This window comes from Choloepus didactylus, chromosome 7 (assembly GCF_015220235.1).
Source record: "Choloepus didactylus isolate mChoDid1 chromosome 7, mChoDid1.pri, whole genome shotgun sequence".
Taxonomy (NCBI): domain Eukaryota; kingdom Metazoa; phylum Chordata; class Mammalia; order Pilosa; family Megalonychidae; genus Choloepus; species Choloepus didactylus.
Window position 1 is genome coordinate 118,820,841 of NC_051313.1, and position 69,992 is coordinate 118,890,832.

The 69,992-nt window shown below is 44.5% G+C and overlaps 4 protein-coding genes across 16 annotated transcripts in view; 3 read left to right on the forward strand and 1 right to left on the reverse strand.

Annotated features, from left to right (window-relative positions):
• Positions 1 to 5,563: 5,563 nt before the first annotated feature.
• Positions 5,564 to 10,352, forward strand: LOC119540207 (HLA class II histocompatibility antigen, DO alpha chain). Of its 5 annotated transcripts, none has more exons than XR_005218056.1 (5): positions 5,564 to 5,682; positions 6,844 to 7,092; positions 7,502 to 7,740; positions 7,878 to 8,013; positions 8,261 to 8,400. XR_005218056.1 is itself a non-coding variant. In XM_037844276.1 (5 exons), the coding sequence occupies exons 1-5, from the start codon at positions 5,601 to 5,603 to the stop codon at positions 8,590 to 8,592; spliced, it is 1,056 nt and encodes a 351-aa protein (XP_037700204.1). In that variant the 5' UTR covers positions 5,564 to 5,600; the 3' UTR covers positions 8,593 to 10,352. The 5 variants fall into 5 exon arrangements, 4 of the variants coding, with proteins under 4 accessions (XP_037700204.1, XP_037700205.1, XP_037700207.1 ...); XM_037844276.1 differs by having other exon boundaries at positions 7,502 to 7,783; positions 7,878 to 7,988; positions 8,261 to 10,352; XM_037844277.1 differs by having other exon boundaries at positions 7,502 to 7,783.
• A 15,757-nt stretch (positions 10,353 to 26,109) lies between these two features.
• On the reverse strand, positions 26,110 to 36,200 carry BRD2 (bromodomain containing 2). The gene is given in 14 exon segments (XM_037842694.1): positions 26,110 to 26,854; positions 26,970 to 27,092; positions 27,324 to 27,628; positions 28,298 to 28,491; positions 28,493 to 28,570; positions 28,699 to 28,935; positions 29,148 to 29,276; positions 29,793 to 30,167; positions 30,266 to 30,480; positions 30,564 to 30,702; positions 31,033 to 31,170; positions 31,775 to 32,078; positions 33,581 to 34,926; positions 36,094 to 36,200. Coding segments are annotated over 13 exon segments (2,403 nt in total). The 5' UTR covers positions 33,610 to 34,926; positions 36,094 to 36,200; the 3' UTR covers positions 26,110 to 26,717.
• A 1,562-nt stretch (positions 36,201 to 37,762) lies between these two features.
• Positions 37,763 to 55,137, forward strand: LOC119539287 (HLA class II histocompatibility antigen, DM alpha chain). 8 transcript variants are annotated; one of them, XM_037842696.1, is made up of 9 exons: positions 37,763 to 37,920; positions 44,432 to 44,585; positions 45,455 to 45,528; positions 45,812 to 45,935; positions 51,385 to 51,827; positions 53,040 to 53,324; positions 53,915 to 54,193; positions 54,409 to 54,537; positions 54,918 to 55,137. In XM_037842696.1, exons 5-9 carry the CDS (start codon positions 51,740 to 51,742, stop codon positions 54,920 to 54,922), a joined length of 786 nt encoding a protein of 261 aa, XP_037698624.1. In that variant the 5' UTR covers positions 37,763 to 37,920; positions 44,432 to 44,585; positions 45,455 to 45,528; positions 45,812 to 45,935; positions 51,385 to 51,739; the 3' UTR covers positions 54,923 to 55,137. The 8 variants fall into 8 exon arrangements, with proteins under 8 accessions (XP_037698624.1, XP_037698623.1, XP_037698627.1 ...); XM_037842695.1 differs by lacking the exon at positions 37,763 to 37,920 and adding an exon at positions 43,137 to 43,277; XM_037842699.1 differs by lacking the exon at positions 37,763 to 37,920 and adding an exon at positions 43,137 to 43,277 and having other exon boundaries at positions 51,613 to 51,827.
• Positions 55,138 to 68,854: 13,717 nt separating this feature from the next.
• LOC119540163 (HLA class II histocompatibility antigen, DM beta chain) overlaps positions 68,855 to 69,992 on the forward strand; it is a 6,750-nt gene continuing 5,612 nt past the window's right edge. Inside the window, exon 1 of one of the 2 annotated variants that reach the window (XM_037844223.1) lies at positions 68,855 to 68,905. In XM_037844223.1, the coding sequence (XP_037700151.1) occupies positions 68,870 to 68,905 (36 nt within the window). In that variant the 5' untranslated portion in view covers positions 68,855 to 68,869. Of the gene's footprint in view, positions 68,906 to 69,749 lie in introns of those variants that run through there. The other variant, XM_037844222.1, reaches the window with a different exon arrangement.

Below are 69,992 nucleotides of genomic sequence, written 5' to 3' on the forward strand. Positions count from 1 at the left end.
TCTGGAGAGAAAGACTGATATCAGATGTCTTAACTGCAACATTGGATACAAAAAGACATTGGGATAATAATATTTAAATATTAAAGAAAAATAAAGTGTTAACCTTAGAATTTAATACACAGCTAAACTTCATTCAAAAGTGATGGTATAATAAAAATATTCTCAAGCATACAAGGCTTCAGAAGGTTTGCCACACAAATAACCACCTTCAGAACATTTTTGGAGAAAATATTCAAGTAAAAGAAAAAAAATTCCAGGAGGTGCTGAGGTTTTGGAAGTAAGCTGATAAAGTACCTTAGTGAATAAGAAGGTATATTGATGGATTTGACAGCATGCTAACATTCTTATCTTGATAGGGGACGATATAGAGAACACATTTTTAAAGATGAGGAAAAGGAAATATAAAATGCATAGGTATTAAATATAGTTAGAAACAAGTCCAAATACATGAATAATCACAATAAATATAGTTGGGATGGGACAAAGACAGAGCTATGTGCTCACCAAACAGTTACATTTTCTGAACACACTGCTAAACTACCTTTTCCCAGCCTCCATGTGCATGGGTGGGGTCATGTCTAATTCTTGCTGATGGAACATGAGCATGTCACTTCTGGTCCAAGGACGTGAAGAACAGGAATGTCTTCTCTAGGTTCTTACTCTTGTCTGCAAAGCTGGAAGTGAAGTTCTTTTTGAGAGCAATTTGAAGCTACTCTGGTGTATCAGTTTCCCAGCTGCTAAAACAAATACCACACAATGGGTTGGCTTAAACAACAGGATTTTATTTTCTTACAGTTTGGGGACCTGGAGAAGTCCAAAATTGAGTGCAGCTCTGGGGCTGGCTGCCAGCGAACCTTGGGTCCTTGGCTTTTCTATCACATGGTGATGTCCTCTTCTTTCTCTTCTGGGTTCTTGCTTCTCGTGGCTTTCACTCTCTCTGTCTCTGTCTCTCTCTATATATATATGTGCGCGCGCGCATGTGTGTGTGTGTATCTGATTTTGTTCTTCTTTAAAAGACTTCAGTAATCCAGATTTATGCCCAACATGATTCAGTCGGCCATACCTCAACTAAAAATAACATCTTCAAAAGGTCCTATTACATGAGTTCACACCCATAGGAATGGATTAAGATTAAGAGCATGTTTCTTCCTGGGGTACATAATTCAACCTACCATGCCTGAGGCACTTTTAGAGGAGAGTTTGAGGAGAAAGTCCAACCTTCCTTGAACTGCACATGGGTAAAAAGTAAACCTGTGTTTTGTTCAACCACTGAAGTTTTTCAGGGTTACTTTGTTGCAGAAGCAAGTTTGACTAATACATGAATTGAACCACCAGTTAGAAGACAGATTTTCAGATGGAGTCAAAACCAAAATCTATCTTTGTGACATTTACAAAGATACACCCAAAGCATAAGCATGGAAAAAGAGTAAAAGCAAAGGATAGAAAAGATATATCAAGTAGATACTAATCATAAGAAATCTGGTATAGTTATATTAATATTAGACAAAACATACTTTAAGACAGAAAGCATTATTTAGGGATAGAGACTATCAGTATAAATTGGGAAAAGATTCAATTGACCAAAACTATAATAATCCCAAAAAATATCAAGCCCCTAATAACTGAAACAGATAGATGGCAAAAATTGACTTAAAAATAGAAACTGAAAAACTTACAGTCATAGTGGGGGCTTTAAATACACCACTCTTATTTAAAGGTCAGCCCCCAAATAAGGAAAGATGTAATCGATTACAATAAAAAAATAACATACTTGATCTAATAAACATTTATAAAATCCTACATCCTAGGAGCCTGGGCAAGATGGAGGCATAGAGAGGAGTGGAAGCTAAGTAGTCCCCCTGGAACAATGAAAAAAAAAAACAGAAACAACTAGTAAACAATCCAGAATAACTGTGGGGGGGACAAACGAGACTGTCCACTCATCATACACCAACCTGAATTGGGAGGAATGCCCAACAACACAGCATAAAATCTGTAAGTAAAACCTGCGGATCCAAGTTGTGAGACCCCTCCCCCACAGCCTGAGCTGAAAAGCCTCGTGGGGCCAGAGAGAAGCTCTCTCCCAGCAAGAAAATATAGCTCAGCTGAGCTCCAACTGGGGTTTTAAGTAGTGAGTGTGAACTGCTCACTACAGGTATGAATCCCCAAAAAAACAGACAGAGGCTTTGGGTGACGACTGACCTCGGAGAGCCGGAGGGTCACCTTGGACTAGGTCTGAAGGGGACTACCTGTTTCTTTTTCAGCTCAGTGGAGAAAGCCCCAGTCATTTTCAGTTTCCAGGGCTGTGACTCAGAGAAGGGTGGAGACAGCACAAGCAGAGAGAGAGACAATTGAAATGCTAATGACCTCCCCTAGGGGGTCTATCTTCTCTAAGAGGAAAGGGATGGGGCCCTTTCCATTCAGAACCAGACCCCAGAGCCTGGGGGAACACAGCCACACCTCCTCACACCAGTCAAGAATTATAGGCTAACAGGCATCACCTGCTGGGCAGAAAAGCACAGTGACCTGAGGCATCACAGTGTGGAGCAATTTTCTAAGACATACCCGCAGGGAAACCAGATACTGAATATTTCTTCCCTCTGGGACCTGAGCCTGTTCTGGTCTGGGAAAACCTGATTTGGATAACCAAGGAAACCATGGCTAGACAACAGAAAATTACAACCTACACTAAGAAAAACAAAGTTATGGCCCAGTCAAAGGAACAAATGTACACTTCAGCTGAGATACAAGAATTTAAACAACTAATGCTAAATCAGTTCAAAAAGTTTAGAGAAGATATTGCAAAAGAGATAGAGGCTGTAAAGAAAACACTGGGCATACATAAGGCAGAAATCAAAAGTTCAAAAAAACAACTAGTAGAATCTATGGAAATGAAAGGCACAACACAAGAGATGAAAGACACAATGGAAACATACAACAGCAGATCTCAAGAGGCAGAAGGAAACACTCAGGAACTGGAGAACAAAACACCTGAAAGCCTACACACAAAGGAGCAGATGGAGAAAAGAATGAAAAAATATGAACAACGTTTCTGGGAACTTAAGGATGGAACAAAGTACAATAATGTATGTATCATTGGTGTCCCAGAAGGAGAAGAGAAGGGAAAAGGGGCAGAAGCAATAATAGAGGAAATAATTAATGAAAATTTCCCATCTCTTATGAAAGACATAAAATTACAGATCCAAGAAGCACAGCTTACTCCAAACAGAATAGATCTGAATAGGCCTATGCCAAGACACTTAATAATCAGATTATCAAATGTCAAAGACAAAGAGAGAATCCTGAAAGCAGCAAGAGAAAAGCAATCCATTACATACAAAGGAAGCTTAATAAGACTATGTGCGGATCTCTCAGCAGAAACCATGGAGGCAAGAAGGAAGTGGTGTGATATGTTTAAGATACTGAAAGAGAAAAACCGCCAACCAAGAATCCTATATTCAGCAAAGCTGTCCTTCAAATATGAGGGAGAGCTCAAAATATTCTCCAACAGACAATGAGAGACTTTGTGAACAAGACACCCGCCTTACAGGAAATACTAAAGGGAGCACTACAGAGTGATAGAAGACAGGAGTGCATGGTTTGGAACACAGTTTTGGGAGATGGTAGCACAACAATAGAAGTCCACAGAGAGAGAAGCTACAGGGAGCAGCCAGAAGTTGGAAGTCAACAGAAACTGCAAGAGAAAGGAAAAGACACTTCATGTGCATTGGCATGTGACAGAAAAGCCAAGGAACCCCAAAGATTGCTGGCCAGCCAGAAGATACCAAGCCCAAGAGGAAGCAAGCTTTCTACTCTCTGAAACCATAAGCCATTAAATTCCAGTTGTCAAGCCAATTCATTTGTATGGTATGTTTTAGCAGCTGGTAAACTAAAATACATGGCAACATGGCATGAGTCTAAAAAAAAAAAAAAATCCTACATTCAGTAATTAGAGCACATGTGGAACATTTACAAATTTGACAACATTCCAAGCCATAAGCAAGTCTCAATAAATTTCAAAGAAGATGTATCATGCTGTCAAGGTTTTGGGATTATAATACAATTAAGTGAGAAGTTAATAACAAAAAAATACATTTTCTAAAATCCTCATATATTTTGAAATAGAAAAATACCCAATACCCAATTATTTCTAAACAAAGAAGCAACATTCATTATCATGAACTTTCCGTGATTTACCATTCTACTATCCCCTTGTCCCATGGCTCCAATCCCCATCCCACATGGAGAAGAGACCAAGGAGGGGCCGTGAGGGATCTAAGTCTTGAGCAGAACTGAAACAGTGAAGAAATTCATTCATTCATGTACCAATATCAATTGAGAACCCACTGTATGCTGGGAATTATTCTAGACATGGGAATGGAAAAAAAAAAAAAAAGAACTTAGATTGGGGCGCCCCATAGGCTCTGCCCCCCAAATCTGCTACTAGCTATAATTGGGTTCATTTGAAGTCAGTGCTCTGCTCCTCTCAGACATTTCCGCGAGGGATGGAGGAATCCTTTATTCATTGAGGGAACAGACCAGCATGGTTTTGCCAGAAGGAACCCACAGGTTGGCTGCCCAAGAATCGCCGAGGGGCCTGCTGAAAACACAAGTTCTCTGGGCCAGTCCTGCAAGTCTAACCAATTCATGAGGTCAGGCTGGGACCCTGCAGTCTGTATTTTTTAACAAACTTCCCAGGTGATTTTAGTGTGCAGCCAGGTTTGGAACCACAGACCCAGATGATTTCTTAGATCCCTTCCAGGTTAAAAATCATTTTTATTTTATGATCTTTGACAAATGGTCTTCTGATATTTGGTTAGACCTTTCTTCATTTAGAAAGACAGATGTTTTTATCTTTTTGGTATCGGATTAAATTCTGCCAGTGCTTCCCATCAGCTGAACTCAACCAGAAGCCAAAGGCAGGGGAGACACCGTCCCCCTGGGTGGTCCTGGAGGGACAGCGGAGATTACCAGCACCTCTGCCCTCCTCAGGACCGCCCATTAATGTTCCTTACGTCTCTCCTTTCGACTAAACGTCTCCAACAACTCTACATGCTCCTCACGTAATAAAGTAAAAATTGTGAAATTTATTTAATTTTTTAAAGGGTTTTTATTTACTGGGTATCCAATGTTTCCTTTCTAAAATTTCTGAGCAAAATTTATTTCATTTAACTCTAAATTTGTCTGCAGAAACTTACGCAGAGTAGGATTCCCTTCACCAGGGATCAAGATAGAGAAAGGATTATTTGAGCTCAGCTGTGCAGTGCTCTGTTGTCTTTTCTCTCCATGTCCCTTCTTGGGGATGTAGTAACAGTTGATCTAAACCCCTTCCATCCCCCAAAACAGAAACTTCCTTTTGCCTCTCCTGTGGATCAAGCTTCCCTGTTCCTCATGGCGCAGTGAATTCTCCCAGCCTCTCACCCAGGCCCTTTCCTCCACTTCTTCACCCAGCAACAGATGCATCCACTCAGGGAATGTCTCTGATTGGCCAAACACAGCAGGGGTCTCCTCCTAGCATCTGTTTTCTTCCTCCCTACCTCTGCCTAGTTCCTTTGTCCCCAGGCAGACTGAGCTTTATTTGGTTAAAGCAGCAGAGCGCTATGGTCCTCAGTGAGGTGCTAGTCCTGGGACTCCACACCTTGACGACCCTCCTGGGTCCCCAGGGAGCAGGAGCCATCCAGGGTGAGTGCTGGAGGCGATGGGGTGGGAGAGGAGAGCTCGGGAGCTGCGTTACCCCAGGGAGGCAGCACAGAGGATGACCTGTTCTCCTTCTCCGGTCTATGGCAACTTCCTCCCCTAAGAGATCCCCAAATCCCTGTCACCTCTCCCATGTCCAGTCTAGACATAAAACACGGGTGCAGCCGCGTCCAGCCAGGCCACTGTCTCCTTCAGGCCTCCTTCAGCGTTCGGGCTCCTCCTGGTCCTTCCTCCTTTCTGAGACCCACACCCCGATGCTGCTGCCCAGGACCTGATTTCTCTACCCCTCCTGGATTGAAACGTGCCATTCACGTCCAGCTCTGTTGCTGTTTTATCACCATGTTGATGGCTACCTATTTGTCTGTCTTCATCCTACCCTAGATGTGAGCCTCTTGGGGAGTGATGGGGAGCATGGCTTGGTCATCTTTATTCCCTCGGGACCTGGCATAGTGCTGAGCATGTGACAGTCCCTCAACCACTGCTGAACAAATAATTTCATCAAATTCTGAAGGAATTTTACCAATCAAAGCCTAACTTCTCAGTTCTAGAACATGGAGCCTCAGTTCTGGGAAGGGAGGGTTGGGACATGAGCCTTGAGCTTCTGGCTCCCTGTCTGGCACCCTTTGCAGTACCTCAGACTGTCTTTGTCTGTCTGCTTGGTCTCTATATTGCAATCTTAATTTTTACCCACTGCCAGTCATCTCCTGTTTTCCTTCACACCCACCAACACTGCATCTGTCCCCAAAGCCCAAGTTCTGCTTCTGCCCTTAATCATTTTCTCCTCTTCACCCTCCAGCCCTCCTTTCTCCCATACGGTGAGAGCTGGTGATTGCAGTCAAGACTTCTCTCTGGGAAGCCCAAGCTCACTTTTAGCAGCTTCTCCTCTTCCCAGCCCCTGGTGTGCCAAACTGCACTGGGGCCAGCCACGGTGTGAGGGGCCTGTGCCTGCTTCCCTCCCCTGCGCTCTGCTCCCACCCCCAGCAGCCTTTCCACTCTCCATGGGCCAGTTCAGCCAGAAAAGGACTCTGTGCCCACACAGAACCCAGGACGGGGCACAGGCTCGGGCACACAACATACTGCCCTGCAAGGCTCATGGACATGATATGTTTTCTTGTCTCTCCCTGACCCTGAACTCACCCGATACAGCTGACCACATGGGCTCCTACGGACCAGCCTTCTACCAGTCTTACGGTGCCTCTGGTCAGTTCACCCACGAATTTGATGGGGAACAATTGTTCTCTGTGGATCTGAAGAAAAAGGAGGCTGTGTGGCGTCTGCCTTGGTTTGGCAACTTTGCCCACTTCGACCCTCAGGGTGGGCTGGCCAGCATCGCACTGATCAAAGCCCACCTGGACGTCTTGGTGGAACGCTCCAACCGCAGCAGAGCCACCAACGGTACCGGCCCTTCCTCTGCCCTACCCAGTCAGGGAGAAGCCCTCGTCCCCCTCTGGCACGCAGCTCTCTCAAAACCTATGGCTGTCATGCTCAGCCCCTTCCTTTCCCAGGAGTCTGTAGACATTCCCAGTCTCCTTCAGCTCTCTCTTCCCTCTCGAGGAATGACCATGTCCACAGGACCCCCTCTCAGGGACCTGTGAGATATAGGGGCCCCTGAGGTTCCACTGTCCTCCTCAGTCTCTTCTCCCTGTTTCCCTCCCCTCATGCACCAGCAATCACTGTGCCTGGCCCCAGAGCATCCCCTGCCCACACATGGCTAACAAGGAGGAAATGTCCCTCAATCACAGTCCTCATGGGTCCTAGGATGTCAGAGCTGAGCCTTTGGGAGTCAGAGCCTTGTTCCTCCTAGTGCCTCCAAAGGTGACTGTGGTCCCCAAGTTTCCAGTGGAGCTGGGCCAGCCCAACGTCCTCATCTGCATTGTGGACGGCATCTTCCCGCCTGTGATCAACATCACCTGGCTGCGCAACGGCCTGACAGTCACGGAGGGCGTGGCCCAGACCAGCTTCTATTCCCGGCCCGACCACTTGTTCTGCAAGTTCCACTACCTGACCTTCGTGCCGTCTGCCGAGGACGTCTATGACTGCCAGGTGGAGCACTGGGGCCTGGACGGGCCACTCCTCCAGCACTGGGGTAGGGAGACCCCTCCCCAGACCTGCTGATACCCATGTTTCCGGAGCTCTGGAATCCCTTCGCTGAACCCTCTGACCCTTGCCCTCTCTTCCAGAGCCCCACATGCCTACCCTGCTGCCAGACACCGCAGAGACCCTGGTCTTTGTCCTGGGCCTGACCATGGGCCTGGTGGGCTTCCTCGTGGGCACCATCCTCATCCTCACAGGCATACGCTTGTCCAGTGCCCCCAGGTCCAGAGGGCCCCGGGAGTCCAGCGGGAGGACAGTGGATGGCTCTGAATAGGATGGGGGTGGAGAAACAGAGACTCTGGGGGTGGGGAGAATGGGGCCAGGGAGGTCACATAGAGAAGTAGTGAACAGGAAATAGAAGAGCAGAAGTGGGTGGGGAGTGAGGTTTGGGGGAGGTGGAGCTTGCAGAGATAGGAGCCCAGAGTTGTGAGCTTGAACAACCTTGGTCATCTGGTCTTTGCCCCTTTAGGTAAACGCCCTTGTGTGAGGTGTGGATCGTGGGAGACGCCTCATGGATTCCTTGCAGTTTCTGCAGCCCTCTCATGCTCGGGGCCACAGTCCATTACATACATCCCCACTGTGCTGGCTTTGAATGGGATCACCTCTGTTATATGTGTCCCCTCCTTCTTGGCCCCAGTACTCATGGCAAGACTTTGTGGGGCACCAGCCACTTCCCCTTCCCAACCTCAATATGCATGTTTCTTGCCCTGTCCAAAGCTCTGGCTTAGCAGCAGTAAATGCTTTAATGGTGTTTGCCTTATAACCTTTTTACCAGGTCTTGGCCAATGCTCCCAGGTGTGAAGGATGCTGGGACTTGGGAAAGGAGATTCTGAGTGACAACCATTGTGGGTGACCAGCTAGCACTGGGGATTGGCAGCTGCCTTCAGGCCAGCCAGCTGTGCCCTGCTCCATCTGACTCATCAGCTCGGGGCCCTTTTTGTGTTACTTGTGAATGGTCATTTCACAGAGACTTCATGAAATTTTACCAGAAAGTGATGCAGAGAATTCTCTTCATTGTGATTCCTCTCAGCCAAGGACAGTTCTGAAAGGCACTGGGAGAAGATTCTTTTCCAGATTTACTCTGTATGAAGAGGCCATTGGTGTCCAGCCTTGGTCTACAATGTCATCTCTTTTTTCTACATTTCCTAGAGTCCCATGCATGATAAAGAGCGCTCCAAGGCTTAGACCCCTCAACATGTGTCAATCATTTTAGGTAGGAGGGGAACAGAGTGCATCTGCAGCGTGTCTGCTAAGAGGGGAGGTATAGGAGAGATCCACCTGAACTCTCTCTAAATATGTGGCCTGCAAGTTTACTGTGAACAAAATTTAAACACTCACACAGACACACAGAGATAAGTAACCACACAAGGTAGTTATGCCAGGCACCAAATGAGTGGTATAGCTCAGTGGTTTCCACACCAAAATGTACACCAGAATCATCTGGGAGACTTTTAAAATACAGGCCACACCCAGACCTACTGACCTGGAATCTTGGGGGTGGGAGGTGGTGACAACAAGAAGCCTGTATCTTTTAATGAGCTCTCCAGTTGATTCTGATGCAGCCAGCCCGGACCTAGGCTGTGTAACCAAGACTAACTGATCTCGTGTGGTGTTATTAGAGGTCATTGGAGGGAAAGATCCCTGATGTCTGAGGGGATCCAGGAACGTTTTCTGGAAAATCTTGAACTTTTAGGACATATGACTTGGGCAAGTTATAGTAAGTAGGAGCAAGTTTGGGGGTGGGGGTTCAAATTGCAAGCATTTGGTCCTAGGAAAGAAAAACCAAAAGATTATAGGGACTTCGTGGACTTCCAAGACAGAATAAGTTGGGAGAAATCAGTGACTAGTGGAAGACTCTGATAGATGTGGAGGAGGATCATCTTAGTCAAGATTTTTGGCTTCAAGTAACAGAAACCCTCTTAAAACAATCAGAGGCAAAATGGAGGGTATGTACAATAAGGATACAGGAGAGGTGCACAGAATCCAAGGGTAGGCATTCACTGGGACTCACAAAACTGAACTGAAAAGCTAGCAGAACCTGGAACATCCCCTCTTGCTCTCTTTCAGGCCATATGGTCTGTTCCCTAGATCCCTCTGTATGTTGGCCATATTCTTCTCCCTCTGTTGACTGACTCATCTTCAGCCAACATGCCCACCCTACAGTCTCTGAGTTTTTACCACCTCAGCTCTAGCCACCCACAAAAACTTGTGTCTCCCAGGCATAATTTTAAATTCTTGGGAAAAATAAATACGACTGGCCAAACTGGGGGTAGATGCCCATCCTAGTTCAATGTACTGTGATCAGGAGGACAAGATGCCACAATATAAACATGGCTGCCAAGCACCCCACTCTGAGGTGAGGGGTTGGGGTCTTCTCAGAGAAAGGAGAATGGGTTGAGTCTTGGAAGACACCAAAGGATTGGTCTATTCCCAACATGCCTTGAACTCTGCTGATCTTTTGCTTAGTCAACTTGATGCATCATTGGAAAGGTGTATCTTCAATCTCTGTCCTTTTTGGGTTTTATGTATGTTCCCAAGGTTTAATAAAGTCATTAAAAGTATCTTCTTGTTAAAAGAAGTGTGCTTTCTCCATTATACATGTCATCCAGCAATCCCTGGAACTTTTAGGAACAAATCGTTTAGAATTATTTTTTTGTCCCCATCCTCACATTGTTTTTTCCTAGTCTCAAGGTAAGTAGTCTCTTGTTTTTAAAAAGTCCTCTTGCAGAAGTCATTGGGAACCCAGAAGAGAAAGGAAAGGACATCACCATATGATGGGAAAGCCAGGGAACCCCAAGGATTGCCAGCAGCCAACACCAGAATGCTACTGTGTTTAGGGAGAAAACAAGTCTTGCTGATATCTAGATTTTGGACTTCTAGCCCCCCAAACCATGAGCCAATACATTCCTATTGTTGAAACCAGCCCATTGTGTGGCATTTGTCATGGTATCCTGGCAAACTTAAATGGCTCCCCCCCCCCCCATACTTTTTCCTTCTTAAGAAGAAAACTTGTCCCCTCTGCAGACCACAGAGACTTTATCCTTCATGGATAAGAGCCCACAGACCTTGGAGTTAAACTGACCTAGGTTTGAATTGCGCCTCCACTGCTTACTAGCTTGGTTTCTAAAGCAAGTGATATAATTTATCTGAGTCTCTCTTTTTTCATCTGTAAAAGAAGGATAATAATAGCAGGTTCTTCACGGAAGGAGGGGAAGTTGTGAAAATCAAATAAAGCAATTCTTGTAAAACTCTTAATGTCCTATGCAAAGTGTGTGTCCCAGGATCCGTCTCCTGCCCTATTAGAAGATTCACATCTGCTTCCCTTTTGCTGTTGGCAGCAGAGTGCCAGAATCTGAGTAATCAATATGTTCAAGTGCTGCTTGTGGTGATAAATGTACAACTTTATGATGATACCATGAACAACTGATTGTACACTGTGGATAAATGTATGAGCCATCTCGACAGGTGAACTTGCTGCCCTCCCCACTACGTGGGATCCGACTCCCAGAGTTGTAAATCTCCCTGGCAATGCAGAATATGACTCCTGGGGATGAATGTGGACCTGGCATCGTGGGACTGAGAGTATCTTCTTGACCAAAAGGGGGATGCAAAATGAGACGAAATAGTTTCAGTGGCTGAGAGATTCCAAATGGAGTCGAGAGGTCACTCTGGTGGACATTCTTATGCACTATATAGATAACACCTCTTAGGTTTTAATGTATTGGAATAGCTAGAAGTAAATACCTGAAACTACCAAACTCCAACCCAGCAGTCTGGACTCCTGAAGACGATTATATAATAATGTAGATTACAAGGGGTAACAGTGTGATTGTGAAGACCTTGTGGATCACACCCCCTTTATCTAGTGTATGGATGAGTAGAAAAATGGGGATAAAAACTAAAGGACAAATGGGGTGGGATGGGGGATGATTTGGGTGTTCTTTTTTCACTTTTATTTTTTATTATTGTCTGGTTCTTTCTGATGTAAGGAAAATGTTCAGAGATAGATTGTGGTGATGAACGCATAACTATGTTATCATACTGTGGACAGTGGATTGTATACCATGGATGATTGTATGGTGTGTGAATGTATTTCAATAAAACTGAATTTAATAAAAAAAAAAAAAAAAAAAAGTCCTCTTGCCTTTTTGATAGGACCCCTTTCAGTCTTTTTAAAAATAAGGGTTTAATAATCGCATCCTCTCCTATATTTTCTTTTTTTTTCCTCTCCTGTATTTTAAAACTCTTCCTCTTTTCAGGCCACCACCCTACAGATTATAAACATATCATCTCTCTCCCATTAATGAGAATATCAAATTCTTTCTCTAGCCTATAACCCAATTTCCCTCTCCCCTTAGCACCTCCAAGTCCCACTTTCTGAAAAAGTGTTCTGCACTGGCTGTCTCCTTGTTTCCTCTGCTGATCTAGTCTCTGTGTTTAAATTTTTAACAAAGTTCTCTTATGCATATAGTTTAAAGAGTCAAATGCGTCTACAAGGTTTGCTCAAAACTCCAGTCTCCTGCCCCTCTCTCCCTCCATGTCCTCCCCACCAGAGGCAACAGCTTTCAACTGTTTTAAAAGATCCTGTTGGTATTGACCTCCTGTCTCTGAATAACATGTTTGTGTTGTTACATCTTGATTTTTCAACTTTAGGCTTTATCTCTACTTCCCACTATGGAAGAGGAGGCTTTAGATTTTTTTTTTTTTCATCCCCACACTACACCCCTGACCTCTTCTCATACTCTCTCCCCTTCAAATAGTTATATGGTAATTTTGACTGGGTCACTGCCCAGTGTTTATATTATTATGACCATGTAAAGGTTTTTCATGGCCAAAACATAGAGTAAATCATGCTTGCTTCTCCTTTCCTATAAAACTCCACATACACCCCGAAGTTAATAATTACCTTGTTTTCCCTTTGTCAGTTTTATTTGTACATATCATTAATGAAACACAAAAGTTTCCACTATTTGTCCAAATTTCATCTCAATATAGTCAGACACATCAAGTATTCTGTCAATTTATCATTTTAGACAAAACTCTCCCAGAAGCTTCTCTCTGCTCTAACCTCAACTAGTTGTCTTCAACGGCATGATGGTTACCCTAGGAACAACCTTTTCCACTCTTGTTAGGATTGACCTGTCCTTTGTGTTGGATCTTCTGTTTCTTGGAGCCAGTAATTACTCTCTTGTGGTCTACTGCCTTATTTTAATAAGGCACATCTTTTAGCTTCTTAAATGTATGTGAGGCAAAATTTTTAATGCTTTGCATTTTTAATGCTTGAATGATAGCTTGGTTGGGTATAAAACTCTAGGTTTGAAATCATTCCATCAGAATTTCAAAGGTATTTCTCGATAGTCTCTTAGTTTCTAGTGTTTTTGCTGAGAAGCCAAAAGACATTCAGAGCACTGATCCTTTGTATGTGATTTGTTGTTGGGTTTTCTCTTTGGAAATTTGTAGGCTACTTTCTTTTCCCTTCCTCCTGCTTTAAATTCCTATTAGTTTTCCATTACCTACAGGGTGAAGATCCTTTTCAAACTGCCCCAATCTACCATTTCAATTTTATTCCTAATAGCTCTCTGAAAAATAGTCAATGGGTAAGTTACACAAAAGTTTCAATATATGCTTACCCCTCCCTGGCTCTGCTCCTACCATTCCCTGTGTTAGACCTGCCTTCCCCTGCCAACTACTCAAAATTCTATGTCTCCTTCTCTAGGACATCACCCCTCAGTATTTTGCCTACTCTCACACTAGAACACACCACATTCTGCCACAGGTCAGAGTTAACTGTATTTCTACCATTGCCACTGATTGCTCCTCTACAGCAAGGGCATCTGTGTCTTATACTTCCATCACCTGTCATATTGTCTTGCACATACTAGGTGTTAAAACATTTGTAGAATTCTATTTAATTTCATTATATTTGCTTCAAATCCGACCTGCTCCCACTGCTCTGAGCTGGGTTTATTAACATTGGCTACCATTCACTGAACACATACCATGAGCCAGGTCTTGTGTTAAATGCTTTTCATGTGTGTTATGTTTGAGTCTTGGTACACAAAATCAAGAAAGTAGTGCACAAAGTGCAAGAAATAGTAAGTTTATTTAAATAGTCTTAAATTGGACTCAAAATCTCCCTCCCTTGAGGCTAGTGGTAAATTCCATCTCAGTCATTACTGGGGCTTCCTTCTCCCATAGATGTTCAAAGGTTCTGTGCCCTGACACGTGCTGAGGCACCGGAGACATCCTTCTGTCTTCATATGTCTGTTCAGATTGGTTACCCCGAGGATGCCCATGTCTTAGCCTGTACAGTCCGATCAGAGTGTCAGCTTTGCTGCTTCTGCACCAGGCTTGGGGCACCCAGGAGTAGGACTATGAAGATGCACCCCACAGCCACCTCCTCCCCTCCCCCACCTGAGGCTTCCCTACACCCTTGGGTGCTGCCAAGGACTCTCTTAGGACCCATGGACTCACAACTGGGGAGAATCTCTCCTCTCTGACTTGACTTACTGCCTCTCAATGGCATTCTTCTCTTTCTCTCCTACTCTGGGACACCTGGAACAATGCCAAGTATGCTCCAAGCTTTGGGAAACTCAAAGCCGGAAGAGGAAGAGTTTTGAAGGTGATATCTGTTATTATCCTGTATCACAAACCTAAATGCAGGGAAAGAAAAAAGGAAAGATGCATTATTCTGCCACACATGCATTATTTCATTTCTTCTTTACACCTAACTGCAAGTTAAATATAATTATCTCCATTTTACAGAGGAGTAAACTGGGATTCAAATTCCATAAATTGCCAAGGTCAGACAGCTAGACAGTGGCTGGGAAGGTCTGTAGGATGCTACAGCCCATATTCTTTCCACGGCACCATCACTACTCAGAAGCAAATGAAGGCTAGCCTGTTAAACATGAGACAGGACGGGCAGGGTCGGATAGCAACGTTACTAGGAAATGTATAGGAAGAGGTTTCACATCTTTTGGAAGCTAACTTCATTAAGGCTTCTTAACAGTCAGCAGGAAATGGGGTGAGGTTGAGGAATGATAAGATTTTGGAATTAGTGAAGACATTTTACTTCTCCCACCTGTCCCATTGTGTCTCTCCCCTCGTTCAGACATCCTTTCTCACTTAGAAGAGAATCTAAATTCCTTACTGGCTAACAAGCCTCTCTCTATATGAACTGGCCTCACAGGTCTCTCCAACCTCACCTCCCTTCACTCTCCTTCTTTCATTAAGCTACAGCCGCACTGTCTTTCCTTGGAATGCACCTGCTCAAGATGTTAAAGCCTCCAACTCGTCGTCTGCTCACGACTCCTGTGGTACCAGTTTAGAAAGGCTGCCCCGATCAACTCTGCTAAATTAACCACCTCCCCCAGTCCCTCTCCCTCACATTAACTTATTAATACTGCTGGACAGATGCCTCTCCTTGAATGGGCTTCCTCCATTCCAGCTTCTCTTGCTCCTTTATCCTCTTGGAAAGACTTCTGGGAAAATGGTCAAGGCTACAGAGGAGCAGATTCACTTCCCTCTTCTCACCTCAGGGTGGCTGAGGACGGTGCTGCCAGCTGTGATTTGGCTCCATCTTGTGGTTCGACTCCTCCTTGCCTGGAGGCTCCAAATCTGTGCCAGCCCAGAGTCTCCCAGAGAGAGGACTCCCAGGCATTTCCGACCCCTGGAGACCTACTCCCGAGAGTCCAGACACTGCTCCTGAGCCTGGCTACACTCTTGGCTGCCCTTTGTTCCTTTCCACAGGCCTTCAGGATGTGTTCAGCTCCCTCCAGTACAGGTTCTTACCATAATGCCTGGAACATTTAAACAACTGATGGACTAAAGAGTAAAATGCAGTCACCCTGCTCTCAAATTCTTTGATGACATGCTCAAATAAGGAAAAATAAATAATGTTCTGCTATTACCAACACTGTTGTCTTTGTTATTACCAGTACCATTATCTTTCACTTATTGAGCACTTACAATGTCTACTCACCTTCCACTTACATTCCTGAAATCCATTGGTCCCCACACTCATGGTGAAGTGCACCTGGCATTTCCCAAATTGTTCCAGGATATGTGAGTATTCCAAAGAATGTTAAAACGTAATTATAAACAAATGAATTCAATATTTGTCTTGTAAAATATATGTTATTATGTGTAAGAAAATACCAAATATATGTACATCATCTCTATTATGTAGTAATCTGCTTTTTAAAAAACAATATGCCATTATTTGTAATAGTAAAATATTGCAAACATGTCCAGTAACAGTGGAGTAGTTGAACAAACTATGGTGCATCCACCCAATGGAGTAACATAAAGCTGTAAATAGAATGAAGAGTGTGTCTTTGTACTGATATGGAGGGATCTCCAGGATGTAGTGGAAAATGCAAGGTGTAAAAGAAAGTACATGCTATATGCTACCTTTAAGGTAAGAAAGGAGGGGATATATATATGTATATATATATATATATTCTTTGTACTTTCTACTTTCCCAGCTTTTCTGTATGTCTGGAAATTTTCATAGTAAAAATAGTGTCTGTCTATGTATGCATTTTGTAATGCAGTTCCAACTTGAAAATACCAGGAAACTAAATGAGAGATCACTGAATTCCTGAACCCAAGAGTTTACATGTCATCTACTGGATATTTACTGCTCTATAATAGATATTTTATAGTTTAAGTATATATTTTAATATTTTGTTCTTTTGTTTTAATTAAAAGAAAATAAAAATGAATTAATGTACTTAATTTTTATTCTATTATGTGATTATTAAATATATGCAAACATTGTGACCATGTCTTCCAGCAACTTTTTCATCAGTGGATTCAAAGTGCAGACTTTTAACTTGGGAGTCCTGCAGGAAAAAAATGTTGTATAGGCAAAAGTTATTGTAACACTTTCTATAGTCATTTCAGGAATACCAAGGATGTGGTCAACTTAAAAATGTTAATATTTGTTTTAATTTTGTACTTTGCTTCATGTTTCAGGCTTTATTGTCAATCCCAATCAGAAAACAGGCAGTATTAATTTTTTTTTTAAATGGAGAATGTACAACGTTTCCAAATTCTCACAAAGTCCTTATAATTTTTGCTCCTAGTCTCTAATTTTTGGCTCTCATTCCTACCTGGTCAATACAAACCCAGATGCCATCCCACCCACTTTCCTCTCACGGACCTGTCCACCTGGATCAACCTCTGTTTCCTTCACATCCTCCTATAACATCCTGTTTCCCACAGGCCTCTTCCTTCTTAAAGGCCCCCGTCTCTAAGCCTGAAGGTGTGGGTAGGAGGGATGGCAGGTATGAAACCTCACTGTTAAGATATTGTCCATCCAAAGTGAATAATTTCCACCTAGTCTGCTCCATCTTCAGGCAGAAAAAAGCCACCCCTGGAAATTCTGTCACCTGTAGTTGTGGATCCAGATCATTTTGCTTCTTCCTTGTGTCTTTGCACTTCCTAATAGTTCTTCTGCTAAGCTCAATTAGTTGGGCTTGGTGAAAAATAAATTTTCTACAGCATGAGGGAATCTTGGGCAGAAGCTACATTTAAAAAGATAAATAGATGATAGATAGATAGATGCGTGCATGTGTATGTATCTCTAGACTTATTCTTCAGTTCAGGTTGGTGGGCTTAACAATTTCTGGATATTTCCTCTAAGTTTCACTTCTTCACTCCTTTTTTGCTGATATCCAGAATATAACCAGAAACTTTTTGTGTAGAAAAAGAATATGAACTTTGAAATCAGTCTTATCCCATCTTTCTTTCTTACCAGCTCTGTGATCTTATGCACAATTATCTAACTTATTAGTTTCCTCATTTCTAAAATAGGAATAATAATACATATGTGACAGGGATGTTGTATGGACTAAAAGAAATAATTATGGAAAGTGCCCATCAAAATGCCTGGCAAGTAGCAGAGGCTTGGTTAGTGTCAATTCTCTTTCCCTGGCTTTCTCCTTCTCTCTCAGCTTCTCTTGGCTGAGGAAAAAGATCCTTTCTGTCTCGTTTCCTGAAGTTCAAGACAGATGCAGAAATGGCAGCCGTCCTCCCATGCACAGAACTGCTGTCTGAACTAGCCTCCCAACTACTGGCCACTCTCTCTGTGGCTCTTCATTCTCTTCTGCCCTAGACTTTTTCTCCCAGACACTCCTCGCTCACCTTGGTTAAATCACTGTGGAGCTCTGTAGGGTCTAATTGCAAGACAAAAGGCAGCGATGAAAGAACGTGAGGATACTGGGGACCAGCCCGAAGGGCGGGAGGTGGATTCACGGGCAGCAGTGAGTGGGTTGGGTTAGTGTGGTTGGAATCACGTCCAGAACAGGATGCAGAAGGTCAGTCTAAGCAGAGGTTCATGGCCAGTCTCAGCACCAGGTCACCAACCAGGACGCAGGGAATGGAGGGTCAGTAAAGGAGCCTTCCTAACAGAAGGCATGTGCAAGTGCTGGGAAGGAAGGTGTTGGGGTGGGGAGAGGGAGGAGATAACAATCAGAAGTGGCCAAAGGGCGAATCAGGAAGGTAGAACAGAAGATCATGGTAACCACGAAGGTGACGAACATTCCCCATTCCACCTCCCATCAAAGAGCACTAAGGTTCACTTCGGTAGAGATGCGGGACTTCCTGTTCCACTGTAGTTATCCCTTTGCTAGTAACTTTTCAGCTTCCATTTCTCTGGGGTTACTTAGAGTTCAAAGCATAAAAGCAAACTTAGCAAACCTTGAAAACTGCTTTTTATTGGGGGAGGGCAGAGAGAAAGAGAGAGAGAGAGAGAATAAAAGGGATGGGAGAAGCTGTGGAACTCTTTTTTGCAGCAACTCTGAATGAGAAACAAACACTAGGCAAGAGGATCAGGTAATAACAGTAATTGAAGGAACTCTCAGAGTCTCTGCAACCACCCTTTACAGGGAAGCTAGTTCTATCCTATACATGGCAGAAGTGGAAGAGGAGAATGGATTTCATCAATTACCCTGTGTTATATTCTCATAGTCTCAGCAATTACAACAGCAACTGACTCCCCCAGTTTGACAGTTGCTTAAGTAACACTCTGTTTTCTCGAACTAACATTTGGCAAGCATGCTTATTGCTGGAGAATAAATCCCTTTTCTCCTCTCATCTCAAGCCAAACATGAACCTATCTGACAAGGTTAGCAATGTTCTCATTTGGCAAACTCATGTGAGAAAGATTTGATTATACATAAATATTTTCTTGCTATATAAAGACAGAAATAGTTGAAGTTTGAGGTTGGTTTGAAAGTTTGCAAGGATGACGGGCTCCTCTTCCTTGAGCAAGGAGTTCTTCTTGGCTTGGCCACTGTACCATGTGAAGTGAGGTCTCAGTGGATGTCACAGTCCTGGTTGGGGACGGGGCAGGGCGTGAATTGATGGTCACAGAGACAACATAGTACAGAGGGAAGAAAGACCACGGACTTTGGAACCAGTGATTTAGGCCAGGTTAATATACCTTTCTGAGCCTCTATTTTCTCTAAAGTGGGCAAAATAGAACCTAATATTCAGGAGTTAAATGAGAATCATGATATGATGTATATTAAGTGACAAACCTAAGGCCTGGAAAATAATAAATGCCGGATGTATTGTTCGCTCTCACTATCTCCCTACCCGGCTGAAGTGATGCGAATGTTCCCCGTTCACCAGGTGACCAACTCATTCCAGTTTGTCTGGGACTTTTCTGGTTTTAGCACTGAAAGTTCTGTGTCCTGGGAAACCCCTCAGTCCTGGGCAAACCAGGGGTAGTTGGTTATCCTACATGCACACTCTCCGGTGGTACACTCTGCCCAAACCTCAGCTCCCAGACCATGCCCCGGGCCCACTGAGCCTCCTGTGGGATCTGTGCTGGGGTCCCTGAATGGACGCAAATGCCAAGAGGTGGTTTAACCATCATTTACTCATATTTAAACCATTTCCCCAGGTGCAGGGCAGGTAAAAGATACAAAGAAGAGTAAGACACTGTTGCTATCTCACACAAAGGAGCTGTGGGAGACACAGGTATATAGAGAGAGCAAAATTAAGGAGGAAGTGCTTAACTATGGACTGAAAATGGAAGTTGTCTAATTGTTCACTGGGAGAGTCCTTGAAGGCTGGTGCACAGAACAGCCACAACAGAAAGTCCACTTTAACTCAGTGCTAGACACTCCTGCTGAAGTCTAGAGACAGGAGTGGTTGAATGGGGAGGGCCTAGAGCATGGTAGCCCAATGAGGGGGTCTCTTTGGTGTATGTGTGTGTGAATGTGTCATCCCTATGGAGGGTGTTTCAGTTTGCTAGAGCTGCTGTTATGCAAAATACCAGAAATGGATTGGTTTTTATAAAGGTGATTTATTAGGTTACAAATTTACAGTTCTAAGGCCATAAAAGTATCCATACTAAGGCATCTACAAGAGGATACTTTCACTGAGGAAAGGCCAATGGCATCCGGAACACCTCTGTTAGCTGGGAAGGCACGTGGCTGGTGTCTGCTGGTCCTTTGCTCTTGGGTTACATTGCTTTCAGCTTCTGATTCCAGTGACTCTCTCTCTAAGCATCTGTGGATCCTCTCTTAGCTTAGCATCTCCAAAAGTCTCTTCTGTCTTCATCTCCGAGCGTCTGGGTCTGTGTCAGCTATTAGCTTTTCCCGGGGTCAAATGCTGGAGTACATATCTTAGCTTCTCTCCAAAATGTCTCTCTGATTTCTCCTCTGCTCCTTCTCTCCATGAGCTCTCTTAAAGGACGCCAGTAAACTAACCATGACCCACCCTGAATGGGAGAGTTCACAACTCCATTAAAATAATTTAATCAAGGTGTCTCACCTACAGTTGGGTGGGTCACATCTCCATAGAAACAGCCTAATCAAAAAGTCCTACCCTAATCAAAAACTAATTAGTCTGCCCTGTACCTCGACTGTATTAAAGAACATGGCTTTTCTGGGGGACATAATAGATTTAAACCAGCACAGAGGGGCAGTCAGAAAAAGTCGTTATCGTGAAGGTTACAACTAAGTAGTTCTTGAAGATTATGTAGGATTTGCTGATGGGGGAGAGAGGATATTCCAGGCAAGAGAACAGCATGTGTCAAGGTCCAGTGGCAATAGGCAGAATAGGAGACTCTGTGAAGGCCTATCTTTTGCTCTGAGCAGAGTTCAAGGAAGGGAGAATGAGGGACATAATCTTGTTGAGGTAGCCAGGGGTTGGATGGAGACCTTGGAGGCCTTGCATAGGAGTTTAAACTTTAAGGGTAATAAACAACATGATCAGATTCACCTTCTAAGCAATCTCTCCAGCAGCAAACTGGGGGTGGGAGGGTGGATTAGATGGAGATGAGAATGCAGATAGAAAACAAGGAGACAGTTGTCATAGTCCAGCCTGACTGTGGGCACTGAGAGGGGGAACTGATGGAGAGAAGTGACAGAGGAAGACCCAACTGGCCTCAGTGGGTGGGAGAGTGTGGGGAGAAGCCTCAGCAGATCCCCAGGCTCTGGCTCAAATGACTAGGAGAGTGTGGTGGGACATTAATAATCCTGGCTCTGCAAATTATTCGTTGAAGAATTGAAACCTCCACAAGACTCAGTCTCTTCCCATCTATAAGATGGTAATAAGAGTATCGCCCCATGGGATTCTTATTGGGACAAAATTGTAAGTGCTCGTAAGTGTCTAGCACCTGGTATAAGTTCTATATAAGTGTCTGCTACATAAAGAGAGAATTTTCTGGGGGCAGGTAAAGTGTCAGGAGCCTATGGGGACATCAGCATTAGGCAGCTGGAAAACAGGCTTGGAATGTGGGAGCAAGGTCTATATAGAGACACAGAATTTATGGGTGGGAGTTGCCTCCACAAGAATGGGTAAAATTGCTTAGAAATACCATGTCTCTCTATCCTTCTGGAAGGCTGAGGTAGTAGCTACAGAGAAGCAGACTGAGAAAGGGCTCTCTGAAAAGGAGAGCTAGGAAAAAGTGGTGTCAAAGAACCATGCGGTGCTTCAGAGTAAGCAAGATAAGGATGAAAAAGGCCCAAGTTCTTCCTCTACAACCCTTTGGGTTGTAAAAGTGAAGATTCATGTTTCAAATACTGAAGTACAGGAAAGTAAGGAGGAAAGAAGAGAACCTGAAAACGGGTGGACACAAATTACAAGAGAAGGAAGTCCTGGGCATCATGCCCACCAGGTGGCGCCAAAGGCCCTCTGGCTGTCCACAAGGCCCTCTCAGAACTGCCTCTTCTGGCCTTGCTGGCGTTTCCTTCAAACCTGCCAGTCATTTGGCGGCACTGCTTTGGTCCACAAACTACCAAGCTTTCAGTACTGGAACGTTCTGTGCTAGGGATTTGATGGATACAGAGGAGTGGTATATACAACTTTGCTCTTCCTTTCCTGTGTGGAGATAGAATAAGAATCATCGGAGAACAAAGTTCCCATCCATTTCATCTGCAAAGTTTTCAAATCTCCATCTCTATCTACATCACTGCCTCTCCATTCTAAACTGTTTTCTGCACTTCCTGGGACCACTGCAATTGCTTTCTAAATTGTCACTCTGCATCCACTCTCACCACCCCAACCAACCCCAACATGAGTCTTCCTACTGCAGAGCAGTTTCTTTAAAGTGTGTCTGTGTCCTCCCAGCCCATAGTATTGAAGTCCACTGTACTAGTTATCAATGTGGACCTTGGGGTCAGATTGCCTGAATTCAAATCTCAGCGTGGGTAGGTTGTATAATCTGTCTCATTTTGTCATGTTAAATAGGGACAAAAATAGGACTTACCTCCTAGGATTATAGGGAAGACCAAATGGATGAACAAGTTTCTGGCACAGCGCTTGGTACACAGTAAGTGCTCAGTAAATGTGGACTATTATTAAAATCTTTAGGATAAGAACTCAAATCCTTAAAGTGACCTAAATGTTTTCCTTAACCTAGCTCTGCCCAACTCTCTGGTCTTACCTGGAAGCTCGGACCCATACAGTCTTACTACTTCAGCGACACCTGCATTCAGGCAGCTATGTTCACTGCTGCTAGCTCTGCTGCTGGCAGTACTTCTACCCTTTCCTCTCCGATTTTGTCAAACACCCATCTTTCTGAGATGCATTTGAACCACCTCAAGAAAGCCTTCCCTACTCTCAGGTTAGATCAGAACTTTCTCTTTTAAGTTCTTAGAGATCTTTGCACATTGTCCTTCTGGAACTACTTATAATTTCTGTTAAAAACTGTAAGACTAATTTTCCAATATGTTGCCCCTTTTCCCATTCCCAGTATATAAGCTCCAAAGGGCAGCAAGCTGCCTCATTCACTACTGGAAATCAGTGGGATTTTGCAAACTGCTAGGTATAAGAAAACAAGAGCTTGATCTAGAGTACTGATCCAGGAAAGGAGAAAGAAGCACAAGATGTCAGATCATGGAGACATGAGATCAGTCCCATTCTATCAAACAGGCATCTCCTTGGCTCTCCATCAGGTTGCTGTCTCATTACTCAGGGAGACCCCTCTTGGGTTACTTTGGGAGAGCCCCAGAGTAACTGCAACCAGCTCTGGTCCTGGTCCTGGGAGGTCCTTGGGCTGGTCACTCAGAAGAGCAGAGCCTTTCCCCTGGGTGGTGCTGAGGCAATCTAAGACCAGGAAGGTTGGCAGGATTGATAACGGGGTCTACAAATTGGGGTGCAGTAAGGATGAGGAATTTAGGAAGACCAACTCATGCCTCTATCTTAAGAGTAAATTGTCACAACACTATCACGGAGGTTGACAATTATTTTCTGTTATGGACAGTGAGCTTCATGACAACAGCGCCTTGTCTTGTTCCTATCTTTCAATCCACAGCCACTGGCTTAGCAAAGCTTGGTCCAGTGCCAATGACAAGATAGTGTTTGTTTAAAAATAAAAGGCAATCAGGGAAACAGTAAGCGTTGATTGAAGAAATAAGTAAGCCTCTACTCTCACGTTTACAAAAAATCAGTTGCTTCCCCTTAATAACAGCTGTTATTTGTTGAGTGCGTAATAAACACCAGGCACTGTGCTAAATCCTTTATATACATTACAGTGTAACGTAACTTAAATTTGAGGAAGAAATGGAGGGAAAATGATAGGAAAAGAAGGTATGGCAGGAAGGGTGCTTCAGCAAGTGTTAAGGTCTGGAAAGTTGAAATTGATGGCTTCTGAATAGATCTGAAATGCTCATATAGTGAATATATTTCCGAACATACTGTTGGTGGAGGAAGAGCAAAGCAAGGTGGTTTTTTTTTTTTTCCCTAACCAAGGACCTCCTCTCACAGTCCCACACAACCTGGGGTTTCTGAAGGATGTAAGTGAACGTTGCCTCTCCCGACTCTCTCGTGCTGCCGCCCACCCAGCTCTGCAAACCAGGACCCAACTCCATCAGGGCTTCGTGGCCAGCCTCCCCTCCCCCAAGTTGACTGCAACCAAGAGGCACACATCTTCGAGGTCCTACACTTGCGGCACTGACTGCAGACATGCTAAACGCTCCCCCTGACATGGGTTCTATGAATGTGACAGAGGCACCACTGCCACTCCCTGCCTCAAAAGGCTGACATACCCACAAAAAGAGGTGCATTGATATGCTCCAAATACTCCTCAGAAGTAACCAGCTACAGGATGTGGAAGTGCTTTGAAGTATCAAAAAAAAAATCTGGGAGTCATAGAGGGAGGGTAGATTTGCCTTTAAGACACAAAATCCCAGGTTATAACTGGGAATCGGGATCTTTAAGGGAAGCAAGGGAAACTATAGTACCAAACTGATGGACAATTTTGTTAGAAATGAATGCTTTAAAAAAAAAAAACCTGAGAAGTACAATTTAAGGTTTGAGATCTGGATAGCCAGCAGGTTTGAACTGCAAAGTTCAACATACATTTTGAACATGTAAACTGAAAGAGAATTCCTTTAGTTAGGTAGGGCCAGTGGCACACCAACTAGGTTGCTTTGTGAGGTGGTCATTGCAATAGCTTCTAGTTCAGTGGACTCACTATTCTAGTTCAGCTTTCTATTTTTCCTTGGGTCTGTTGAAATTATAAACCTGCCTTCCTATGAAAAGAGTAACACAGGAAAAAATGGTGCGAGAAAAAAAAAGAAACCAAAAACCCAAGAGCAGTAGAACCCAATGATCCCAAGAATTGAGAAGAGCCTGGGGATTGTGCTTGTTTCTTGGAAGGCAGTACTTGGTAGGAAATTCAATGGGACTCCTAAAACTGTCACACAATGTGTAAGGGGGATGGAGTGGGGTAGAGTTGGGGCTTGGACCAATAAATTCAACTTAAGGCAAATCAAAAGGTAAATCAAACGACCGGTCAAAACTGAAATTCCAAAGGCAACTCCTAGTCTCAGCATGCAGTGTGGCCAAAAGGAGACATACCATATTCCCTCTTTTATAGCATTTAGAACTTTCCTGGGTTCAGTTTGTAGAGAACCATACCGAGGTGCCTCCAAAGGTAAATGTCAGATATCCACCCTTTAAGTCAGAATTTTTACTTTTTCAAACCACCAAAAAAAAAAAAAAAAAAAAAAAACCATAAAAACTACATGAAAGAGTACAGCCAGATTGATTTCACTTCATATAAGTCCAATTTGAATTCTCCCCTTTAAACCCAATGGCTTTGAAACAAGTTAAAAGAACTGGCACATCATAATCTAGTGTGCTTTAAAAAAGTGTTGCCCAAGTCCCAACCTAATTCCTACCAAGTCCAACAACAAAGTTTTAAAAAATTCTGTAGGAGTCCTGATACACAACTCGGGTTGAAAAGCACTGTTAAGAGCGCAAAACTTCCATGCCTTTATTTAAAAATTAAAAGTTTTCTACCATGGCCCATTGTAATTACTCTTTTACAATCTTTTAATGCCCCAAATTCTAGAACCCCAACTTTCTAGCTTCCTGAACTATTAACCTTTCCTGGGCAAGGGGGGCGGGGCTAAACTTGTGGAAATGACAGCTTCTTTGTGGTTTTCAGTTGAGTAGGAATTGTTGGAATACAAGGAATTGATATTCTATTAATAAACTATGCAGGGCTCTAATTTTGCAATGCAAGGACGAGACAGCAAAATGTAACAATGAAGTAGGCACAATTGCCTTTCCAAGATACCCAAAGCAGAAAAAGTGTTGGCCCGTGGCTAGTAATTCTCTAGTTAGGACACAACTCACAAATCTAGCACCACAGAAAAACTTAAAAGAGCCTACGTCTTGCAGAGTTCTAAAGGCATGAATGAGCAAGAAGATTTGCTTCTTTCTCCATCTAAACCAGTACAAATCATAATCAAGATTATTTTGAAGGACTCACTTTTACAAAGAACAGATATATTTACTTCATCACCACAGCAATGATCTAGTTATAAAATCACTGTAACTCAAAACTTGAATAATATTTTCTTTATTTACAAGTTAGAATCAACAAACAAAAAGATGACAGTCCGGGGGATCAAATGGGGAGATGACTGAAACCCCCAGGGGCCCCAAATGGAGAAGGAAAAAGGGAAAACAGTAGAAAAAAAAAAGGTCAACATAAAAAAAGGAGCTCCCCCCTTCTTCCCACCCTATGAAGGCTGAAGGAACCACAGCCCTATCCCCCCAGCTTTTCCTAGTTTAAAATAAATTAGACCAACCAACCTCAAAACAGGGCCCTTACAAGTGAACAGGGCAGCTGTGGTTTCAGATGATCCCATATCAGGGCCTTTGCCCACTCCCACCCTGTACCTCTGCCCCACCCTAATCACTCTGAATGGGGGCTCTAAGCACAAAAGGTCACTCCCAATGGGGATGGGAACTCAGATATCTTATTCTGTCCATAAGTCCCTCCTTCAGTAATTGTCCCTGCATCCCTCCCCATGCAGAGCCAGCTCTCCTTAAGTGGGGAGGGGGGGTGAGATGAAGCAATGTCACAGGCAAAGAGGGAAGGGGTGAGGGCAGGGCGGTCTAGGGGTCCGGTCCTGCGGAGCGCCTCCTGCCCCATCTGGCCTGGCCCCTTAGCCTGAGTCTGAATCACTGGTGTCTGAAGAGGAGGAGGATGAAGAGGAGGAGCTGGAATCTGAGCTGGAGCTGGAAGCGCTGAGGCGTGACACTGCTACTTGCTGTGCCGCTGAGGACTCTGTTTTCTCACTCACTACGGAACGAAGTTGAAGGTTAAAGACGCTTAAGTCTGTATTGTCCATTTATTGAGCAAAACAGTCAAGAGGGCGAGGCTTAGTGAATTTGCAGGGGCCTAAGAGGACACTCACCTTTTTTGGGGGGCTTTTTGGTGGAATTGAGCTGCCCACTAACGTCTTGTAATCGCTTTTCCAGTTCCCGCTTCTTCTCCAAAGCTAGTTCTTCCTTTGTCTTTCCCACAGGTTTCTTAATGGCTATAATAAGAAATGTATCAAAACTCACTAATATGTCTATAAATATCTATGTTTTATTGGTCCCTAAGGTTGCAAAGTTTCTTTCTTGACCATCAGCAAGCAACCAATGCTTCCCCATCATCCTGGGAGTTGACAATTATGAGTGCCTAAGCACACCCCAACCTTCTCTAAAATTGTCCTTAGAACCATGAGGATAACTGAATTATGGACCTCATCTCATCTTACACTTACTGTAGGGCTTTCGGGGTTTCTTTCGTAAGCAGGAAAGTACGTAGCGTTCAAGCTCTCTAAGTGTGGATGGCTTGAGTGTTTCAAAATCAATCTCGATCTCTTCTGGGTTTGAGTCACGTAAAGAGGGCTCTCGGGCTTGAATTATGTGTACAACACGCCCCAGCTTCTCCCCAGGTAATTTATTGATGTCCAGGCTCAACTGCCGTTTCTCATCATAACTCATGGGCCTGCTTTCTTCCTCCTCCTCTGAATCGTAGTTTGTAGGTAGGGCAGGTGGGGCTGTCTTTGAGGCCTTTTTGGGGAGTCTGTGAGTAGAAAGAAAATTTTCAACTGGGGAAGCATTGTTTAACTTCTTCCAAGAGGCCCCACTGTTCAACCTAGCAGTAACTGCTTTCCTGGCTGGGGCGGAACTTTGGATTTTTCCATTAAGGTTAGATGGGTGGGTCAGAAGTGGGCTACTCAGACCCCGAAGGAGTGAAGTGGAGCATTATACTGAATTTTTACATGCCAAGAACTTTACAGTTACTTACATTAGGCTTTGAAAACTGGAAACTACACAGGCTTTTTCTCCTCCCCCTCACTGAAGTACTTACCTACCACACTATAAAAAAAAAAAAAAAAGGGAAAAACAATCTAGATTTACCGATTTAAAGAACACACAAAGCAAACCATGGCCCATCCAGCCTGCTACTTGTTTTTATAAATAAGGATTTTTTTTGGAACACAGCCATAACTCATTTATTTACATATTCCCCATGGCTGCTTTTGTTCCATGCTGGCAGAGCTGAATAACTGGGACACAGATCCTATGGCCTACAAAGTCTTTACTATTTGTTACCTGGCCACGTACTTTAAAGATTGACAATCCCTGGTTTAGAGAAAGAAAACTCTGCAAGGAGCAGAAGAGGTGGCACCTCCTGGAGAGACTACAGAAATCGCCAAGCTCTTCTGTTCCCTACCCTGTTAGAACTTACTTGGTGCCACTGCCACTGGAAGGCCCAAAGCCAGGAGGTCCTAATGTAGCAGCACTGCCACTCCCGCTACCACTTGCTTTCTTGGACTTCTTGGTCTGAGGTTGCCGGGGTGCCCGGGGCCCCTTATCATCTTCATCCACCCCAGCTCGGCCTCTATGCTTCTCTGCCTTCCGTTTTTCTTCTTTCTTTTTCTCTCTTTTTCTCTCTCTTCCGCTTAGGTTTGGATATTGGGCCTTGGGACAGCGCAGCCAGCTGTTCGTGTACTGCCCGAAGCTAGAGAGAGAAGAGAATTAGGCATGAGTGGGTAAAGTAGATAGGGTTAGATAATAAGGAGAATAAGAGAAAAAAGGAAAAAGAGGGCATGAACCTCTTTACCCAGTAAATTCAAGTGACAAAAATACCTGTTCCTGTAGTTCTGCCAAGCGATGAGCCCTTTCTTCCTCTGAGTCAGAGCTTTCACTGTCTTCTTCCTCCTCATCTTCCTCCTCCTCCTCAGAGGAGCTCTCACTGCTACTTTCCTCACTGGAGGACTCCGAAGATGACTTGGCCAGGCCAGGAGGCAGGGCAGTAGAGACTGGTAAAGGCCTTGGTTCCAGTGGTTCATCTGGCATCTTGGCATAACGGAACTCAAATACATCCTAGAAAAAAAAGTCATCTTAAACTTATACTGGTAGGCAGTGTCCTGACTATATCTAGCCACTCAGAAGTATAGCTCCGACTTACAATTAATTGTACAGATTGGAAGATTTTCATTAGGGGAGAGGAGTGGGGATTGTGCAACACAGATGATACAAATGCCTCCTCCCCCAAACCATTATTCTTCAAACTGCAATGTTTCATTTACACTCACCTGCAGCTTTCGAGCCATTGCCACAACATCATGGTCTGGGGGATTGTACTTATAGCAGTTGGAGAACATAAGCCGCACATCAGCAGCAAATTCCTGTGCATCCCGGTAATCACGATTCTCCATCTTCCGCTGCAGAAGGAGGCAGCATCAGAAGCTGCACAGGCAGGGAAACTCACTTTTCCCTGTCAACCCCAGACACCATTAAGAGCCCCTTCTTGAGGACACAGTGGAGGTGATGTTAACGATCTGTGCCCTGGGGTTCAAGTTTGGAGTCAAAGGAATTTGAGTAGGTTGAAGAAATATCTTATGTCTAGAAAAAAAAATTTCTAAGTGATAGGGGAGAGGGAGTAGCCTCTGACTGGACTTTCTACCTTAACTTCCCTAACCCAACACTCCCAACAAGTAGTACTTAATCATAGATGAGTGGCATTGCTCTGAGGACAACCAAAACCCAACCTTTCAGTTTCAAACTCCAGGAAATATAGATTTTCATTCATCAAGTACTTAACCTGCCCCATTACTATTTAGTAAAAATAAAATACTAAGAGTCAAGGACTGCTGGGTGCCCATATGAAATGATGGTTTTATTCATCCCCAGGCTCCAATCACTGCCTGAGATCCCCATCTGCCCCATGCAGGGGGTACCTTGACAGTACTGAGGTCCATTGGGTGTTTAATGATGTCATGGTAGTCATGCAGACCAAGAGCAGAAGCGTCCACTGGTTTATAGAAAGGCCAGGCATAGGCAGCATGCTTCTTAGAGAGTAACTCCTTCAAAATGCCATTGCAATGTTTTAACTGCTCTGAAAGCTTTCCTTTCTTGGAGCTCTGGTGTTGTTGCTGAGAGTCAGGCAAGTCTTTTCGAGGAGGCTTGATAGGACGGCCACTCTCTCTCCGCATAGGGGGAAGCCGTGCTGCCTTGGGTTCAAGACTCCCAGGGGGGCTAGCTGGGGAACTAGGAGCCAGGATGGCTGTAGGTGTAGGTGTGGTAGTATCTGCTTTCCGCTTTACCCCTTTTTTCTGCAGAGAGAAACAAGACAGGAGCGTAAGTTTTACTCCAATTCACTTCATTTAACACCTTTCCCTCCTGAATGCTCAAGAGAAATTCAGATCTATACCTTGGCCAGGGGTTGAGCTGGCGGAGCGGCAGAGACAGCAAGGAGCGGGGGTCCAGCGGAGTGCAAAGACTTGAGAAGGGGAGAGGAGATGACAGATGGGTGGGGAATGTTGAGGACAGTGGTTGGTATCTCAGGCGGTGGAGTATACAGGGCTGTGTGCGACACAGAAGAGACAGCAGGCACCTGATGGGCACTGGTGATACTACCCTGGAGTGCTAGAAAAAGGAAAAAAAACACATCAGTTTGGTTCTTTTCCCCATCTTTTGGTCTCCATTAGCATTACTCCCATGCTCCCTACCTGCCAATTTGGCCCCCTTCTTGTGGCTGTTCTTAGGGATGGTCACCACAAGCTCTTGTTCATCTTGTGGCATTGACGCCACTTTCTGTAGGAAGATTTTTTCCAGCGTCTGTGCCATCAGAACAATGTCATCAGTGGGCTACAAAACAAAAACAAACAGACAAAAAACCAATCAAAAAGAATCAAAGGCCAGCTGAAAAAGGACAGACATGAACAACATCTTTCTCAGAGAAAGTCTAAGCCCCAGGGATCACCACTACCAACCCTCGGAAAACCTTTGTCATCCAACAGTGAAATTAATCTATGCTGGGCCACTAGATTTCTAGATCCCCTCTCCAAATCTATCCCTCAAACTGAAAGAAAACAAGGGAAAGAGTTCCTTAGATTTAGACAAAAACATAACAGAAGCAATAACAAAAGCACTGTCTCTCCATCTACTCCCATGTACTAAACACACAGAAAAACTCACCTTGTTGTAGATGTAACAGTTGGTGAACATGGTATTAAAATCCTGCATACACTCTGAAGCAGCCCAGTAATAGTTGTTTTCAAGCCGCCTCTTAATAGTACCCATGTCCATAGGCTGTTTTATAATTTTGTGATAATCCTAAATGAACAAATACTACAATCAGAGCCCCTGAAAAGGAAATCCCTATATGCTAGGGAAACTACAGACCCCAACACACGCGCACACACACCCTATGTGGTCAAAGGGCCCCTAAACTGCGGCCCCAGTTGAACTATAAGACAGAAGAAAATAGAATAGAAACCTTAATGAACACCCACAGGGACGATCCTACTGCTTTTTCTAACCACCCACCTCCCACCCACTTCTGGAAAGCTTCCCATCCTGTGACATTACCTCTGGGGCTGGCTATCCATGGGCTGCATGAGGGAGAGGAAGAAGCTAAGAATTTTGGCCACCGTGGTCCTCTCCCAACCTGGGGTGGGTGGGAATCTGTAAAATGGAGCCAGGGCACAAAAGTTAAGAAAGGGCATGTGGAGGGCACAAATGAGAGATGCCAAGACAGCAAGTGGTGGGATCAATCACAAAGGACCAAGGATCCAGCAATCTGGCGGCTATCAGCCCTACAGAAAAAATAGGAACTCCCTAGGGGCCGCAGCACCTATACTAGGCAGTAAGCCCACCCCCACTCACACACATTCTTGCTCATTTCCATTATATCCCTCCCCTCTCTTTCTCTACTTACCGGCAGACCCAGTTTGACAGCATCCACAGGTTGCCGGAATGGCCATGCAAACTGATGTTTCCACAGAGCCTTCATTACCACCTTGTGCAGATATTGCAGCTGGTTGGTGACCCGTCCTGGTTTCTTGGGATTGGACACCTCAGGGGGTGGAGGATTGGCAGGGGTCAGTTGCAAAGCCGGCACTGAAGCCATTGTGGGACTCTCAAATCCTTCATACAGCAGGGAAGGCTTTCGAATTCTTTTCCCTGGCGCTGCTGCCTCTGGACCCAGCCCCAGTATCCCTGCATTCCCCTCCCCAGGGAGCCTGTGAAATAAATAGGGAAACAAAACTAGATATGGTAATCTTGTAAAGAAAATTAGCAAAGAATGTGATCTGCACTATTTACCCAATACATCCAAACCTAGTGCGAGTTGGTCAAGCTTATGTGGCCAAAAACAATATCCCAACCACCTGAGGAATTTTGGTTGTTCTTGTGCATCCACCCCTTTTTTCTTCTCTTTAATATACAAATCCAGGTCCTACCTTCTAGAAGAGTCTTATGGGCCCTCTCATCAATTTTTCTATAGAAAAGCCTCAAAATTTCTAATACGGCATATAGCATCAGCAAACTACTGTCCTATGGGGGTGGGCCTTAGGGAAAATAGGTGGAGCAAAACTCAAGCTCCAAGCTTCCTCCTCACCAGGGGCTTGGTGGTTGCTATGGTGATCGCGCCTGAGGAAAGGGAGTGAAAAACGGAACAAAACAGGGAGAAAAATTCATAAAATGCTGATGAGCCTCCTAAGAATCCATCTGGGCAAGAGCTCAGCACACCCCACCAGCTCTAGGTGAATTTCACAGCAAAGAACGGACCAAAAATTTAACAGAAGAACCATTCCAACTCAAATACAGATTCAGACAAGGGAGCATTTGTCAGACTTCACAGCCTGGAATAACCCAGCTGCCAGCCCCAAGAGAATATCTGCACCAAACTGAAAGTCTCCTCCCTAGACAGAATTCAAAAAATAAAGCTGCTTTAATAGTCAAGGTCAGCTACCCCGTCCAACCCCCACTAAAAAATAGGACCCTACTAACATCACATCACCACTTAGCATTGTAACCCCGGAGACCAAAGGCCAAAAGTGGTTCAAGTTTACATTCCGTCTGATGCTTCTCCAAACACAGCATTTCCAAGACCTAGTACTAAAGACACGGCACCAAGTTCTCATCGTTTATTCCCACAGAGCTAGAAGGGAAAGGGCATCTCTTCCCCTGTGGTGTCAAAACATCTCCCCAACTAAGTCTCGCACAACCAAGTGTCTGAAAGAAACGCAAGGTGTTAACATCTAAAGACCTACCCGAAACACACGAACTCACCAGCTGAGTGCAATCCCTCTCTACCCTACTCTGGGAATCCCCGTGGCTTTTCCCTGGAGCTCCATCACCATGGCAACTTGATACAGCATTAAACGTGGCCCCGAACCCCCCAAAAAAGGCCCACGACAAACCGTCGCCTGACACCACACCCGCGGGTCCTGCTGCCCGATCAAAATCCTCCACCCTCATTACATTCTGCCATCTAGTAAGCTTCGCCCGACTCGGTGAACACTGGGACACCGTGGAAGAGTAACGTATGAACTGCCAACCTGCGCTCCCCCCATACGCAGTAACTGGGCGGCCGCCACAGTTCCAAAACCGCCGTTAAACCCTCCGCGAGCCCCAGGAGCCAACAGTTGTGCCGCGAAAGAGCAGCGCGCCCGAGCCGACTCGAACACGGCGTCCCGCCTCCCCGCGCCGCCCCCAGCCCACCGCGGCTCGCGGGACGTACTTGCTGTGAGGTGTCACGTTTTGGAGCATCTTGATCGCGGGGAACCGGCGCTGCCCTTAGCCGCGGCAAGTCCGGGTGGCCTCGGTTCCCCTCGCCACCGAGTCCACCATAACCCGGGAAGTGAGGACGGGGGGGGCCGTTGCCTTTGGCCCTCCAGGCGACAACCCCCCCGCCGGGCCGGTACGACAGCAGTTTTCTCCACGGACCCTCGGACACCTCCCGGTAGTTCAGCGCGCACCACTGGCGGCAGCCAAGAAAATGGCGGCGGCCTCAGTTGAGGCGGGCGAGAGAGGGGAAACAGACTCTTCAAACACAAGGACGGGCCCCACTCCCAGACACCGTCGTCAATATACCCCGCTGTTGCTCTGCAAGGATTCCCTCCTCCTGCCGGGACCGTCCGGCGCGGACGTTGTCCCGGTTCGATCTTGGATGGAGGCGGATGAACACGAAAGTGGTTTAGGGAGCCGCCGCCTCCATCTTTGAAATCCTCTTGAGGGTGGAGCAGAGGGGGTGGACAGACTCCGAGCACTGGGCGGGGCCCGAAAAAGGGGAGCTTCGGGGGCTTCTATGGGGTCAATACTGTCCGCCGAGACCAGTCATAGGCCGAGACGAAGGCCATTTTCAAGCGGATGGACGTGGATTGTAATGGCGGCCCCCGAAGACTCGCAGGCTCTGTATCGGTAGGCCGAGTCCTCCGGCTCGCTCTAGACGCTGCTCCACTCCAGCGCGAAATGGCGCCGCGGAGCCCAGCGCCAGCCCTTTATATATAGGCCGGGAGGCGGGGCTTCGCTGCTCATGCGCGCCACCGTGCTCGAGATTTTCCTCCACCCTCTCCGCGCGCGCACGCTCGCTCACGCGCGTGAAGAGGGTCGAGTCGAAGAGAGAGAAACACTTCTCCGCGGGAGCTTTTTCTATTGGTTAATCCACGAGATGACATCATAAATTTAGTTTCCAAGGCTTCAGTAACCAGGCAGATGCTTGCCGCATAGACCCATAGGAAAGCGGCAACCCGCCACATCTCTGAGCCAATTGGCTGCGCTGTGGTCCGGCGACTCCAGTGAAAGAGGGAGGATGAAACGGGTGGAGGAGCCATCTCCCTAGAGCCTCCAGCACCTTCTAGCCCCCTCCTTTTCCAACAATGTCTTCCCAGGCGTCCAAGCCCGTAGCGGCCTGCGACTGCCAAGCTGGAGCAGGTCGCACCATTCGTAGTTCTTCCATTGGCCAGTGGATAGGGCGACGGGAGGGGGCTTTGTGGGCGGCGTAGGCGGCCTCGGCGCGCCAGGGGTGTGGCGGCAAAAGCCAGGCGGGAGGTCGTTCTCGGTAGCGTGGCCGCTGCAATGAAGAATCTGAAACGAGGAAGAAGACGCCATCTTAGAAGCCGCGGCCTGCTCCTTTGGCAAACAGAAAAATCCCAGAAGGTAGTGACGAAGAGATCTAACGTTCCTATGTGCCACAATCTAAAATGCAGGCTTGTCAAGGCCTCTTAGAACCCTCCCCTTCCTTCCTCAGGCCAAAAAAACGAAAGACAAAAATAAAACATCCCTCAGCATCAACTGACTTCCATCAAACTTAGAATGCGTTCCAAAAGCTTCACACACTCACACACCCCACAGTATCTCTCCAATCCCTCCCCTCTCATACCTTAAATTACAAACACAAAAGCCTTCCGGGTCGACACAACCTCCGCAGCCCTAAAGTAGAAAGCCAAATCTCCAAACGCATCCATCCACCCCGTAAAATGAAACCTATCTCCTCCCCAAACCTCATTCCGGTGTCTGGCTCAGAGCGGAAAAACCAAGCCCAGCGAGGGGCAACCCAGGGACCCCTCCCCCTCCCAAGCTCGGACCTTTCCCCACGTTCCCCGCCTATCCCCGCCTGCCCGTCTCCCCGCCAAGAGCAGACCTGCACTCCCTCTCGGGGACCCCCACCCCCCCCCCACCAGGGTCCGCACTCCTCCCCACGGAGCGGCTTGTCCACCGGTCAGCGCCAGGGAGGAGGGCGAGCGGAGGAGGCGACGGCTGTAGCTCATACTAGCCCTCCCCCTCCACCTCTCCCCTCCCCCCGGGCTGTCCGCCTACGAGGAGGGGCAGGAGCCATTTTGGGAGCTCAATTTCTCCCCCTCCTTCGCCCCATTCCTCCAAAGTCTTCCCCGTAATATGGTCATCTGAATAGGGCTACAAATTACATATGAATAAAGATCCGGGCACAACAAGGTCAGGACCTCTAAAGCATCTCGGGTTTTCCTGCCTTCCTCCACTGTCCCTTAGCAGGTGAAACACGTTTCACCCACCGGAGAAGACCTGGGCGAGCGAGCGCCCACCGCACCCCCTACTTCTCAGGCTATAAGGGAAGAAAACAGACTTGTGTGCATCATCAGGCAAAAGAAATTAATGTAGGTGAACGAACATGAAAAAAACCTCCCCCTCCCCCGGGAAGGGCTCGTGATGGCCCAGGTCCATGAGCTCCAACCGTGCCAGCCACCCCCTACTTCGCAATAACCCTTGAGCCCTAACCTCGAATACTGCGTCTTAACATGGCCGCCAAACTCCGGTCGTCTTGACTAACCGATCCAGGCATACCCTGCGGGGGGAGGTGCGCACCGGGAAAGTAGAATGTCCCCCGCCCCCACCGCCACGGATCTGGCCCTGGCCCCAAAAGTACCCGCGGCCCCGCCCGGCAGGCTGCAGCAGGGAGGGGAATGACACAGCAACTTTACAGAGGCCTCCTCCCCTCCTGTCCTCTAGTGGCCCAGCCTCCCAAGTCTGCTTCTCTCCACCCCCGGGCCTTGCAGGTCAGGACGGAGGCCCATCGGGGGCCAGTCAGGGAAGAAAAACTTGGTAAGTCGAGAAGATACTGAGCCTTTAGAAAGGGAAAGGGCGGCCAGACATTACGCTCGCCCATTTCCCTGCGTTCCGGAAAATCACTGCTCCGCGACCCCTGCCAATCCTCCCCTCCTCCACATGAGTCACGGGGAGGCTGCTGCTACTAAACAATTTGGAAAAGTAATTCTTCCCTCCTTTCCGTTCCCTCCCCCGCAGTACACAAGAAGAAGACTGTTCAGGAATGGGGGGGGGGGTGAGGGAGGCAAGAGGCGAGGCCACCCCGGAGAAATCCGAAACCTTAGGAGCAGTGAAATCATTCCAGGTCCGGGCTTCACGCCCTCCAGGCTCTGGCCAGGCTTACCAACCCCCTCCCAGCACCCATCTTGGGCCTGGTTTCTGCTCCCAAGAGCACACCAAGCTTTTATCCTATAAGCTCTCTCAAGCCTGGGGCAAACACGGGCTTAGGTAAGACCCTGCAGGGTGCAAGGAAGGTTTCTGCAGAAGGTCCCTGAGGCCAAATCCACGTGAATGCACAAAAATTCGATAAACGACTCGAAGTATAACCTCCAAGATGCCATGTGCTGACTGCGAGCTTCCTACCCCTGACACAATGGGAGCACAGAAATGCTCCTTCCATAGTCTCTTGGGAGAAAGTGAGTGGGCGCCTGGGAACAATCCCAGTTCGCAACCTGAGTTGCCAACTCTTAAGCATTTACATCCATGAGTAGGAGCTGGAGTCACCTAATCCTCAGCCTGTCACCTCTCTCTCCGGCCCCCAAAAGGATCCCTTCTCACCTGGCTCCAGGTTCCTGTGTCCCCAGGGGACGGATGGAATCGGGGGGGGGGGGGAAACACACCACCCCCATACCCTTTTGCCCGCCAATTGATACGGAGGCAGGAGGTTCGTCACTACCCTCCCCCAGCAAAAGGGCCCTCTCCGCTCGCACCCTTCACGATCCCACTGGTTGTAAAGCGGTTAAAAGACAAATCCTCCCACCCCCGGGAATCTTCTCTGAACCCCAAGAATCCCCTTCGCGGACTCCCCACCACTGGTTAAGCACTTAAATGACAGCATCATCCCCCCCCCAAGGGCCCCTTCTCACCTGGATCCTGGAACCTTCCAGGGGGTCTCCACTGTTCCCCTCGTCTTGGTGTGGGGGGAGGACGTAATCCGGGGTGCCACCCCCCCGAAACTGAAGCGGTGCTGGGGGAGGGGGCGTAGCCCACAGCCCCTCCCTTCCTGGCCAAGCTGGGGGTGGGGAGAGCCTTGGGGCCGCGCGGCCACGTCAGCAGCACCCAGATTGGATGACGGGGGTCACGTGCCAGCCGCTCCCTCTCCCCCCCACCCCGCCACGGAGGCCAGTTTTCGGACGTTCCTGGGGGTCGCTCAAGGAGCCAAGGGGCCGCATGGACCAAGTCTACCTCCCGAGACCCTGAGCGCCCTAAGGCCGTTGCTTCTCCCTATCTCCGGCTTTCTATCTCGCTGTCGTCGACCTTGTCCCCCCCACTTGCCACTCGGTACGGGTTCAGCATGGCTGCCGCAGCCCGGGAACAGGCACAGCGCAGGCGCAGGCGCAGGGTTGCGACCGGTTGGGGGAGGGGAAAGGAGCGCCGCGGGGGAGAGCGGTAGTGCGCAGGCGTCCGAACCCGACTTGTCACTCCCGTGGTGGGTCTTGGAGCGCGCGCAGTGGGTGGGGCGGAAGCTGGCGCTGCCCGCTTATCTTCGGTCTCAGCGGCCCTTCCCCCACTGCCTGCGGCCTCCCCTGCAGGTCCTGGGCGACCTGGCTTGAGTCCTCTTTCCCAGATGTAAGGCGTAGCTTGGGACGGCTGGCTCGAGTCCCGCGGGAATGCGAGCCTCGGAACTCCTGTCAGTAAAGGATAATGGGGCGTGAGCCTGGAGCTGTGAGGGATTTGCAGGGTGGGGGCCCTTCCTCTGGTGTAATGTGGTTAGACGATGGGAGAGGTAGTTTATCACCCTCGGTGTGCGGACGGTAGATGTGGGTAGTTTATTCGGCGTCTTTGGCTTAAGTAGTTTTACAGTCTCATTTCTCTTGAACCTGTCCTAGATTTAATTACTTCATTGAGACCTGCCAATCTCTCCACTGCTTTCCAGAAAACCTACCAGCCTTCTGATCACTTTTCTTTCTCTGTTGATCTCGTGGTGTCGTTGTAAGATAAAACCCTTCGAATTTCGCCTAGGGCTTTGTCCTGTACTATCTCAATCTTTAATCCCTCAGAATATAGGGATTGGTAATACAAAATGTTAATTGTAATTCAGTTGTCACCTAAGGCAACCTTTTACTTATCCTTAGCCAATAATAACCTCTCCTTTGAACCTCAGAGTATGATTCAAGTTTTTTCTCCAACCCCTATTCCCCACCAGCAGGTATCACCTCTTGGGACGGAAAACCAACTTGTAGGAGAATCAGAGGCTTCCCTTCTCACAACTGTAAATTGGGTCATGTCTGTATCCCTTCATCTTTTCACTGGAGGTCCTCCTTTCAGTTTAAGGAAATCCCTTTTCATTTGATCTATTCAATCTCTATTACCTGAGACTATCCTCCATTCTCTCTGCCCTTTGCTGTTTTTAACTTATCCATTCTACTGATTTCCCAACCAAAGAAAAAGAAAAAACTCTGCTGTCAATATAGTATCCCCTTGTAGACTCTTATTTATCTCTCAACTCCCCTGCTCAGTCAGGTCTTGAAATTATAATCTAAATGTGCTATCCCTCTCTTTGCCCCTGTCCCCACTCTTAACTCACTCTGAAAGGCTCCCACCTCTGAAACAGTTCTAGCACATTTCACCAAGAACCTCTTAATTGGCAGTCAGAAAGCATTTTTCACTTCTCAACTTTTTTGACCTCTGAATCATTGGACATTTGATCATGCTCTCCTTTCTGAAATTCTTTATACTCTTGATTTCTGTGACCAGTCTCATCTGTTTCTTTTTCTACTTCTCTGTTCCAACTCCCCTGACCTCCCTCCTTTATGGACTCTTCTTCCTTAGCCTCTCCCTGTGTGTTGATGTTTGCCAGAATTTTGCCTCAGTCTGCTTCTAATTCTATTCATCTTCTCTGAGTAATCTCACTCAGTGGCTCAAAGCCTCTTAAATTGTTTTTTTAGTTCAGACAGCTGTCCTTAGCTAAACTTGATACTAAATTTTCCCACTTAGATAACCCTCAGACACTTCAACATGTTCAAAACTGATGCATTCTGTTTGCACCTAGACCTCCTTCACTTATATTATCTGACCAGTGGCAATTATTCAGTCACAAAGCTTGGAATCTGGGAGCCCATTCTTGATTTCCTTTTCTTGAAGCTTTACATCTCCCAGACCTTTATTTTGCTCCTTAAATGTTCAGTGAATCACACTTCTGCCCTAGTCTTATCACTTGAACTTTACCAACAGCCTCCTAACTGATTTCTCAATCTTGAAAGAGCTGCACTGTCCAATAAGGTAGCTACTAGTAACATGTGGCTACTGAAATTTAAATTAATATTAAATGAAATTTTAAATTCAGTTCCTCAGTTGCACTAGCCACATTTCAAGTTCTTATTAGGCACATTGGCTAGTAGCTGTCATATAGGACAGCACAAATTATAGAATACTGCATTGCAGAAAGTTCTGTTGAACAGTGCTGCCCTAGACCTTTCCTCTGCCACAGTCCTGACAGGAGTGAGCTTTCCAAAATACAGCTTTGGCCATATGTTTCTTTTTAATCCCTGCGTTATGTCCTCACTGGCTTTGTGAGCATATTCCTGTGCTTGCCAGAAAGGTCTCCCTACCTTTCCAGCCTCAAGTATAGCACCTTCCTTTTGGGCTGTGTATTCTAGCCATATTGAGCTGTTCCCCAGACACCATTTTGTTTCATGCCTCTATGTTTTATACATACTATTCTCTCTACATGGAACAGGCTTTTCCCCATTCCATCTAAGCCCAAATAACCATCAACTTTGAAAAGCCTTCTCTTGCCTCCTGAATTCAACCTACCTCTTTTGATTGCACCTTTCACAATGAATGACATTGCTGTGATTACATGTTTCTCTCCCCTACTAGACTTTGATCTCCTTGAAAGCAGGGCCGTGTTGTATTTTCCCTTTTTTTTTTTTAAATACCCCCAGTTCCTGGCACAGTATCTGGCCAATACAAAGTACTCACAAAATGTTTGTTGAAGGGAGTTGATGCTTAACTAAGTATGTGACTTAGGTAAGATTATATAACCACATGTAATTTGGGGCACCATGCATTGTATTGGGGAATTAATCATAGTGATCATAGTAAGGAAAAAGTCACTGCTGTCAAGTTCAGGTGCATATTTGATATATTGGGAATGGTGTGAGGAAAGACAAACAGAACAGGGCAGGTCATTTTCAAGAGAGCTGTGTAGTCAAATCTGGCTAAACAGCAAGAAGTAGAGCAGGGGGAGAGAAGACTGAAGTAAGTTTATTTGTGGAAGCCATATTATGGACAGTTAGTGTAAGTTTGGACCCAGTTGGAGAGTCACTGAAAGTTTTTGAGCAATGACTTGATCAGAATTATGTCATTAGATAGGAACTCTTATCTTCCTATATCCGGTGGCTAGCATTGTATCTGTTAATAAATGTCAAATAAAAACATCAGGAGTTGGAAGGAGACAAAACTGGTGATAGCTAACATTTATTGAGTACTTAAAATGTATCAAGCACTCCTGTAAGTGCTTTACATGTATTGACTATTTTAATCCTTACAACAAACCTATAAAGTAGATACTATTATTATCATCCCATTTTCAAATGAAGCAACTGAAACAAAAGATGTTAAATAATTTGCCCAAGGCCATACTTTTGGTATGTGAGATGATGTTTGAATCAGCCATGAAGGTAGGTGAGAATTGTAATGGAGGAAGTATAAAACAATTGAGTTGAGGTCAAGGACTGAGTTTTGGATTAACTCCTCAAGGAGAGAGCAAGAATAGGAAGTGGTTCCAATGGAAGAGCATCAAACAAGAAGGTGAAGCAGAAAAACAAAGTGAGGAAGCCAGAACAAGAGAGGGTTCCAGTGAGGATTTCATGTTTGTTGAATGAATGACTAAAACTGGGATTCTTAAGCTTTATTGTGCCATAGACTTCTTTGGCAATTTGGTGAAGCCTATAGACCTTGTTTCAAAATAATGTCTGTAAATGCATAAAATAAAATATGAAACAGTTATCAAATATTTAAAGGAATGTGTGACAGTCTAGTAATATAGTTTATTAGTATCATGCATGTGTTTATTTATTAATCATTAAATAACATGATAGTAGCAGGTCTAATAATTCCCATGGTTTTAAATTAGAGATATTTTGAGATGTCTATAGCAAATATAATATGAAATGAAAATATTAATTGATGGTGATTTCCATTGGTGACAATATCACAGGTTCTGCATTCATAATTGAAGGACAAGTTAATTTTCAATTAAAAGTTATTGAAAATAAAGATGACTTTTTAAAAAAATTCTGTCCAAGTTCATGGACCCCTGAATTTTATGGTCTGTGGACTACAGGTTAATAACCCCTGTAGTTATTCTGATTGAATGAGGAAATGCAATCCTGGATATAGGTGTGAGAAAATGAAGAAGGAGTGAGAAGGAGGACTTACTTTTGATAATTGGGGGTCATTACTGATATTGGAAAGCAGTTTCCATAGTCTGTGAATAGAATCCAGAGTATGGGGAGGGTGAAAACCCAGGCCAAGTAATTCAGACTGAATATAATAGAAAAGAGGGAGCTATTTAAGTTTTTTGGGAGGGGAAGTGAGTGCTACCTTTTAAGGAAGATTAATTTGACAGCAGTACGCACCATGGATTGGCTTTGGAGAGACTGGAGGTAGGTCAGTTAGGAACCTTAGCAAAGATTCAAGCATGAGATGAGAAGTAAAGTAGTCATGGCATCAGAACTAACTGCACTTAGAAGAGAATCCAGACTTCTCACTGTGGCCCACACGGTTCCACGTTGCCTTGCTTTTGCCTGCCTCTGGCCTCATCTGCTGTCCTCTCCCTCTCACAAATTAGGCACCATCCCCTGGCCTGCCTCCAGGGCCTTACACATGTTGTTCCCTCTGCTGGAATACTTTTCTTCCCACTCTCTGCCTGGCTAACTCCTACTCACCCTTCAAGTCTCATCTCAATATCATTAGGTTCCCCACTTCAGTTAATCTTTCTTATGGATCTCAAGTCTTTTATAGTACCTTTTACAAATTGTTTTTATTGATTTGTATGTTTACTTGTTTAATGATTCTTTACTTTCATTAGGCCATAAGTTTGATGATGGCAGGTGTCTGATGCCCAGCATACCACTTAGCACATAGAGAGTGGTCATTAAATATTTGCTAAATAAATAAATGAATGAACATCTTTGAACCACTGCTTAGTTTTTCTTGTTTATGTAATTGGGATAATAAATCCTACCTTGTACAGTACTTGTGAGGATTATTACATCATCATAATGTAGCTAAAAGGGAAGGATGAATATGGATATAAAGGGATACACTGAGCTGGGAATAAAGATAAATTTGGGAACCAGATATCTAGGTTGGCTCTCTGAAGTAGGAGGTGGCAGGGAGCTTGGGAAGGACTTAGAATGGAGTGGGAAGAGTGGGGTGCACAGGGGAGGTGGTGGTGAAAGTGTTGGTTAGAGTAGTCCATAGACATGCCTGATAAGATTTATTGAAATATTGGGCCAGAAGGAATGAGTCCATCACATCTAATACTTGAAGGCTCTTCCAGTCTCAGCTTCAACATCTCTAGAGACTGGCAGCTCATTCATTCATTCAATGAGCAGGAACTTCTTGGTGGGTCTTCTTAATGGATGCTGAGGATATGAAAAAAGAATGGAAAGCAATCTCTTAAGGAGGTGAGGTAACTGTGAAGCCAATGCATAAACGGTAGAGAATAATAACAATAAAAATGATGGTAATGGCAAGTATACTCTGGACTCTGGGTTCTAAGGCTTCCTGAAGGAGGTAAGATATCATCCCAAAGGACAAACTGAAACAGATAAGTAGGGTCCAGATCATTAGGGATCATGCCAACGGAAGCAGATGACAGACTCATTGAAAGATTTCTTTCAGAAGTATAATATGATTAAATATATGCATAATAAAGAAATTCCTCTGACAGCACTGTGGAAATTAAGAATAAGATCAAGATATAGGGAGACCAATTAAAAGATAGTTTCAGTGATCCAGGGAAAAAACAAACAAACCATTGAAGGCCTAAACTAGTGGGAATAAAAAGAAAAGGGAGAACGGATTCAAGAAATATTAAAGAGGTAGAACTGATAGGACTTGGTAAACAATTGGATGGGAAGGTTTGAAGAAGATGGAATCGTCAAGGATGACTCCCACATATGTACCTGGGGTGATTGCCTGGACAGTCAGGTTATTTACTAGTACTGAACACAGAATATGTTGGAAAAGGAAGGTGATGCATTTAATTTTGTAAATCTTGAGATGGAGATGCATTTGGGGTGGCAGTTCCTAAGCTTATTTGCCTATGGAATGCTACATTAGAATTCACCATTGAATTACCAACATGGATTTATGAAGCAATGTAAAATATAAAACTCACCAACCTTTTTTTTTGTTAATGAAGGCACAGTTTGAAAACCATAAAATGCTGTTTTTCATTTAAAATTTCCCTCTCTCAGACATTTTTGAGATAATTGGAAAATGAACACAGATTGGGTTAAATGAAATTGTTCTTAATTTTGTTGGTTATGATGATGGTATTGTAATTATGTTAAAAGAAAGGGTATTATCTGTTATAGATACCCTTAGAATTGTTTGCGGATGAAATCAAATGATAAAATTTGCTTTAAAATACCCAGCAAAAAAAAAAAAAAAAAAGTTATGTGTGGAATGGGAAACAAGATCAAAAAAGGATGGAAGAATGTTACAATGTTGGAAATTTTTGAAACTCCTGAGGGTACATGGGGGTACATTGCTCTCTTTTGTGTATGTTTGAAATTTTTTCTAGCAAAATGTTTTGTTTTGTTTTGTTTTTTAGAAAAAACAACTTCTTCTAGTCACAGATCCAAAGGAAATGAATTACTTTTTATTAATAAATCAACATTGAATCATATCACAGTATCTATTTTTGAATTTGTGTCAAGACACAGGACAGACCAGAGAGCATCAAGAAGTTGACAGATATCACTCAGGTAATTAATTAACTGGGAGATGCTATCTGAGCATTAGTGCACAGATCTGACCCCATGTTTATGCCTCAGGGGACCTCATGCAATAGTCTAGGGTGCCATATGTTGAAGATAACTAACTATATTGAGATGGTTGGTTGTTTCCTGATGATCCTTTTTTTTTTTTTTTGAGAATACTTATAGTACAAATCTCTTCCCGTTTGCTAATGCTGCCCGTTATGGAAAATACCAGAAATGGATTGGCTTTTATAAAGGGGATTTATTTGGTTACAAAGTTACTTTGGCCATAAGGTTTCCAAGGTAAGGGGGTACCTTCACTGAAGGATGGCCATTGGTGTCCAGAAAACCTCTGTTAGCTCAGAAGGCTCATTGAAGGCGTCTGCTTGCTCCCAGGTTACGTTTCAAAATGGCATTCTCCAAAATGTTGCTCTTGGGGTGTTTTGTCCTCTCTTAGCTGCAGCTCCTCTTCAAAATGTCACTCTTAGTTGCTCTTGGCTCTCTGTGCGTTCTTCAAAGTGTCCCTCGTGGCTGTAGCAAGCTCACTCCTTCTGTCTGAGCTTATATAGTGCTCTAGTAAACTAATCAAGGCCCACGCTGAATGGGCAGGACCACACCTCCATGGAAATATCTAATCAGAATTATTACCTACAGTCACATCTCCAAGGGAACACTCAAAGAATTACAATGTAATCAACACTAATACGTCTGCCCATACAAGACTGCATCAAAGATAATGCCATTTTGGGGGACATAATACATTCAAACTGGCACAGTACCTAAAGATGATATTATGCCTAGCCACAACTGACTGATCTGTAGGCACACACCTATTACAAGCTAAGCCAGTCAGACTGTCTTTTCCATCAATGCAGAACTTGAAAGGAAAGATACAGAAGCTGGCTGTCTTTGAAGATGAAGCATATTAACGGCAACTCAGCCTCTGCTGGTAGGGCCCCTGGAGCTACCCTTTCTAGAGCTAGCTTATTCAACTCTTCTTTTGATTCCATGAGCTAGTGCAGTATCCTTCCAATACCCCTCCCCCTTTTTGTTAGCCAGAATTGGTTTCTATTGCTTGCAACCCAAAATAAAAAAAAATTGCAACAATAAATATAACAAATTATTGTATTATATAAATGTGTTTGGTGTTTTATTATACCTGTGTTGAAATAAGTTTAAAAATAAAAAATTGCTACCATTAAATGAATGTATTTTTTTTTTTATTTCTTGAGGAACACTATTATCTTATGGAGAATACAGTTTGGGAACTGCTGTTGCAGGACATCCAAGAGGAAATGTCTGAAGGCAATTGGGTATGTGGATAGCGTGGAGCTCAAAGCAAGATTTGAACTGGAGGTAAATTTGGAAGACTTCAGCAAAGAGATAGTAACTGAAGGCATGTCGGAGCAAATGTGACCATCTGTTCTAGTTTGCTAATGCTGCTGGAATGCAAAACCCCAGAAATGGATTGGCTTTATAAAGGGGGTTTATTTGGTTACACAATTACAGTTTTAAGGCCATAAAGTGTCCAAGGTAAGTCATCAATAAACAGGTACTTTCACTGGACGATGGCCAATGATGTCCGGAAAACCTCTGTTAGCTGGGAAGGCACATGGCTGGTGTCTGCTCCAAGTTCTGGTTTCGAAATAGCTTTCTCCCAGGATGTCCCTCTCTAGGCCGCAGCTCCTCTTCAAAATATCACTCTTAGTTGCTCTTGGGGCATTTGTCCTCTCTTAGCTTCTCTGGAGCAAGAGTCTGCTTTCAACAGCCGTCTTCAAACTGTGTCATCTGTAGCTTCTGTGTGTTCTTCAAAGTGTCCCTCATGGCTGTAGCTCCTCTTCAAAAAGTCACTTTAAGCTGCACTGAGTTCCTTGTGTTTGTCAGCTCATTTATATGGCTCCAGTGATTTAATTTAGACCCACCCTGAATGGGTGGGGTAACACCTCCATGGAAATTATCCAATCAGAGTCATCATGCACAGTTGTGTGGGGCACATCTCCACAGAAACACTCAAAGAATTATAATCTAATCAACACTGATACATCTGCCCACACAAGATTACACCAAAGAACATGGCCTTTTCTGGGGGACATAATACATTCAAACCAGCACACCATCCAAGGCAAGTATATAATATAAAAAGACAAAGGGTTGAGGGCAAAAATCCAGAAAACACCAGTATTAAAAGGGTAGCCAGAAGAAAAGAGTCCATGAAGGAGACTGAGGAGGAGATGCCAGAGAAGGGGAAGGAAAAAGTAGGAGGGAGTGCTGTCAGAGATGCCAAAAATACTGCCTTAGGAAGGAGGGCATGACCACCACTGTTCAAATGTTGCAATGACTGACAGGATTCATTTGATTTAACAACATGAAGATACTGGTGAACAAATTCATTGTTGAGGGCTAAGGAATAAATGGCAAGTGTTCAAGTGTAGACATTGTTGCCCATGACTTTTTCAAGAAATTTGGCTCTGAAGGGAAAAAAAAAATAGGGCAGTGCTAGAAAACAATGCGAGAGTTGAGGGTTAGAAAGCCATGGTCTAGTGGATTTACAGGTGCTATGCTATTATTTTCATAGGCATTTATGCCTAATGACCAAAGTAGACAGTGAGTTACTGGGATACAGAACTGCTTGCCTTGTTCCTCTCTTTCCCAGTATTATCCTGTCCCCAAAATGATCAGAGACTATTTCTGAGCTATCTATTATGGAGATTGGTGGAGAGGGGTCTAGCAGGAAGAGAGATTACATAGAGGGAAGGGAACAATAAGTGTTTGAACTTGTTTTCATTTATACTGTTATTAGTTATACAGTTGTCATTTATAGAAGGGAGAGAAAGGGGTTAACCACACCTAACCCTAGTCTTGGTGATGAATGGTTCTCTTTCTTCTCACTTTGGTCCTGTCCACATTCTATTCTGTGGGGAACTTGGACCCCTTTGCCTCGTTCATCCCACCCAGTCCGCTTCCTTCAATTCTTCCCCAGATCTCTTTCCAAATAATCTGTCATAACTAGGGCACAATGTATTCATTAACCAATTGCTACTCCCAAAAGTAAGGAAGAATGAGGCTCTTCTTTGAAGGGTGGGTTTACTTTGGGCCCCTCATCCCAATTCTAACTATATGTGTGGAACAACAAACTACAGCCTGTGAGCAAAATCCAGCCTACTGCCTGTTTTTATATGGTCTGAGAGTTAAGAATGGTTTTTACATTTTTAAACTGTTGAAAAAAAATCAAAAGAAGAAGACTATTTTGTGACACAGGAAAATTACATGAAATTCACATTTCAGTGTCCATAAATAAGAAAAGGTTGAGGACAAAACTCCAGGGAACACCAATATTTAAAGGGTAGCTGAAAGAAAGGAGACTGAGAAAAAGGTGCCAGAGAACTAGAAGGAAAAACTAGGAAGAAACTAGGACCCAGGCTCTGCTGTTCTCATGCTACAGTTGAGTACTCAACAGATCAGGTGGCCCACAAGTCCTAAAATATTTATAACCTGGTCATTTACAGAAAACGTTTGCCCACCCCTAGTATAGAACTCTAGGTGGCTGAGTGCCACATATCTTCCCCTACGGGCCTGATGATGTTACACACTGCCTTTCTACTTTCTTAAGGGGCCTGCATCTCTCTGCCATCAGAAATACAGATGGGTTAGTCCACAAAGTTGGGACATTGCGAAAATCTTCTGTTTGGGGGACTGTTACCCCTGCCCCCCCCCCCACATACACACACATTGCTGTTTCAGAATATCCAGGAGGTCATAGTTTTTTTTATTTGGTGGGAGGTGTGGGTGGGGGGTTGGGGGTAAGGTTATTCCTGCTGTTCTTGATCAAAAGGAGCTAGGGATTCTGAAAGTCTTGGGAACACTGGTGGTCCATAGTCACATAGATAAATTTCTCAGATTATTCAATTGCCACATGAGATTTTCCTCACTGCCTCTCCCCCCACCCACACTTTCTGTCTTTCTCTCTTTCTCTTCTCTATCAAACTTGAGCAAATACACTGACAGTTTCTTCCTCACCTCCCACTTACATCTCAGCCCACCACAATCTGGAGTCAACTCCCACTACAACACTGAAACTGTTCTCAATAAATTCGTTAACTATCTCCTAATTACCAACTCCAAGGACACTTTCCGGTCTTTCTTTGACTTCTCAATAGCATTCATTAAGGCTGACCCTGTCCTCTGTGGAGCACCTCTCTACTTTGAATCTGCTTTCTCCTTGTTCTTTCCAGCTCTCTGGATGGTCCTGGTGCCACCAGATTCTTACAAATACAAACTGCTGTATTTCAGAGTACTGGTGATTATCTACTGTCTCTTAGTGCCTTGCCCACCCTTCTTTAATGTGGTCTGCACTACTAGGCCTTGGAGTCTGCAAGGTGTGTATTTCCTCGCCTTCCTGGCTGGCTGGTTTCCTGTTGTATTTGGCCAATAGGAGGCAGTGAAGATGAGAAGGCAGGAGAAACTGAGAAGCTTCCTGCTTCAGGATCTAACAGAGTGGCAGTTGCTTGCAGTTGCTGGTAGATGTAACAGCAGCGAGACTGGGTGATTCAGGACTCCAGCCTCCTGGTCAGAAGTACCTTCTCAATGATTTCAGCCTGGATGGAGGTGGCACGTTTTCAGTAGATCCATAACTAACTGTGACGGTGTCTCCCACAGGACAGCAGCAGATGTAGACTTAGGGACTCCAGCTAAGGGGAGATAGCAGCCTTTTCTGATTTCTAGGTATCACTCTTTCCTATTTGCACCTCCAGCCACCCTCCTTCTCCTTTTTGCATTTCTTGCCCCTTTAACACTTTTGTAACCAATCCCTATATTACATTCTCTCAGTTTACAATACCTTGAGTGGTTCTGTGTTCCAGATTAGATCCTGGATGATAGCTGACAGAAGGTTTGAGGTTCGAACCCATGCAGACATATCCTTGATTCACTTCTTGTTCTTTCTGCACAGTCTACTTGGGTGCTTGTATCCATGGCCTCTGCTCCAATATTTGGGCTGATGACTCCCAAATTAGGTTCTTCAGCCCATACCTGAGATCCATATACCCCTTGTTCGGGTTTGCTAATGCTGCTCTTATGCAAAATACCAGAAATGGATTGGCTTTTATAAAGGGGTTTATTTGGTTACAAAGTTAGTCTTAAGGCCATAAAGTGTCAAAGGTAAGGCATCAACAATAGGGTACTTCACTGTGGCCGATGGCATCCAGAAAACCTCTGTTAGCTGGAAGGCACGTGGCTGGTGTCTGCTCTAGAGTTCTGGTTTCAAAATGGCTTTTTCCCAGGACATTTCTCTCTAGGAACCTGGGGGTGTTCTCTTAGTTTCTCCCAGGCAAATTCTGGACTAGCAAAAGTTTACTTTCAGTGGCCATCTTCAAAATGCTGCAGCAGCAAGCTCCTTCTGTCTGAGCTCTTATAGGGCTCTAGTAAACTAATCAAAGCCCGTGCTGGATGGATGGGGCCACACCTCCATGGAAATTACCTAATCAGAGTTATCACCTACAGTTGGGTGGGTCACATCTCCATAGAAACAACCTAACTCAAAGGTTCCAACCTAATCAACACTAATACATCTGCCCCCACAAGACTGCACTGAAGAACATGGAGTTTGGGGGGACAAAATACATCCAAACCAGCACATCCCTATACCTCACTGCCTCCTGGATGGTTCTGTTTAGCTGTTCCACTGGCATCTCAAATTCAACACATAGAAAACTGAATTCATTCTCTTCCTCTTCAAACCTGCTCCTATTTCAGTTCAGTTTGTCACTGACCACCCAGCCAGCCACTTGAACTAGAAGTCCAGGGGTCATCCTTCACTCCTTCCTTTCCTCACCTTCCCACATCTAATTAGTCGCCAAATCCTTTTGACTATACCTCCTAATTATTTCAATTCTCTATTCCTTCCATCTCCTTGTTCATGACTTAATTCAAGCCCTTATCTTACATAAATTATTGCTTACTGCTACAAGAGGCTGGTGTGTGTATATGTATATGTGCAACTTTTTATCTTGATGTAATATGCTATAGATGATTCACCAGCAGTTTTGCCTATTCTTTCCAAGCTCAATCTATTGTTTGAAATATCAGAACAATTTTTCTAAAATGCTAAAATGATTGTGTCACTCCCCAGTTTTAATATCTCTGTCACCTGCTAAGTAAAAGCCAGACCCTCCTTGTGGCATATCAGGCGCTATGTGATATGGCTCCCAGCTAAATTTCTAGCTCCTCTTGACACTCTCCTATCTCCTCTCCTTCCTGTTATCACAAAGCGACACATGAGCAGCTTCCACGACATTCACATCCAACTGCACTGGGGTCTCTAGAGGAGCGCTGGATGCCTTTGACCTTTGTACATCTGCCTACCCCTTGCCCTGAAATATTTTTCTCTTCCCTCACTGTTCTGCTGGTCAAATTGCTTTCCCTTCAAGAATTTTAGAAGTCTGCCTGATAGTGCCCAACCTATTCCCCCATCCTCATAAAATTACTACTTCCAAAATGTTTGTCACATTCTTATCTGTATCCATTCCATTGTTGTGTAATTATTTACTCATTGACTCCCCCTAGACTTTGAGCTCCTTGAAGGCAGGAAAATGTGCCTTATTCATTTTTGTATTTCTAGCACTGGGCCAATAGCAAGGGCTTATTAAATTTTCAAGAATTCAAGAAAGAATTAGAGCTCAAGAATTAGTGCTTGAAGGAGAGTAACCTTTCTGAGAGAAAGGAGGGAGCCTGGAATGGGAGGAGGGAGGAGAAGCGGGGTTTAAAGGGCCCTAGGGATTTACTGTGGTAAGATGTTTCCCTACTGCAGAATTCTGCCACAGGGTGGCACTGTTCTGAAGAGCTGCATGGCCCGGTGGCAGCCTGACACTGAAGGGGGACCCCACCAGGAGGCAGACATTCCTTCACTGGCTTACCCAGCCCGGTAGAACACCGCACTCTGGCCTGGTGAAAGAGCCAGGACTTCAGAAGTTGCTAGCTGGTGGTACCTCCCCAGCGACTGATGACGTTAAACCCTATACTTCTGTGATTGGTTTAGCCAAAATGACAAGAACAACTATTGGGAGTGAGCTGACAGAGCATGATCTAAGACTACCCCTTGGGGAAGGATTTCGGACCTGGGTCACTGGGTTGGTAGCTGCAAACCCAGTGTGTGGTGCGAAGATATGGATCATGAGCAGAACCAGGGGGCTGCACTGCTACGGCTGCTACAACTTCTGTGGCTTCTGCCCCACTCCTGGGCCATCCCCCAAGGTATGACGGTATCTCCCTTTACTTCAATCCTGACGGGGTTAGAGCCTAGGGAGCCAATCCGGAGCATCTGAAGAGGAACCCTGGATTTAATAAGCAGCGGGAAGTACTGGAGCGGGGGTGGGGGGGGTGGGGGGGGGGTGGGCAGTAGAAGCTAGCTACTATTTATGGGAGGCAAACAATGCCAGGGGCACTTCAATTTTTTGAAGCAGAGATTATTATATCCATTTTACAAATGAAGAAAGTGAGATTCAGAGATTTAAGTAACTGATCCAAGTTCACACTGCTGGAAAGTGGTGGGGACCTGGGATTTGAACAAAGCATGTTATTTCCACGCTTCTATTCAGGATTCTGCTCTGCACTCTGTCATCTAGTCACTTGTGATTCTTGAAAAGTTTCTTAATTTCACTGGTCCTTAGTTTCCTTCTCTGTAAAGGATGGGACAGAATGGAAGAAATAATCTCAAGGATCCCTCTTATTCTAAACATCTATTACTCTAGGTATTGAGTAGAAAGATTCCTGTTGACTGGGGTGAGGATGGTGGAGGGGTTCCTGCCAGGGCTTCAAAGAATAGGGATTATTTCCTCTCACTATAGGGTCACTTCCCCCACTTTTGTCATTGCAAAGTTTGGAGGGTTAAAGAAGGGGAAGGCATTTTCAGAGAGGTCTGGTGCCAAGGAACAGGGCTGAAGACAAGCCTGGAGACTGGTTTTCCAAGTGCACCACATGGGTGGTGGAGTGGCATGTGTGGTTTGGGGAAACTGTGACCATTGCTTCCCTCTCCCTTCTAAGACTGGGGAGCCCATCCAGGGCTTTAGTGAGTCCTCATGGTGGCCTTATGTGAATTAGACGCAGGTATCCCTTGTTGGAGCATGCAGCCTCATGCCAGAAGCATGGCTTGGTGAGCAGAATGCAGGCTAATTTCAGTCTTTACTTACCTCCTTGGCTGGGTGCTCACAACCAACATGGTGACTCTGAATCTGTCAGTTTAGACAGTGGAACAGTGGCCTTATTATGGGCAGGGGAGGTTCAGAGAGATCCTGTGCACCTCTTCCCATAATTTTTTCTTCACCTCCATTGGGAAGGAGAATCTAAGTAACAAACAGGAAGGATTAGACCTCACCTCTGCCTCCTTTCTCTGAAGCAGACCTTGCTGTTTTCTAGGAGGAGGAGGAAGCTCCCACATCCCTGAACCCAGCCCTATCTCCTTTGCAGCTCCCACTCCAGTGTGGCGGGACGACCTGCAAAACCACACGTTCCTGCACACAGTATACTGCCAGGATGGGAATCCCAGCCTGGGCCTCTCTGAGGCCTACGATGAGGACCAGCTTTTCTCCTTCAACTTCTCCCTCAACGCCCGAGTGCCTCGCCTGCCTGAATTTGCCTACTGGGCTCAGGAGCAGGGAGATGCCTCCGCTATTGCCTTTGACAAGGAGTTCTGCCAGGAGATGATCCAGAAACTAAGCCCCCACCTCGACGGGCAAATCCCAGTGGCCAGAGGTTAGAGGGGCGGGGGTGGGGAGGTAGGGCTGGCATCCCTAACTTCAGTAATCTAGAAGCAGAATTATTCCCCTTCACACCAGTTCCCCTGCTCCAGTGCCTCCCGGGTCAGCCCTAGGACCTTTACTTTTCCACCAGCCATGGTCTGCACCCTGTGTTTTGATTGTGGAGCAGAAGACAAGTGCCTAGCATCCAGCGGACTCTCAAAACTATTTCCTGAACTTGATGAACTCAACAGGGACCAATTGATTCCCATTGAACATTAGCACTTGTGTACCTGTGCTCAGCAAGACAGAAGGGGAGACTGGAAGTATCTGATGATGTGCCTGCGTTTTAAAAGGACTGTGGGTGATTAGACACCAGTGTGAGTTCTACACAGGAAGCACTGCAGGGAGTCGGTGGGAAGGGTCCAGAATTGCCTGGATCAGGCTCTGCCTGTAGGTCCAGCTCTAGTTCTTTTCTGGAAGAAGACCTCCCTCAGGGCCCCGGACCCCACCTCTTCCTTGCCTCCCAAAGCCCCTCTCCTGTACATGCCTTGTCCCCTCCAGACACAGAGATAACTGTAAACCTGTCCCTTTTTTCCCTCCCAGGGTTCCCTCTTGCCGAGGTGTTCACGCTGAAGCCCCTGGAGTTTGGCAAGCCCAACACGCTGGTCTGTTTTGTCAGTAATCTCTTCCCACCCACACTGACAGTGAACTGGCAGCATCACTCAGCCCCTGTGGAAGGAGAGGGGCCCACTTACGTCTCAGCTGTCGATGGACTCAGCTTCCAGGCCTTTTCTTACTTAAACTTCACACCTGAACCCTCTGACCTTTTCTCCTGCATCGTGACTCATGAGATTGACAGATACACTGCCATTGCCTATTGGGGTGAGGGGCTACCCCCTGAAGCCTGGTTCCTTTTGGGGGTACCTTCTGTCCCTACTCTGGAACTGTATAGCCCGTTCTCACACTGGGTCAACCTCAATCTTCCATGCTTCAGTTTCTCCCTTGCTATCCCAGACACCCAGGTGGTTCCCCTGGGGTGGGGGGGTGGGAGCTCCCTGGCCAGGCCTCCAGGCTGAGCTGCTCGTCTTTGTCCCCAGTGCCCCAGAACGCTCTGCCCTCAGATATTCTGGAGAATGTGCTGTGTGGCATCGCCTTTGGCCTGGGGGTACTGGGCATCATTGCAGGCACCGTCCTCATCATCTACTTCCGAAAGCCTTGCTCAGGTGGTACGTCAGGGCACCTGGGGGGGGGGGGGGCAGTAGGAGCCAGGCACAGCGGTGCCTATGTGGGGCCCCAGCATTATCCTGTAGCATGGGGAGGACAGACAATGATCCTCAGGCCACTGAGGGCGGAGGCCTGTATCAGGCGCCGTGGGACACACCTTCCTGGCTGGGACCTGGTTACACACACAGTATATGTAGGTCATGGGATGGTGGGGGTTAGGAACTTGAGTAGCAGAAGAAGGATATGGGGAGCTGTAGAAAATGTCCTTGAAGGTGATTTCGGGACAAGGAGAGACTGAGCTCTGTAGGTCTGTGCTGCAGACAGGAAGGGGGAGCCCAGGGATCCCCTGATGGCTCTCCTCCATCCCTCTATTTCTCCTTAGATTGATTCTTCCTAACCAGAGCCTGACTGCCGACAGCCTCAGCCATCCAAGGTGGGGACTCACGTTTCCTACATCCGGCCCCGGATCTCACCTTCTTGGAGCAGAAGTCCCTGGGACTCCCCCTGGGTGGTGTGTGTGTGTGTGTGGAAGCGGGGGGCGGGGGGGGGGCTCTGCTGTCTCTGGGCCAAGCATCCAGGAGAGCCCAGAATACCCTGCCTATAACAACACATTCTTTCCCACTTCAAGAGCAATAAATTCCTTTCTTAATATTGATGTGGCTTCTTTCTTAACTCATTTGTTTCTGGATGTCTCCACTTGAGGGGGTTGTCATTTCAAATTCAACATGCCTTAACCTGAACATGGCTTTGGGAAAACCCCCAACTCCTCAGCCCAGCTCCTATTCCCTGATCTAAGCACCACAGGAGGCCTTCACGCCTGTCTATCAGTTTGAGTGAAATATGTGAGAAATAAAGGCATAGTTATTTTCTGGTAATCTGCTTACAAAATGGTTGAGGAAGCTGCTTGTGTTTTTTGCACTTTACAAAAGCTGTGCAAGCTTTTCTGTCTAGTACGGGCTGCCTGGAGGAATGTGTAACTCCTTTCAATTCTCACCACGGCTGGGAAAACAGGAGCCCAGGGGTGGGCAAAGTAAGCTCCCAGGTGCTATTCTAACTCAGTAGTAACAGTTCTGTGCAAACACCATAATCAAGCTCCTGGAGAGAAGTGAGAGCAGCCTGGAAGGGCACAGAGTTTGCGCGTCCTTCTGAACGATCTGTTTTTCTGGCCTGTGTGAACCATCCAAGGACTGTGACTGTACTGTCCCGGGCAGACAGCAGGAGCAAGTGGATCATGACCACCAGTGGAAAATTGCTCTGCATATGCTTTATTTCTTGCTTTTGTAGGGTCTGGAAGTTGCTCTGAAGGAGGGGGTGGCATTAAGAGTAATGGTGAAATTATTTTAGTATTGATGAGGGAGTCTCTGCTTTGCTTTGTACCAGAGTCTAACCAAAAGACCTTGACCTAAAGGGAAAATTCATTTTTTCCCAGGAGCAGATACCTCCTCTGAACCATCGCATCTCTCAGAGCAGCATGTGTACTGATTAAGAAGCATGGGCTCTGGAACCAGATTGCTGAGAATTCAATCGTGACTATCAAATTTTAGCTATGTTCTCTTAGGCAAGTTACTTAACCTCTCTGTGCCTTTAGTATCATTTTCTGTAAAAGAACGATGATAGCAATGGTGCCTGCATTATAGGGTTGTTGTGACCACTTAAATGAGATAATATCTGTGGAGTGCTTAAAACAGTATTTGGCACATAGAAAAGAAGCTCAATAATTTAGCCAGCATTATCACTACTTGTCTTGATTTCAGAGGGGTAACTTAGCAGCACTGTTGTCTTCTTTCTCTTTTCTGGAACCTACTTTGAATCTACCTTCAAGTATTGTATTTTGTCCCTTTGAGATGTTTTTCTTCTTATTCTCACTTCATCGTTCTAGGTCTGTTCCTCATGCTTTCTAAAGTTCTTCCTGATTTCTTTCTATTTTTCAACTTATTCTGAAATTTGCTGCCAGTCAAATCTTAAAACTGCTTTTATTAAGCTGTGTGACCTTAAACGAGTCACTTCCCCTCTCTGGGCCTCAAATTCCACATCTGTAAAATGACAGACTTAGATTAGTTGCTCTCTGATCAAGCATTCTGTGATAACTGTCATTTAAATACCCCAGAAGCATTCAAGACCTGCTCTTGTCTAGGGTCCTTCTTCTGAAGCAAAGTATTGTCCACTATTCCCAGCAGGAATCGTGGCCTTTAATGAATCACTTTCAATTTGCCCCTCTTCCTTGATGACACTGTGTCTATCTTCACTTGAGGGTGTTTGCCCAGACTTTTTCCACTCGCCTTTTTACTCTGCTCAGCTTTTTCCTATTCTAACCAACTCTATTGATTCAATCTCTTCCAAGAAACTGCCCCTAATCTTTCAGCCATTGTTGATCTTTATTGAACTCTTCCAAGATTTACAGCGCTCAGCCCATAATTTATTCCCAAGGATATGTGGCCTTGTTTCATATGTTAATTTTTTCCACCCAACTACTTTGTGCTTTCTGTAATTCAGGGATCATAAACAGTTTACACTCCCACCAATAGAGCAAGATAGTTCTCTTTATCCTCACCAACATCTGAAATTATCTTACTTTCAAATGTTGGCAATTTGTTGAGTGTATAGTAGTATCTCATTGTTTTAATTTGCATTTCTCTCATTAGTAGTGAGGCTGGACATCCTTTCATAGGTTTCTCTCTCTGTGAATTGCTAATTCATATCTTTTGCCCATTTTAAAAATTGCACCTTCTGTCTCTTTCTTGTAAATTTGTGGAGATTTCTTATATTTTCCATATTGTAATCTTATGTCAGTATAGATATTGCAAATGCCTTCTTTCAGTCTGCTGCACACCAGTTAAATTTGAAGGCAGTCCTTCCCTGAATAGAGTTGATTTTGACAGTCAAAACCCTTATGATTTGTGCTTTTATGATCACAAGAAATCCTTTCCAACTCCAAGGCAGTAAAGTTACAATTTTTTGCCAGAATATAAATTAATAAGGTGATGGTTCATTTTTTTTTTTTTAATCATCATTTTATTGAGATATATTCACATACCACGCAGTCATACAAAACAAATTGTACTTTCGATTGTTTACAGTACCATTACATAGTTGTACATTCATCACCTAAATCAATCCCTGACACCTTCATTAGCACACACACAAAAATAACAAGAATAATAATTAGAGTGAAAAAGAGCAATTGAAGTAAAAAAGAACACTAGGTACCTTTGTCTGTTTGTTTGCTTCCCCTACTTTTCTACACATCGATCCATAAACTAGACAAAGTGGAGTTTGGTCCTTATGGCATTCCCAATCCCACTGTCACCCCTCATAAGCTACATTTTTATACAACTGTCTTCGAGATTCATGGGTTCTGGGTTGTAGTTTAATAGTTTCAGGTATCCACCACCAGCTACCCCAATTCTTTAGAACCTAAAAAAGGTTGTCTAAAGTGTGCGTAAGAGTGCCCACCAGAGTGATCTCTCGGCTCGTTTTGGAATCTCTCTGCCACTGAAGCTTATTTCATTTCCTTTCACATCCCCCTTTTGGTCAAGAAGATGTTCTCCATCCCACGATGCCGGGTCTACATTCCTCCCCGGGAGTCATATTCCACGTTGCCAGGGAGATTCACTTCCCTGGGTGTCTGATCCCACGTAGGGGGGAGGGCAGTGATTTCACCTTTCAAGTTGGCTCAGCCAGAGAGAGAGGGCCACATCTGAGCAACAAAGAGGCATTCAGGAGGAGACTCTTAGGCACAAACACAGGGAGGCCTAGCCTCTCCTTTGCAGCAACCGTCTTCCCAAGGGTAAAACTTATGGTAGAGGGCTCAACCCATCAAACCACCAGTCCCCCATGTCTGTGGTCATGTTAGCAACCATGGAGGTGGGGTAGGCGAATACCCCTGCATTCTCCACAGGCTCCTCAAGGGGGCACTACATCTTTTTTTTTTTTTTTTTCCTTGTTTGTCTTTTTTCTTTTCTTTTTTTTTTTTTTTAACTTTCCCTTCTTTTTTGAAATCAACTGTATGAAAAAAAAAGTTAAAAAGAAAACAAACATACAATAAAAGAACATTTCAAAGAGACCATAGCAAGGGAGTAAGAAAAAGACAACTAACCTAAGATAACTGCTTAACTTCCAACATGTTCCTACTTTACCCCAAGAAAGTTACATACTATAGCAACATTTCAGTGAACTTGTTCCTACTACATCCATCAGAAATTAACACACCATAGTCATTTCTGGGCATCCCCAGAACGTTAAATAGCTTATCTGTTCTTCTTGGATTATTGTTCCCCCTTCCTTAATTGCTCTCTACTGCTAGTTCCCCTACATTCTACATTATAAACCATTTGTTTTACATTTTTCAAAGTTCACATTAGTGGTAGCATATAATATTTCTCTTTTTGTGCCTGGCTTATTTCGCTCAGCATTATGTCTTCAAGGTTCATCCATGTTGTCATATGTTTCACCAGATCGTTCCTTCTTACTGCCGCGTAGTATTCCATCGTGTGTATATACCACATTTTATTTATCCACTCATCTGTTGATGGACATTTGGGTTGTTTCCATCTCTTGGCAATTGTGAATAATGCTGCTATGAACATTGGCGTGCAGATATCTGTTCGTGTCACTGCTTTCCGATCTTCCGGGTATATACCGAGAAGTGCAATCGCTGGATCGAATGGTAGCTCTATCTCTAGTTTTCTAAGGAACTGCCAGACTGACTTCCAGAGTGGCTGAACCATTATACAGTCCCACCAACAATGAATAAGAGTTCCAATTTCTCCACATCCCCTCCAGCATTTGTAGTTTCCTGTTTGTTTAATGGCAGCCATTCTAACCGGTGTTAGATGGTATCTCATTGTGGTCTTAATTTGCATCTCTCTAATAGCTAGTGAAGCTGAACATTTTTTCATGTGTTTCTTGGCCATTTGTATTTCCTCTTCAGAGAACTGTCTTTTCATATCTTTTGCCCATTTTATAATTGGGCTGTCTGTACTATTGTCATTGAGTTGTAGGATTTCCTTGTATATGCAAGATATCAGTCTTTTGTCAGATACATGGTTTCCAAAAATTTTTTCCCATTGAGTTGGCTGCCTCTTTACCTTTTTGAGAAATTCCTTTGAGGTGCAGAAACTTCTAAGCTTGAGGAGTTCCCATTTATCTATTTTCTCTTTTGTTGCTTGTGCTTTGGGTGTAAAGTCTAGGAAGTGGCCTCCTAATACAAGGTCTTGAAGATGTTTTCCTACATTATCTTCTAGGAGTTTTATGGTACTTTCTTTTATATTGAGATCTTTGGTCCATTTTGAGTTAATTTTTGTGTAGGGGGTGAGGTAGGGGTCCTCTTTCATTCTTTTGGATATGGATATCCAACTCTCCCAGCCCCATTTGTTGAAAAGACCATTATGGCTCAGTTCGGTGACTTTGGGGGCCTTATCAAAGATCAGTCGGCCATAGATCTGAGGGTCTATCTCTGAATTCTCAATTCGATTCCATTGATCTATATGTCTAACTTTGTGCCAGTACCATGCTGTTTTGGCAACTGTGGCTTTATAATAAGCTTCAAAGTCAGGGAGTGTAAGTCCTCCCACTTCGTTTTTCTTTTTTAAAGTGTCTTTAGCAATTCGAGGCATCTTCCCTTTCCAAATAAATTTGATAACTAGCTTTTCCAAGTCTGCAAAGTAGGTTGTTGGAATTTTGATTGGGATTGCATTGAATCTGTAGATGAGTTTGGGTAGAATTGACATCTTAATGACATTTAGCCTTCCTATCCATGAACATGGAATATTTTTCCATCTTTTAAGGTCCCCTTCTATTTCTTTTAGTAGAGTTATGTAGTTTTCTTTGTATAGGTCTTTTACATCTTTGGTTAAGTTTATTCCTAGGTACTTGATTTTTTTAGTTGCTATTGAAAATGGTATCTTTTTCTTGAGTGTCTCTTCAGTTTGTTCATTTCTAGCATATAGAAACATTACTGACTTATGTGCATTAATCTTGTATCCCGCTACTTTGCTAAATTTGTTTATTAGCTCTAGTAGGTGTATCGTTGATTTCTCAGGGTTTTCTAGATATAAGATCATATCATCTGCAAACAATGACAGTTTTACTTCTTCTTTTCCAATTTGGATGCCTTTTATTTCTTTGTCTTGCCGGATTGCCCTGGCTAGCACTTCCAGCACAATGTTGAATAACAGTGGTGACAGCGGGCATCCTTGTCTTGTTCCTGATCTTAGAGGGAAGGCTTTCAGTCTCTCACCATTGAGTACTATGCTGGCTGTGGGTTTTTCATATATGCTCTTTATCATGTTGAGGAAGTTTCCTTCAATTCCTACCTTTTGAAGTGTTTTTATCAAAAAGGGATGTTGGATTTTGTCAAATGCTTTTTCAGCATCTATTGAGATGATCAATTGATTTTTCCCTTTCGAGTTTTTAATGTGTTGTAATACATTGATTGTTTTTCTTATGTTGAACCATCCTTGCATGCCTGGAATGAACCCCACTTGGTCATGGTGTATGATTTTTTTGATGTGTCTTTGGATTCGATTTGCAAGTATTTTGTTGAGGATTTTTGCATCTATATTCATTAGGGAGATTGGCCGGTAGTTTTCCTTTTTTGTAGCATCTTTGCCTGGTTTTGGTATTAGATTGATGTTAGCTTCATAAAATGAGTTAGGTAGTGTTCCATTTTTTTCAATGTTTTGAAAGAGTTTGAGCAAGATTGGTGTCAGTTCTTTCTGGAAAGTTTGGTAGAATTCCCCTGTGAAGCCATCTGGCCCTGGGCATTTATTTGTGGGAAGATTTTTGATGACTGATTGGATCTCTTTGCTTGTGATGGGTTGGTTGAGGTCTTCTATTTCTTCTCTGGTCAGTCTAGGTTGTTCATATGTTTCCAGGAAATTGTCCATTTCTTCTACATTATCCAGTTTGTTGCCATACAGTTGTTCATAATATCCTCTTATAATTTTTTTAATTTCTTCAGGATCTGCAGTTATGTCACCTTTTTCATTCATTATTTTGTTTATATGGGTCTTCTCTCTTTTTGATTTTGTCAGTCTAGCTAGGGGCTTGTCAATCTTGTTGATCTTCTCAAAGAACCAACTTTTGGTGATATTTATCCTTTCTATTGTTTTTTTGTTCTCTATGTCATTTATTTCTGCTTTAATCCTTGTTATTTCTTTTCTTGTACTTGGTTTAGGATTGGTTTGCTGTTCATTTTCTAGCTTCTTCAGTTGATCCATTAGTTCTTTGATTTTGGCTCTTTCTTCCTTTTTAATATATGCGTTTAGTGCTATAAATTTCCTCCTTAGCACTGCTTTTGCTGCATCCCATAGGTTTTGGTATGTTGTGTTCTCATTTTCATTCGTCTCTATATATTTAGCAATTTCTCTTGCTATTTCTTCTTTAACCCACTGATTGTTTAGGAGTGTGTTGTTTAACCTCCAGGTATTTGTGAATTTTCTAAGTCTCTGATGGTTATTGACTTCTAATTGTATTCCATTGTGGTCAGAGAATGTGCTTTGAATAATTTCAATCTTTTTAAATTTATTGAGGCTTGTTTTATGTCCCAGCATATGATCTATTCTGGAGAAAGTTCCGTGAGCACTAGAAAAGTATGTGTATCCTGTTGATTTGGGATGTAATGTCCTGTAGATGTCTGTTAAATCTAATTCATTTATCAGATTGTTTAGGTTTTCAATTTCCTTATTGGTCTTCTGTCTGGTTGATCTATCTATAGGAGAGAGTGATGTGTTGAAGTCTCCCACAATTATTGTGGACACATCAATTGCTTCCTTTAGTTTTGCCAATGTTTCTCTCATGTATTTTGTGGCACATTGATTGGGTGCATAGACATTTACGATTGTTATTTCTTCTTGCTGAATTGCCCCTTTTATTAGTATGTAGTGGCCTTCTTTGTCTCTCAAAACATCCCTGCATTTGAAGTCTATTTTATCTGAGATTAATATTGCTACACCTGCTTTCTTTTGGCTGTAGCTTGCATGAAATATTTTTTTCCATCCTTTCACTTTCAGTTTCTTTGTGTCCCTGTGTCTAAGATGAGTCTCTTGTATGCAACATATTGATGGTTCATTTTTTTTGATCCATTCTGCGAATCTATATCTTTTAATTGGGGAGTTTAATCCATTTACATTCAACGTTAAAACCGTGAAGGCATTTCTTGAATCGGCCATCTTATCCTTTGGATTATGTTTGCCATATTTTTCCCTCTCTCTATTAATATCCTTTATTGTACCCATACCGAATCTCTTTAGTACTGAACCTTTCTCCAAGTCTCTCTGTCCTGTCTTTGTTTCTCTGTCTGTAGGGCTCCCTTTAGTATCTCCAGTAGGGCAGGTCTCTTGTTAGCAAATTCTCTCAGCATTTCTTTGTCTGTGAAAAATTTAAGCTCTCCCTCAAATTTGAAGGAGAGCTTTGCTGGATAGAGTATTCTTGGCTGGAAATTCCTCTCACTCAGAATTTTAAATATATCGTGCCACTGCCTTCTCGCCTCCATGGTGGCTGCTGAGTAGTCACTACTTAGTCTTATGCTGTTTCCTTTGTATGTGGTGAATTGCTTTTCTCTTGCTGCTTTCAGAACTTGCTCCTTCTCTTCTATGTTTGACAGTGTGATCAGTATATGTCTCGGAGTGGGTTTTTTTGGATTTATTCTATTTGGAGTTCGCTGAGCATTTATGATTTGTGTATTTATGTTGTTTAGAAGATTTGGGAAGTTTTCCCCAACAATTTCTTTGAATACTCTTCCTAGACCTTTACCCTTTTCTTCCCCTTCTGGGACACCAATGAGTCTTATATTCGGACGTTTCATATTATCTATCATATCCCTGAGGTCCATTTCGAGTTTTTCAATTTTTTTCCCCATTCTTTCTTTTATGTTTTCATTTTCCATTCTGTCATCTTCCAGGTCACTGATTCGTTGTTCAACTTCCTCTAGTCTTGTACTATGAGTGTCCAGAATCGTTTTAATTTGGTCAACGGTTTCTTTAATTTCCATAAGATCATCCATTTTTTTATTTAGTCTTGCAATGTCTTCTTTATGCTCTTCTAGGGTCTTCTTGATTTCCTTCATATCCTGTACTAGGGTCTCATTGTTCATCTTTAGTTCTTTGAGTAGCTGCTCTAGGTGTGTCTCTTCTGGTCTTTTGATTTGGGTGCTTGGGCTTGGGTTATCCATATCGTCTGGTTTTTTCATATGCTTTATAATTTTCTGTTGTTTTTGGCCTCGTGGCATTTGCTGACCTTGATAGGGTTCTTTTAGGGTTTGTAGACCAGTTGAAGTCCTTATCTCTAATTTATCAGATCTACAGCTTCGTGGAGTACACTTTCTCTAACTAACCAGCAGGTGGCGTCCACGAGCCACCTGTTCTCCACAAGCCAGATCTCCCCTGCTTAGCCTTTTTGGTGAGTGGGGGAGTGAGTCTTGTGGGGCCCAATTGGTGTCCCAAGCTTGCGTGTGTAGTTGGTGTTGCCTGCCCTGTATGTGGGGCGTGTTTCTGGGCAGTCGGGGAGGGGGGGTGGCCCTAACAATCAAATCTCCCTGATGATCCTAGAGTTTTAAAGCTACTGCAATAGTCTAATCCTTCAGTTCAGTCCTGCCACAGTTTGTCTCTGCCACTGACCCACAAGTCTTTGGTATTGGCGTATGGCTCCTGAGACTTGCAAGTGGGCCCCTCTTCCAGGCTGTGCACCCCGGGTCCTCTGTTGAGGGATGACTGTGCTATGTCACAGGTGAGTGCCGTCCCCCCAGGGCAGTTCTGGGCTGCTGGGCTGTGTTGGGAGGCTCCCAGTCTGCTCAAATGATGGCTGAATGGGGCTCTGTTAATTCACACTGCTCCCCCTTCCCAGCTCTGGGACATTCAGCTGAGGTTGCAGGGAAGGCTAATGTCCACGCCCAGTTTTGTGGTGTGTGCCTGTTATTTGAAGCACTTCCGTCACACTGGATTGTCTGGGACAGCTCTGGGCTATGGGGCTGGCAATGGGCAGGAGTGTTTCCTGTCCACCAGGATGGTGGCTGTGAGCGGACACCCCCCTTTTCTTGGGAAGTTGTGTTGTTTAGTGAATTTTCTCAGCCACTGGATTATTGCCTTTTGTCTCAGAGCTCTCTTAGTTCTGCTCTTGACTTGACGTGCCCAAATTTCAATTCTTTGAAGCTTTCTGTATTGAGCTTCTTAGAGTAATTGTTTTAGAAAAAGCAAAAAGGATTTAAAAAAAAACAAAAAAAAAACAAAAAAAAAAAACGGTCCTCCTCAGAGATTTAATGGGTTATTGAAATGCTAATAGACAAAGCAACCAGGGCCATTAAGGAAAGGTGCCCAGGGCAGAGAGATCAGCCTTGCTTCGGGATTTGCATATGCGCCTCAAGGCCTGATCTCCGCCCTTCCCCTTTCTGTGTTCACCAGAACTCCAAAAATCCTCTGCTTTTATTTTGGAGTTTTTCGTATTGTTTTTGTTCTATGCCTGTCTCCTCTCTGCTGGGCTGGCTGCTCTCAGAGTCTCTGGTGTCTGGCCTCAGTCTATCTATGGTTGGAGTTTGAATCAGTAGAATGAGTTTCCGGTAAGAGCAGCCACTGCAATTCTCCCTTCTCCTTCCTGGAGCTGACAGCCCCTCCTCCCCCGGGACTGAGCCTGGCAGGGAGGGGCGCGGGTCCCCTGGCCGCAAAAACTTACAGATTTCGCTGATCTCAGCAGTTCCACGTTTTCATGAGTGTTGTATGAAGTATGCCCAAAGACAGATTGCTCTGTGGTGTCCAGTCCACGCAGTTCCTGGCTTTTTACCTACTTTCCTGGAGGAGTAACTAAAACATACAGCTCACCAGTCTGCCATCTTGCCCCGCCCCCAGTTCATTTTTTCAATGAGAAGATTAAAGACTTTTTTGTTCAACTTCAATATATGAAGTTTTATAGACATAGATATTATAAGAAAATAGTCAAATGTCTGCTGTTCTGGTATGCTAGAGCTGCCATTGTGCAAAATACCAGAAATGGATTGGCTTTTATAAAGGGGATTTATTAGACCACAAATTTACAGTTCCAAAGCCATAAAAGTGTCCAAACTAAGGCATCAACATGAGGATACCTTCACTGAAGAAAAGCCAATGGCATCCAGAGCACCTGTCAGCTGGAAAGGCGCGTGGCTGACTTTTGCTGGCCCTTTGCTCCAAGGTTGTGTTTCAAATGGCTTTCTCCAAAATGTCTCTGAGCTTCTGTCTCTTTTAGCTTCTCTCTCTCAGCTCCTGTGCATCCAAGCTTGTTCTCCCAGGGCGTTTCTTTCTAAGCACCTGGGGGCCCTCTCTCATCCTCTCCAGGGCAAACTCTGGGCTAGCATCTCTAAACGTCTGTCTGTCTGCATCTTCAAGTGTCTCCAAGCATGAGCCTCTCTGTTGGCTCCTAAGCTCTCTTAAGAACTCCAGTGAGTTAATCAAGACCCACTCTGAATGGGCAGGGTCCACACCTCCATGAAAATGATCTAATCAAAAGGTCTCATCCACATTTGGGTGAGTCACATCTCCATAGAAACATTCAATCAAAAGGTTCCACCCAGCAAGATTGGGTTAAAATATCACGGCTCTTTCAAGGTCCATAACAGTCTCAAACCAGCACATGTGCTTGTATTGAGTTTTATTTAGTTTGTAACTCACAAATTTAAAATCATGTATTTTAAAACAATTTATCAATGTAGACATATTGGTGTTTCCACTCCTACATTTCATAAAACAATTTTATTCTAATTCTTCTCTGTAGTTTTTAATGAGATCATTTTATCAAAATGTGTCCTTCCAAAACAGAACAGCCTTTAAGAGAATGCCCATAACTTGAAAAAAAAATTAAGGACCTCTATATATGAAGTAACTCCCTTTTTTCTAAGGAATAATTTTGGGCAGAAAAAAGAGCATTGCCTTTATTTATCAGACCATATATTGTATTCCACTGAGCATTCTTCTACTTGTGTTATTTTTTTCCTTTAATAATTAGGTCTTCATTGATCTGGAATTTTTCTATATGGTGAAAGGATCTGCTATTCTTTTCCTCTAAATAGTAAATTAATATTATTAATGGCATTTTACCACATATTCCAATTATTCCCAAGGATTTTATACCAAGTTCCCCTATATGCATGCATTTGTCTCCAGTTGCCTTGGTTTGTGAGTTCCTACATCAGTATCACAAATTATTATGGTTTTAAAATATATTTTAATGCTTGGTAGGGCTAGTTTCCATTCCTTCACCACTCCATCTCCCCCAAAACTCATTTTTTTACTGTATCAAAATTGTCTAAGATACTCATGGACTTTATTTCCACATACATTTTAGAATCAGTTTGTCAAGTTCTCCCAAAATCTTGTTATTTTGGTTGGAACTGCATTTGGGTTAGAGATGTGGGGGGAAATTGACATCTTCATTATGTTAGGATGTCCCATCTGTGAATATGGTACACCCCTAACTTCTTCATGTCTTTATGTAGGCACTTTAATGAAGGTTTCATTTTTTTCATAAAGCTCTTACATGTTTATACGCTAATTCCTATTTATGTTATACTTTTTATTTCTATTATAAATGGTTGGTAATTTTCAATTATTTTCTAATTGATTATTAGAAGTATTGGATTTAGAATCATATATACTGAGTTCAAGTCATGACTCTATTACTTAGAGTGCTATTACTTAGTACCTCTTTCTATCTCCGTTTTCTCACCAGTAAAATGGAAATAATAATATTCTTCCAGACTTATGATGGCAAATCAGGAAGAATATCCCCTAGTAGTTGGAAAGCCACAGGGTACTCAAGTAATTTAGCTGTAGGATGGAAGGATGGTGAATTAATTACAGCAACTGCATCCCAAAGGTCAAAGCCTAAGGCAGAGAATCTGGTGGGGAGATGTGGTTTGTGGAGACAGGTAAAGGGGTGGGGTGGAGATGGATGGTGGGACAGGCTGGGCAAGTAATGTAATCCTGGTAGGGGGCAGATGTGTGCAGTTTTGAAAAGACATTGAAGGAAGTCATGAATGTGTTCTCATGCTATTGGTTTCAGATTACAAATGACTGATGGGTTGAGCAATTTTTGTTTTTATAAATGGAAGCTTGAGTTAAAACCATCTGCCCAGAAGAGGAACCTGAGGACTCAGAGGGAGGGAATTTAGGAAGTGTCTAGAAGGAATTTATTCTTATGGTCATACTCTTCGGAAAAGCATGAGCTTACATTGTTGACTTCCTACAATGTACAGCCCCAGTGATGTTACCGCAGCTGGGTTTTGTTTTATCCAGCCCAAGCTGCTCCTGGACCCCTAGCAGCCCCTCACAATAGTGCTGAGCTTGTGGAGCTTTAAGCCAGGGCAGGCCTGTGCTGCCAACTGCCGTCCTCTTCCAACATGAATCTAGCCCAATATTCAAGGCCCACCTTCCAGGTGTCCTCGCCTGAGAGGACTTTGCAGACCACCGGCGCCCACAGTGATTTCTCTTTTAAGCCCACTGCCCTTATGGCGTTCTTGCTCTCACATATACTCTTTCTACGGGTTTGCGCTCACTCCCTAACTAACCTATAAGCAAAGTGATGTGAAGGCAGAGTCTGTATCTCTGGGTATTCCTTGTGATGCTTTGCACAGAAACACTGTGGTTCTTTCAGTGCAGGCGTGTGGTGGCGGCTAGAGAAGGAGACATGGGGAAGGAGAGGACTCACCCACGCTTCCGCCCTTGGGTAGTGGCAGTAAAAGAGCGACAGCACGTGGGGACCTGGCTGGGGTTTCATGACTTCAGTCCTAGTGCCACATCAATAACTATCAAATAGCCAACAATGGATGGGGCAGCTGAAATATTCTTACGGGTTGGCTAGAGGTAGGGGGAGAGCTACAGTGTGTAAAAAATAGGGTCGGGGGGAGGAAGGGAAGGAAGGAGCTGCTTCACCGAGCACAGGTCTCTGGGTTTTCTGCCTGCTTTCTTCTAAAAAGTTCCCTCAGTTTTCACATTTATAGAGAAGTGAAATCGTCTCCTACCATTTCCTGCTGCCACCTCACAGAAGGTTTCACATCTCCTTTGACCGCCAGAGCGGACACCGAGACGCGGGGTGGGTGCTCCGCCCAGCCTCGCTGCGCCCCGCCGAGGGCCACGCCCCGTGCCCCACGAGCCTCGGTTTGCGGGGTCGGGACCGAGCCTGTAGGGTCCCAAGGCCCCAGCTCCTGCAAGGTTAGGCTCTCGGCCTACCTCGGGGGGAGGGAGTGGAGTGTGTGAGGGGGTGGAGGAGTCACACTTGAAACTGTCAAAAGAGAAGGTGGAAGTGGCCGTGGTTCTAGAGCAGAAGGAACTATGAGAACCAGAAAGATAAGTCGGATGGATTGGGCTGGGGATGGCAGACCTTCCCTTGCTCCTTTTCTCAGCAGAGGTAACCCCCTTTATCTGAGTCATCCCAGTCCTAGTCTGTAGTGAGGGTGGGTGCATGCTCTTGTGTGTGTATGCACGTGTGTGTGGCAGTTGTACGAGGGAGCGCAAGCTTCTAGACTTCAGTTTTGAGTCTCTGAACATGTTTTTTGTACCTGTAAAATGAGGACAATTAACAAGTCATTGAAGACTAAATGGAATAGCATATAAAGGACCTGCCTAATATAGAAGCTGTCACAGAAGTTCAATAAATGTTGGACCCCTTCCCCCACCTTCTGCACTCATATGATGGTTCCTTAGAGGGGGTACAGTATAGCACAGTCTTGTAACAAAGGCAGAGTTGAGAGTTGGGGGTGGCTGAGAAACATGGGCCAAAATTAGTTAATCTCGATTAGTAACACAAAAATGTATTTTGTTTTTGATATTCGTCTTTGTATTCATTTTCGGTCCATATTTGTTCCTCTTTCTTCATAAATAGCAGATTCTCTTGGGGGTCAGAGACATTGGGGACAGGCAGGTAAGTGTGACGACAAGGGGTTCTCTCCTAATCCTTTCTGATTTAGCTCATCATTAAATCAAATCTTTTAAGAGCATTCAGCAACTAAGGTGAGATGAGGCAGCCCTGAAGTGTTCTGGGGAGCAGAGGGAAACCAGTTTAGGCTTTTAAATTTGTCTTGGAAAAATCTACCAATTGTCTTGTTCACTGTGGTTAAGGAGAATGAATCGCCATTTAAAATGTGTCTTTTCCAGGGGAAGAAAAGTAGGAGAACTTTATCTCATTTTTTAGTGGCTTCATAACACAAAGACCCACCCTGGGACAGAAGGGGCTAATGGGGGAAACACATGGGGGAGTTTGGGGGAGACAGGTGAACTTTGGGCACTGGACCATCACCAGCTGTTTATCAAGGGTTTTAAGTGGAGTTACCCTGTGGTCTACCCCTATGATCACTTGGAGTGTAGGAGGATGGGGTTTCCTGCCCCCAGAAAGCAGCTATCGAGCTGAGGAGGAAATGAAGTCTGACTGGTTAGAACAGAGGAAGGAATGGAGGTCCAAGAAAGGATTTTCCAGGTCTCTGTCCCTGATCTCTAAG

Coding starts and splice junctions, on each gene's coding strand:
- LOC119540207 (XM_037844276.1), top strand. CDS start 5,601: ATGGTCCTCAGTGAGGTGCTAGTCCTGGGACTCCACACCTTGACGACC. Junction 7,093..7,501: donor CCGCAGCAGAGCCACCAACG/GTACCGGCCCTT, acceptor TGTTCCTCCTAG/TGCCTCCAAAGGTGACTGTG. Junction 7,989..8,260: donor CACCATCCTCATCCTCACAG/GCATACGCTTGT, acceptor TTGCCCCTTTAG/GTAAACGCCCTTGTGTGAGG.
- LOC119539287 (XM_037842696.1), top strand. CDS start 51,740: ATGGATCATGAGCAGAACCAGGGGGCTGCACTGCTACGGCTGCTACAA. Junction 51,828..53,039: donor CTCCTGGGCCATCCCCCAAG/GTATGACGGTAT, acceptor TCTCCTTTGCAG/CTCCCACTCCAGTGTGGCGG. Junction 53,325..53,914: donor GCAAATCCCAGTGGCCAGAG/GTTAGAGGGGCG, acceptor TTTCCCTCCCAG/GGTTCCCTCTTGCCGAGGTG.